Source organism: Diuraphis noxia, unplaced genomic scaffold, assembly GCF_037042655.1.
Source record: "Diuraphis noxia isolate RWA-SAM2 unplaced genomic scaffold, SU_Dnox_SAM2 contig0003, whole genome shotgun sequence".
Taxonomy (NCBI): Eukaryota; Metazoa; Arthropoda; class Insecta; order Hemiptera; family Aphididae; genus Diuraphis; species Diuraphis noxia.
The window spans coordinates 26109253-26181341 of record NW_028301713.1 but is presented as its reverse complement, the minus strand read 5'-3'; the positions used below and the strand labels follow the sequence as shown (position 1 = coordinate 26181341).

Genomic DNA, 72089 nt, shown 5'->3' with positions numbered 1-72089 from the left:
CACCTCAACACTCTTTAATATCACCCCAAAATACCCATATAGTAAGGCTTACTTAAATAGCCCTATAACAATCGATGCAATTTTGAAAACTCTCAAAAAATGTACCAGTAAGAGTACCGGACCAGACAATATCCCTTATAGCTTCATTCAAAACTTCTCCATCAATACACTTCAAATACTCCAAAAAATTTATAACACCATCTGGGACAATAACGTATTTCCCCAAAATTGGAGAAACAGTATCGTCATACCTATAAGCAAACCAGGAAAAAACAAATTCGCACCTGAAGGTTATCGGCCCATTTCACTTTTAAACACCTTATGTAAGCTCCTAGAAAAAATCGTAAACCAACGTCTAATTTGGTTTTTTGAACAATCTTACTATCTCACCCCCGAACAATGTGGGTTCAGAAAAAATAAGGGTACATATTATAACAATCTTTCCAAGATAAATACAGAAATACAATACGCATACTCCGAAAATCAATACTTAGGTATGATCAGTCTTGATTTGATGAAAGCCTACGATACAACATGGAAACCATTTTTAATGTCCAGGGACGAACCTCCAATATGCACAACCTGCGGAGTTCAAGTAACCATTAAACACATCCTCACCGATTGCCGAACATATCTCAGTACCCGTACAAGCTTCAACCTACCTGAATCATCACTTTCAGAAATATTGAACAACAATCCTCAATCCATTACCAACATCATACAATTCATCACAGCCGCCAATCTTCTAACCAAAATTTAGTTTAATTTAGATATAGATACAATTCATGTAATCTTTTTTCCCTTTATATATATTTCTCACGTTAAACCCAATATTCCATGTTGCCAAGGGTATCATTAATAAAAATAAAAAATAAAAAAATGATAAAAATAATAATAATATATTCGAAATTTATTTTCGTACCTATTTAAATTATTAAAAAAAAAAAAAAAACGAGCTGTTCTTCGTTCTTATATAATATTAATTCTCCCTTTGTCAACGATCGAATTCTAGCGCGATATATATATATATATATACCTACCAACTTAGTACTAATACCAATCTTATATTATATTATAATATATTAATATTATTTATTATTATTATAATATGTATACGCTCTCGTATGGCGCCCACGCGTCTCGAAAATACGATCGCGGAGTGTTGTCGGCGCGATAATAAATTTTAACAGCAATAACGTTTCGACATCCAGAGCGCATATTATTATTATTATCATAATATTCATAACATATTAATAACCTATACACAATATTATTATTATCATACTTAAAACACTCGCACTGCACGGATCGGCGTTTTTCCCATGATGTCGTCTTCGTATATTATATAGGTACCTATCCATATAATAATATTATTAATATTATTTTAATGTTTAAACGATGAGCTTCATCGCGAGCTAACCGTTACCTAAACACCTACAAAAATAATATATTGTAAGATATTATGTGCTATGCGCGTGAACTCGACGATATTCGTATACCGCGCGCGCGCGTGTGTGTGTGTTTGTAATAGTTACTAGTTTTTCCCTCGCGTTGCTGACAAGCGGAAAAACATACGAAAATAATGCGCACACGGTCTCACGAATGCGAACGTATATTATGTATATTTTAATACGTATTATGTATATCGACTTCCATGTACATAATAATTTGTATACCTATCTTATAATATTTATATACCTATATAGGTATATCCGTGATTTATAAATTATATGTGCTGCGTACACGCTGTACGACATATCGATGATTAACCGCGAGACTATGAATGAGTTAGGTACCTATATATCGATGTATGTATAATAATATACTATATTACTATGTGTTTTACATCACCGTATACCCGGTCAGGGGTATGATCTCATAACCGTTTTTCACTCCGAAAAACCAATCACCACGCGGCCGTCGCTTCGCTGACCGCTCATCGGTTATTATATTATATACTATTATTAATATATTATATAATATTATATACGTCCGGACGATATTATTATTATTGGTATATAATGTATGAGGCGTAATATGACCGAGCCGGGCGACTTGAGCTCACACACACACACGTACTTACTATACAATATATATTATATAATACAACGTACTATTATTATTAAACGAGTGCGCAGTGCATACTACAGTAGCCTAAGCCTACTTATATGTATATATTGTAATCAATGCGTAACATATTATGTCTACAATACACTCAAGCGAGCGTATTATAATAATACACTAAATTATATTTTATAGATTTATCATCGCTCCGCCTACGATCGGTAGCACGCCGCCGCTAATGACCGTGTAGGTATATTATTATTGTGTGTGTGTGAGATAATGCTCCGTATCGCGTCTGTTCTAGTCCGGTAGCTCTTATATATTTTTTGACTCCGGTCCGTTCATAATAATACATATTATATACACATGCGTATACAGTGTATATTATACATGTATAGTATATTACACTGTATTAAAATGTATAATATACACACCGCATGCACATATAACGTACCTAGGTAATGGCTTTTTTTACTCGTCGGCTACCGTGCCTCGACGGCATTGTAATAATGTGATGTCTACTAACTATATTAATATAATCTATTCATTTCTCCGATGCGAAGTATTGATAGCAAAGAAAAAAATAATAATCTGTAAATATTGTGTGCATAGCTACGACGTGTACAACACGTATAGTGTTTAATGTATCCATTATGAATTTATGACTACGTATATTATTATACAATACGTATATGGTGTATATTTGGTTTGTTGCTGCAGAGAGGTCACACTCGCTCTGATTGATCTCGTCAGATGTCAATAATATATTAGAGCAATATTTTAACATCTCTCTCTCTCTCGTCTATTTACCACACCCACATGCGGCATGTACCTACGATCCTAACCTACGATATATACCTTCTCGGAAATCTCGCGGTTTTCAAAGGGTAAATAATGCGAATATGATGACGTCGAAATACTTCCAGGTATTTTAAAACCATTCATTTTTCGTAAGGAAATTCATCAAACCTGTATAATAATAATCTGTGATTTTTATAATATTATACGGTCATCGCTAGGATATTATGGTTTTTTGAGTTTTAAACTATTGTCGAATTAATGCAGTTAATGGCAGTTTTTATTTATAAATTAGTAGTCTGCAGTTATACAAATATAATCACTATAAAGTTTGAGATATCATACCCATCATAATAATATGACAATGGTTTATTAGATATCAATTTAAAACTTAAAAATGCAATTATGTTTTTTACGGTGAAAAATCATATCCCGACGTACATTATAATATTATGACAACTCATCAAACTATGTTTCATGCTCAACTCGAAATGATGACAACAATGATAAACTATCGGATCAATAATGCATATAATAATCATTAAAACGACCCTTTAGGTATTTTAAAAAAATCTATCTCCTTTTTATATCTATTAACTTCGTGTATGACTCAACCAAAAACATGATTATCACATGACGTGCAAAATGAGATAAATAAATAAAACAGTTGCATTTTCATCTATATGCAGAGAGTTTTAAATATATTAGCTTAAAGTAAAAGTCACAGCTACGCCGTGTCGTGCAGCTTAAGTACGGTAACTATGGTTAAGACTACTTACCATAAAGGTTTACAAGTTGAACTGCTGTAAATTGTTAGTATATACTCGGTCCAACTTGGTTATTACACGACACCAAAAAAGTGACGTTTAATGAGAATGCAAATTGATTGAAACAACTAACAGGATACACTCCATAACTGTTAACCCGGCTTAACACTTTCAGTGAAATTTTACATACTCAACCGCGTAATCGATTTCATTTTAAAAAAAAAAAATGTATGTTAGTTGCTTTAAATTTTATACAATGGACATCAATTATATAGTTAGTACATATATTTTATACATAACTAATAAACATAAATTTATTATATGAGTCTAAAATATAAGCAGCACAATTGGTATACTGACATAATAAAATGCTACAATTTCTTTTAGGCGCAAATTGGTCCATGCCTTTTTTCGTAATCTGCAGTGTGTACATTGTTTTTGATATTATAACATTAGATTTGTAACATCAAGTAAAAAGCGAAAAAAGTGCATTTAGAATATCTTCAAATTTATCACTAAATACGTTCAACGATACCAGCTATTACTATCCAAAATATTATCGGTGCATATTCAATAGTCCCTATAAAAAGCGGAGTAAAGTAGGTACCTATAATAGATGAGTCATAGAGATCATTTGAAGGTGAAAGTATCGTATTGAATTCGGAGTGATCTATAAGTACGTTTAATCATACCGAAACATTAAAATACCTTATATAGATATTTATTTTGAATTGCTAACATAATAATATAAATATATAATAATAATATGCTATTGGAATTGAAAAGTAATTTATAGTCAAACTATCGCGGTGCGCATTGCAGTTACCACGAGATTAAGTATACGCTATCATTGTATTTACCAGTGTACACACTACCCAACTTAGTGAGGTCACTAAATTGATTTACTTTTCAAACACCCTGTAGAAAAGTACGTATTATGCGTATTATAATCATAATAATTTATATAGGTGTTTATGGCTCGTTATAGACGTATGTGTTTAATAATATTATTTGTACAAATGACACCGCCTGCAGGTATACCTACCAATAATAGGTACGCAGTACACACCGCTTTCTTCATTTATAATTATTACGTTACAATAGTAATAGTTATAATAATTTATATATATATATATAATATATTATGTCATATATATTATATATATATATATATTATATATTATGTCATATATATTATGTTCTATGTCGTATATACGCATACAAACGCTCGCGAAAACGTTCTGCCCCGCAATTGGGGCATCCAACACGAGTATACCTACCATATACATAGTACATATTAGGTACATAAAGGTACACAGGTACATGTCTGATCACCGTGGCATAGATATATGTTATATTATATTTACGGTTAATTTGAAACCACCCGCTTTACGCAGCAGACGTATCCGATTTCATAAAATATACATAATATTATTATTTTAAATCGCTCGTCTATACGCCATATCCCCATGCCGATCCGCCCAATACAATATATTATAGATTTTATTTTATTTTCACCATCTTGTTTTCATTCGAGGGGTACAATATGTGTTACATAGAATGAAGTAGACAAGTCACATCTCCGGAATGATTTCTCTCGTTTCGTACTTACCTGACTGTAATAATTGTTGTATATGGTCCGGAAGTAGATGTATATATGATATCATATTCTATCTATTCTATATTTATAAAAGGCAATATTTGCGTGTGTGCGTGTGTGCATGTATTAGTGTGAACGCTATAGACAGCCAAATATAACAGGCTCAATATGATTATGAAATTTGACAATAACATAATATAGGTATATAATCCTATAGATATATACTCAAGAATTTGCACCATGGAGCTAATTTTAATATTAAATTTTAAAAAGTTTTAATTTTTGATTTTGAGAATGGGCTCACCGCGCAATGATTAATTATTGTCTAAATTACCTTTGCTTGAATATCTACTATATTGATGTATGATTTATGATGTTCTATTTTACGGGAAATGTCGATGAATGTATGTACTCAAACGTGTTACCTATATTGTGTCAATATACCCAAAATAAATGTTTCAGAGGTGATGAATAAATGAAAAAGTAAAAATATTAACGTGAAATATCAAAAAAAAAAAAAAATTAAAGGCCACCACCAAACGAGAGATAAATAATATCTTATAATTTAAGTCGAACAAAAGTTACCACATTATGCATATAGTCTTATCGGAATCAATTGACTAGTTTTCAATTGTCCTTGGTAAAAATAATAACAAACATGGTGATTATTATTATATATTTTTATCCATGACAACAAAATACTAAACTGTTTATTAATTAACTTATAAAAAAAGACAAATCATTATTTAGTTTAGATTAACGTCTTGACGATTAATTTTTGTACTTTATTAATTAAGATATTTAATTTCGTCTACAATATGTTAACGAAATCGTATATAGTGAGTGTCGCGTTAGGCACAGTTGGATTAGCTGGAATGTGTGGTTATCTGTGGAATCGATCAAAAAGAACATCTGCATGTGTAAAGAACAAGGAAGATTTAAAGGTATACAAATTATATTTTTGTCGAATATGTTCACAAGTGGTATTAATAACCACTGTGATAATGCATTATAATTTACAGGTGGCGAGAAAAGAAGGAATCAAGATATTGAATTTATCAGCAGGCACATGGGGAAATAATCGTAAACACAATAATTCAACGTCCATGAAAAAATGTTTAGATCACATCAAAGCGAAGAAGAACACAAACCAATTATTACGAGACTCTGCTAATCTCATTCCAACATTAGCTAATGTGGAATATTATGCAACGAACCCCGAGGAAGAGTGCCAATTTGAAATGTTAATGGTTAGTAAATAATGAAAGAAACTGCATCCATTTCGAGAGAAATAATATACTATAAATAACAATGCGTATCAGCTGCAATAAAGCGTAGCAGATTTTGTACCCCTAAAAACGAATAGCAGATTAAAACCTAATACGTCACACAATCTATGATATTATGCCAATTATAACCTATAAACTATAAAATTGAGTACAAGATCTCTCGTACGATAGAGTAAAATTTTAGAGTAAAATAGGAGAATACTTATCATTTGTTGTGTGACATTTCTGATCTACTTCCAATCATTGAGATTTATATATTTATTTAGATGAACCCCGATTACACGACACGAATTGAAATTCTGAAGATTAGTAAATTCTGAAAACGATCCTAGATATTTCTCCGTCCTTGGTTATAATAATTATCCTAGATGCATTAATAATATCCATCATTTGTTTATTTTGTAATTTAGCTATTACATGATAAAATCTTAACTAATATTTTTTACGTTTATGATACCTTTAAGCCTGAAACAAGAATGTTTAATGAAAATGATCGCACCTCCACCATGACGATATCAATGGGTTCCAAAGATATTCAGAATGTAATGTTCCCGTTGAATGTGAACCCAAGTGTTCAAAGTTTTAGAATTGATTATCAACAGTACAAATTTATCAATGTACTTGCTTGGGTGTAAGTCTTTTAAAGTTTTCGAACGATTCGTTGATTAATACATAATTTTTTTTCAATTAATAATAATATTAAATTTAGATTTCCGTCGGTTTATGAATTGAAAAAAACCATTCAGTATTCCATTATACCACCGACCTTAAATAGTGTGAAAAAAAATATAACTGTATGCTACAAGATTAACTTCCAAGAAAAGACATTAAAAATGTTTATTCCGAAAACGATTAAATTGCTTAGTATATGTGATCCTCGGCCAGATACGGACATACCACCAAAAACCATAGAGAGGCGTTCAGATAGAGCTTTAAAAAATATTGAAAAAACACTCAAAATGAATTCAAATGGAAAATATGAATACTCAACGATTATTGTACGGAAGGTAAATTAGACAGTACGATGTACAGTATTAATAAATGTATGACATAAGTCATACTGTATAGACTATGTTATTTCACATTATTTCATATTATAATTTTAAACTCGCATTGTTTAATTTTAGGCTGATATACCACCGGAAATTAAAGAGATGAATGATCCGGTGGCTATGATAAATGAAATTTTTCCATATATAAACTTCCATCATGAACTTTTATCAAATTCTCCGGCAATAGTTAAAGTAACTGCACAAATCTGTGAGCAAATATTTGAAGTAGATGGTAATTTTTTATATTTAAACATCCATATACCTAATAATTGATATTTTCAAAAAAAGTTTTTGATTGCTCTAAAAAATACATTTATTGTAACTCAGAATAAAATGTGTATATAAAATAATCATTTATAATTGGTATTAATTTATATTTTGTAGCACCAACAATACAAGAAGCCAAAATGAATGTTTGCATTGACGCTCTGGAAGTATTTTACAAGTATGTTTATTTACGATATTTACTATTTTTCTACCTTTTTCGTTCATAACATTTACATGAAATTATCTAATTCCAGCTATGAACATCCGTGTACATCAAATGACCCATGACTGCAAAAACAAAACTTCAATATAGTATCGCATACTAATATCCAATTTTATACGTAGAAGTTAATTGGTATTTTTCAAAATTTAGTAGGTAACGTTACATCCACATAGTGAAATCATTCATTTTATGAACTGGATTAATAAATAATTAATATAATTTCAAATCTTTTTTGCCATAATAACATTATATAAGTCATAATTAATTAAAAATAAATAAATGTTCTGTATATTTTTCCAAGCAAAAAGGAGAATAACGTATGACAAATTAATACAATTAATTATATAAAAAAATATTATAACATACAATATTTAATTTTTAAATTAATAATGAATTATATAGTATCATTATGACAAAAATGATTTGAATTTATTTCAATAATTTATTTATGATAAAACTGGACTAGAACTAAATCTCATATAATATTTACATCTCACATATACATAATATCATGTTATAATATAGTAAGTAACTATTGTAAAAAAAATATTGAAAAATATAATAGATTAATACTATAATATAATCATTTTTCGTTTTAATGCAGAGATATAATAAACAGTTAATACATTTTTTTCTAGTCTATTTTTATCATCATTAAGAGGACGCCACACCCGCATGTGTTGTCTCCGTCTTACAAACGTATAACATATCAAAATCTGTTTAGCGCGGGACAACATTACTCCCTTTGTATTTATAGTAGAATTACCAAAATTCCACAACGCATAGGTAAGAACTTTACCTGTTTCATAGCGTCGTTATTTTTTTGATAACATAAATATAATTAAAGTTATAAGCTTAAGAAAATACATTTATTTTTATTTTTTCATTAAATTACTTAAAATTATTGGTTTGTGCTATCAATAAAATAACGACGCTATGACACAGATAGAGTTCTTACCTATGCGTTGTGGAATTTTGGTAATTCTGCTATAAATATTGAGGGAGAAGAGATGTCCCGCGCTAAACAGATTTTGCTATGTTATACGTTTGTGAGACGCAGACAACACATGTGGGTGTGGCGTCCTCTTAAATATTGATTTAAATTCCAATCATTATTGTCTTAATGACATTGTATATTCATTATTAATTTAGAAATTAAATATTATACATAATATACAAATATAATTTATCTACTGTATTAAAATATATCACATTTTTGGTTTGAAAGATATACAAATCAAGGATTTGAATTTATATAAATAATTAATTAATCCAGTTCATATAGTAAGTGATTTCAGTATGTGGAGTATTTTTTTTCAAACGAATTTTGTACAAAAAGTTTTTTTCTAATTATAAAATTGGCAAAGTTACAGTATGGTCAAATTTAATATTTATGTAAGTATAATCTGCTTTTAATGATATTTTATAATTGATCTAACTATTTTCGTATCACCATTTACTCTAATTATAATCACTTGAGTAGATTTTTCGTCTATTCCTTATAAATTATTATTAATCTGGTTCGTTTATTATAAATTGATAACTGAATTTGAATAATAATTTTCAGGTATAATAATAAGTTATCGCCATAATTTAACAATATTTATTATTATTATTATTATGCAATAAAAAAAATTATTATAATTTATTATGTATTGTTGACTGAAGATCAAATAAAAGCAGCAACATCACGTGAATTTTTGAGACGTTTGGAATCATGTTTGAAACATCAAGGTGGAAACTTTGAACAATTTATTAGATAAAATGTATCAATAAGTCAATAGTAATAAGTTCTAAAATTGTTAGATAATATGTTTATTCCTTAAAATTTAAATAAATGAATTTGTAGTATTAATTTTTTTTAATTGTCTTTACCTCCAACTATTTATATTTACCAACTTGCAACTGTAGATTGAGTAAATAACAATAATAAATAATTTATTTCAGTCTTCTTTGTATGTAAGTAGTAAATTAACAATATCAAAACTAGGTAGCTCAATTATAAAATGAACATTATTAAAATGTCGTTAAAAGCAGATTATACCTACATAAATATTAAATTTGACCATACTGTAACTTTGCCAAATTTATAATTAGAAAAAAACTTTTTGTACAAAAATTGTTTGAAAAAAAATACTCCACATACTGAAATCCGGAAGAAATATTTAGTGGTACCTCATATCGTGAACACACTGTATATTTTATATAATTAATTGTATTAATTTGTCATACGTTATTTCTCCTTTTTGTTTGGAAAGTTATACAGAACATTTATTTATTTTTAATTAATTATGACTTATATAGTTATATAATGTTATTATGGCAAAAAAATTTGAATTTATATTAATAATTTATTAATCCAGAACATAAAATGAGTTATTTCACTTTTTATTTTTTCGTATGGCACTATGGGAGTATTTAGAATTATAATTTTGTCATAGTGAAATAACATAGTCTATACAGTGTTGCAGTATGTTCTAAGCTTTACCTATAAATTGTTTATGACTTAAGTCATATATTTATTAATACTGTACATCGTACCTACTGTCTAATTTACCTTCCGTACAATAATCGTTGTGTATTCATCTTTTCCAATCGAATTCGTTTTTAGTGTTTTTTCAATATTTTTTAAAGCTCTATCTGAACGCCTCTCTATTGTTGTTGGTGGTATGTCCGTATCTGGTCGAGGATCGCATATACTAAGAAATTTAATTGATTTCGAAATAGACATCGATACTGTTTTTTACTGAAGTTCATTCTATAGCACACTGCAGTTATATATTTCTGTTCACATAATTTTTTTTTTTTTTTTTTTTTATTAATCTCAAAAGACCGCGGCGGCTCTGGCCATTGGACATTGCATTACAATATTACAATATTATTATTCACATTATTAACATTATAAATAAAACATAAGTATTAACATTTATAAATATATATACATAAGCCATAGAGGTTATATTACATTGTATAAGTTGGTTTTTTTTTAAAACATAACCTAACCTAACCTAACCGATGGAAATCATTATTTAATATTATTATTAATTTAAAAAAATTATGAATCAATTAACGAATCGTACGAAAACTTTAAAAGACTTACACCCAAGCAAGTACATGGTGAAATGTGTGTGTTCGATAGTCAACACTAAAACTTCTAGCACTCGGATTAACATTCAACTGGAACATTTGTTCAAATCGTTGGTTAAGCGCATGATTTTATGTTTAAATTATGTTAATACAAACAAAACTCTAAGATTACACCAAAATAAAATGATTAAATGCTAATTGTGTTTTTGTAATCATTTTTTTAATTTATGCTCTCAAGTTGTAGTGCATATTTAAATTATGTATAGCAGAGGTATCCAAAAATTTTACGACAACACCCAATTCGGAAACATTTTATAATTTGGTGACACATCATATGAAATGTTTTATATGTTTTATCAACGAACGTTTCTTTAAAATATAACCTTTAGTGCACCAGTGTTGTAGTTACACGTCATTGGAATACTCTTAATCGTTATGTGTACCAATACACCATCAATATTATTATGTTATATTATATGCGTGTCTATCTTATAGTATTCGCTGTACCAATCAAAGACAAGATAAAGTTAATATAAAATATGTATTTTTATATGCATAGGTGTAAATATAATACATACATTTTTATACTATTTTCCAATCCAAAAATATATCATCAAGATTGTTAAGAATGATATTTAAGCGATTGCATTGCCAAAATGAGCAATGCAAAATGTGGCTAAGACTTACATTTGTCAAAGAATATTCCATTAGAATAAAGTTTGAAAATCAAAATAGAAAAAAAGAAAGTTATCTAAAAAAATGAAATAAATTGTGAAATAAATTTCAAATTATTTTTGTCCTCAATGTATTTTGTTAAAATTATAGAGAAGAAAAAAATCTTATTTTTTATACCTATTCTTTTTTTATTTCAAATAATGTGATACATTGCCTTTATTGATTATTATTATTATAATATACCTATATTAGAATTACCATATTTTCCATTTAATACATTGTTTTGTATTTTTGTGAATTGTATTACGTTTCATTTAATTTTAATGCCATAAATTACTATCAATAACAATAAGTGACCTAAATTATTTGTACGAAAAAAGTGGAAAACATGCAAACCAAAAGGGTCAAAATTTAACTCAAAATGCACAAAAATATGTTCAAATATTCACCATAAACTTATAAGTAGGTATTAAAAATAATATAATCATTATTCATTCAGTTGTACTTATTTCTGTATTAATTATATTTAACTTATCAAATTAAACGAGAAAATGAGTAGAGTAAACGATAGCAAGAAGAAATTGAACATTTTGAATATATATTTATATTATTTTAATGCAATTGTGATAATTTATAATAATAATAATAAAATATATTTGCAACAATAATATATAAACGATGTGTACCTATATCATATATTTTACATACATGGATTTTTTTTTTATGTATTAAAATATTGCTGGACTCTCTAAAATCTGAGGAAGGTGAATTTCACTATCTGGACATCCAGTTCATGAAATTGTCGATTTCATCACAGAATATAACTATTTCACTTTATGGATGCGACATTTACATAATAAATTGGTGATTTATTAAATAATTACATTATTAATAAATATATTCACATTCATATTATAGTTTAGTTATAATTAAATAAAAATGTTTATGCGCCTACAGCATATAAACCATCTATAGACCGTGAATAAATATTATTAATAAGGTCTATTGACTACTTCACTCATAACAGCCAATCACCAAGTTTTCTGATTACCTACTAGCTAACCTCTTCTTTATAGATCTTGAATCACCACGGCATGGTAACTTTTTTATACCAAACTATAAAAAGTATAAACGTACAATATGATATTATAGTAAGTATAGTTGAACACAGAATGATTTCGAATTTATTAATTTTCTTTTCTATATTATGTGATTATATTATAATATTTTAGAGTAATTTTTCATTGAATAATTCATACTATCATAGTATGAAAAATAAACATAACTTTAACCGAATCAAGGAAAATATCAATCTGGATATAGATACAATCAACAAAATCCCCATCTCCTCATGTGCACCGTGGAATTGGTCCCCTAATATAAATACCGAACTTCTCAAGTTCAAAAAAAACTCAACTGAAAACTCAATCATTGTATCTCATTTTCACGAATTAATCGATTTATACTACTACGACGACGTGCTCATTTATACTGACGTTTCAAAAAGCTCAAACGGAACCGGCTTTGCAATAGTAGATGGTACTGAAGTCATAAAATTCCAACTCCCGTCATTCACTAGCATATATACGGCGGAATTATATGCGATATACACGGCAGTACAACATGTAGCCACTTCCCACATCTCCTCCTCTCTCATAATAAGCGACTCTTTCAGTGCACTCACATCACTTCAAGAACAATACCCTCAGAACGAACTTATTCAACTCACCAAAGAATGTATCGCATCATTGAAAATCAAAATCAATTTCATGTGGGTCCCATCACACGTAGGTATCCCTGGGAATGAAGTTTCTCTCGTCCAACAAACAAACATTTTATTTATCTATTTATTTCATATTGCTTTTATCACAAATCAACTTAATTATCGAACTCTAGCTAAAATAATACGTAACGTGATATAGATATTAAGGTATAACGGTATAACTGTAAATAAAATAAAATTAGTCAAAAATCACAAATAGACAGATGTCAAAATTCGTATGCCAGGCGATTGTTTCTGGTCACCGACCATATCGTGCTATTTGCTGATCAGGAACAACGAAAAAGATTCATTTCTAGAACTCCATTATTAGGGTCACAATTATGTAGAGTGGAGAACAATATAGATCCTTTAGTGTAACTTAATAAATCAATCAAACACTATTTTATTTTTAATATCATCCTCTAATTAATATAATTTTTGGCAGGATTCTTAATTGTATTAACTTTAGATTATTTTATCATATTTTATTTTGTTCACTTTTCTTTTACTTTTGCGTTATTACACCTGTATCCACGGGTTTTTTCTGATATAATGTACCGTAATTTTACGGAACAACCACCCTTGGCTATTCTAATACTGAAATATTATGTAACGGTATCCAGGGCCAGCGCAAGAAGTTTTGGCGCCCTGGGAGAACTCATGTTTTGGCGCCCTTAACACCCCCCCCCCCCCCCCGCCTAGACTAGTTTGAGTAGTATTAAAATTAAGTTTTTTAGTAAGTTAAATAAAATTAGCATGTATTTTGTATCATAACATTCATAACAATATTGTAATAAGGTTAGACATTTTATTTTATTAACTTATAAAATTGTAAAACGAAAATAATATTAAATTTATATTATCATATTTATAGATACTGCGAAAAACGTGTTAAGTTAATAATACTAATTTTCATAATAATAAATATGCGAATGTGCGAATGTACGATTCACCACGTTATATCGACCGTTGCGCCATATATTAATTATTATATATCATCATATATTAATATCAATTATCAAAATTCAAAGTATATCCATTAACATAAAATATCAAATCAAACAATATAATATTATTTAACGCCACCAGCCCACCACTGCCTATAATATAGAAATATTGTGTTTCTGGTTTCACTAACTAGTTATTAATTAAAACGGAATTTATTGTAAAAAAGAAACCAAAATACTACGTACAAATTTACTAAACAAAATATATGATCATATGAATATTGATTACCTGTTGGCGCCCACAGAAATTTTTCTAGGGAGGGGGGGCAATGTTAGGATTTGAGGATAAATATTATAATTTTACTAGGTGTTTTAAAATAATAACATTTTTTATTATACTCGTATACAATGTATTATATTACAACTTATTTTATACTTTGAATTTGTTGAATAGTATATAGTCATTTATCTTAAAACATTCAATTAAAAAAAATATTTTGAAAAAGCCAGGGGGCAAATGCCCCAGCTTGCACCCCCCTGCGGGCGCCTATGGTTTGCAGTTACTTGTTAGCTTATACATTTGAGTATTTGACATTACACAGCAGACTGTACGGAGCGAGAGCTCGTCGAAAACAATAAATTGAATAAATAATTGTGTGTGTCAGACAATTGTGTCTTTTTGATTTACGCTATACTCTGCGGTATTTTCACCATAAGGTCCGAATGGGTTTTACCGCCACGGTTTTTCTAACGAATCTAGCCTTAATCGTCTAGTTATATGATTTTATTTATAAATAGGTAAATATTATAATATGAAAATAATTATTACGACCATTTATATTATATTTTATTGACACACACAAATGCGGTGGTATGCTTTCATAATTCCATGTATTATTTTTACATCAAAACCGGCTTATTTAAAATTATTTAAAAAAATTAAATGAAAATTATTCTTTATTTACTAAATTCTTTAGTACGAAGACCAGACTGATGGAAGTATGTTGCAATTGATGTACATGATTCAATATTTTTGTTTACTTCCACAAAATGTGCTGCAAGTTCTTCCCAAGCTAACGCTCTGCGTTGTACTGCGCACCAAACTTTCATTGAAAGCATATTATTGAGAAGCCTATAATTTTTTAACAATGCCCATAAACCATTTTTTTCTCCTACATTAATGTAAGCACCATCTGTGACGACAGCAGATATTACTGGAGGTATTTGATCTCGAGGTAAATAATGTTCAATTGACTTTTTTATTAAATTATAGTAACCTAAAGCACCTCTGGTTTCTGGTTCTTCAAATCCTAAAAAAAGTAAATCAGTGTTTCTTTGTTTAGTAATTATTTTCAGCAATACGTGGATATTATCTATTTTAAAGCGATCAACAGAACCCTCTTCTCGTAAAGAAACTGAAATACAAGACTTAAGTTTATTTTTCAGCTTATAGGAATATCAGCAAGCACTATATTATGCTGAAGCATATCTCTATATCCAGGCGGATTAATGTATTGAAGTTTTCTTTCCATAGGTTTTAATGGATTAAATTCTTGTTGAATATCTAGTTTTTGCCGTTTTAAATGAGAAACTTCACTAAAAGGCCATGACCAGGCACTAATAATTCCTCGTTTACCATCATTAAAAACTAAAAACTGTACACATTTAACTGGCTGTTTTTTGAGATACCTTTAGGTTTTTTGCAGAGATTAGTTTATCTAAAGGAGCTTCTTAGGCTTTGACTTCTTTTGATAAAGCAGAAAAACGATGCACTTTTAAACATTCAACGTTTTCTTTTGATAACAAATGGTTAGAAAATATACTTTTAATTGGAACAGTTCCATTAGAAGACAAATAGCTGGTATATGATTTTTTTGCTTTGTGTGTATCAATGCCGTGCCTGGACATTTGGAAATTGAACATATCATTAATTGTGTAACACTTGGCATTTCGAACTACACAAAATTTTAGTCCCTTCTACATATTAATATTGTATATCCTAATATTCAGTATATTAGATATTGGTATTATAACTTATAGGCAACATTAAAATTACCTTATAACACTTTGTAAATTTCTTGAGCTTTAAAAGACTTTTTTGTTTTGCCATGGTAACTAAATCATTCACCAAATAATTGCTCTTGTCATACAAAGATCAAAAACTGTTTACACTGCAGGATTTATTAAAGCAGAAGCGTCTACTTTAAGTGATACATATTTTTTCTAAAAAAAATGTTTTTGTTATATAACATCACGTTTATAGTGTAGTTAAACTTTCTTAAAATAGACCTCTTATTATACATATTTGTGTAGTTTTTTACTTTTGGAATTAAAATATTGATATTCCATTATATATATATATATATATATATATATATATATATATGTTCTGCACATAATTAAAATAAATTAACAATAAGTTTTATTTATTTTTGAACACTAAAAGATTATAATTATATAATAATAAGCTCAGGATTATTGTATTATTATATTGTATAATATATGAATATGAATATGATGACCATTTTAATATACAAAAAATGTAAATGTACTTAGTTAGGTATACCTATCTATATTTATACAAAATTGAAAATATTATTACAAGTTAGATTAATTAAAATATATGTTTTGATAGGTTTATTTGTAAAATGAAATATATAGTATACCTACGTAAACAAGTATTTTATTTTTTCCGCTATAGTAATATAGGTATTATGTAAAATGTGTGTAAATAAATGTTTTATACAGAATGGGTATTTGTATGTACCTAACAGGTTAGGTTCCATACTAGTACATATAAATTATATTATAATGTTATATACCTACCTAACATATATAATAGATAGTATAACTGCAAGTATAGGTATTATAATATTTTATAAGCATGTCTTATAGATGAAACGTGTCCAATGTGTCCATACACAAATTGCATACAATTGTAACGTATTATAGATAGGTATAAATAATATATTAAAGTAGTAAATACCTTTAAATACGTTATACTATTGCGACTCGTGAAACACGAAATGATGACAAAACTTAAGATATAAAAACGGTGTTCTGCAATTGCAATAAGTTAATTAACCGCAATAAACAAAAAACTCAAATAGGTAAAATAATGTAAAGGAAGCAAAATGGTTTGGGTACCATATTTTCTGTAAAAAAAATAAATAATACACAATTATACACACATATTTAAATAATAGCTTTGAATTTGAAAAAGGAATAATCTATTAGCTGATTGAAAGAATTAATATTTTGTAAGTGAAATATATGTACCTACTCAGGATTATTTGGAGTAAATATATATATGATGGATCTTCCACATTATTAATAAACTGATAGATAGATTATAAAAATATGCAAGATAAAGGGTTTGTTGAATAACTGAAGTATCATAAAATCATAACATACAAATATAATACGATAATAGTAGAGTTAATATTATAATACTTAAAGAAATTATGTTATAATAATATTAATAATATAATAATTTTCAATATATAATTTATAGCCTTACTAACAATACCAATTATTTCTGTAGCACGTCTATGTGATATGGTCTTAATATATACAAACTAAATAATACCTATCATGTTTATTGTGGTGTTGATGCGACAACGCGAAAAAGCCATGATATAAGAGTACCCTTTTAATGTTGCGTTTGATGTTCGCGCTAGACATTCGACGAATGCGATGTTTGTCGGTAACCGATCGATCGTCGTCGGATCAAATGATCCATAGGCGCACATAGGGTGTGAATTTAGGGGGTGCTGAAATAATTTATAGTGCACAGACCCGTGGGGAGCGAAGCCCCCAACTACACCACCCTAATACTATAATAATTGCATTGTAAGAATTATAAATTTTATTAAAAATAAAAATAAATATTTTGTAGTTATATTACAAGTTATAATAACATGTAATCATTAATTATTAATGTTAGACTAGATTTAATTTTCTGTTTGATATTGCAAATTTTTGCAATATAATTTCCCCCTCTATTTTATTGGTAAGATCACTCTCAATGCTAAGCGTAGATAGCTTGGTAAATCTTTCTATGTTTCTTGGCCCATATTGGTGCGTAACCAGTTTTTCAATCTACGCATAGCTGAGAAGGAGCGTTCACACGTTGACGAAGAAATTGGAATTGTTTTTCCAAATAGCTTACAGACATTTGGAAACGAACTTTAATAACATTGATTTTTTCATGCCTTCATATATAAAGCTGGCTGGTAGACTATTCATTAAAACCATCATTTCTGCTGATAAACTAACTGTTGATATTTTCAAAATATACATAAACAGATTTATATAATAATATTTCAAAAGATATGACTATGTAATAAATATTTTAAATAGTTTATGCGGTGCTAATTTTAAACCTGGGAGTGCTAAGCACTCCCAAGCACCCCCCTATGTGCGCCTATGATAATCATATCAACGGTGCAAGTTTCAGCCTCTGCAGTCATGGGTAGATTAATGTAAAACAAAATACGTCCAAAAATGGGTAAACGCATGCAGCTGAAACGTGTCTGAAAAAACACGCGGTCCATATTATTTTGATAATAATTTATCATCTCAAAGTGATATAGCCCTATTTTTACTGTTAATTGTTATTAGGATGATTTTTTTCAAAACGTTGACACATTTATAGTTAGTTCGTCGTTTCTATGTTACGGGAAATGTCGATGAATGATGTACTCAAACGTGTTATACCTATATATTGTGTAAATATACCCAAATAAATGTTACAATCCTGTTCTAGAGGTGATGAATAAATGAAAAAGTAAAAATATTATATAATATTAGTCACACAAAAGTTATCGGAATCAATTGACTACTTAGTTTTCAATTGTCCTTGGTAAAAATAATAAAAAACATGGTGATTATTATTATATATTTTTATCCATGACAACAAAATACTAAACTGTTTATTAATTAACTTATAAAAAAAAGACAAATCATAATTTAGTTTAGATTAACGTCTCGACGATTAATTTTTGTACTTTATTAATTAAGATATTTAATTTCGTCTACAATATGTTAACGAAATCGTATATAGTGAGTGTCGCGTTAGGCACAATTGGATTAGCTGGAATGTGTGGTTATCTGTGGAATCGATCAAAAAGAACATCTGCATGTGTAAAGAATACAGAAGATTTAAAGGTATACAAATTATATTTTTGTCGAATATGTTCACAAGTGGTATTAATAACCACTGTGATAATGCAATAATTGCATTATAATTTACAGGTGGCGAGAAAAGAAGGAAGCAAGATATTGAATTTATCAGCAGGCACATGGGGAAATACTCGTAAACACAAAAATTCAACGTCCGTAAAAAAATGTTTATATCACATGAAAGCGAAGAAGAACACTCACCATTTATTAAGTGACTCTGCTAATCTCATTCCGATATTAGCTAATGTGGAATATTATGCAACGAACCCTGAAAAAGAGAGAAAACCTGAAATTGTAATGGTTAGTAAATAATGAAACAAACAGCATCCTTTTCGAGTGATATAATATACTATAATAAAAATACGTAACGGCTGCATTAAAACGTAGCAGATTTTGTACCCCTAAAAACGTATAGCTGCTTAAAATATTTTACTACGTCACTCACTCAATATATGATATTATGCCAATTACCTATAACCTATAAAATTGAATACAACATCTCTCGTACAATAGAGTAAAATAAGAGAATACTCTTTTGTTGTGTGACATTTCTGATTTATTTCCAATCATCGAGATTAATAGATATATTGAGATGAACCTCGATTACTCGACACGAACTGAAATTCTGAAGATTAGTAGATTCTGAAAACGATCCTACATATTTCTCCGTCCTTGGTTATAATAATTATCCTAGATGCATTAAAAATATCCATCATGTGTTTATTTTGTAATTAAGCTATTACATGATAAAATCTTAACTAATATTTTTTACGTTTATGATACCTTTAAGCCTGAAACAAGAACGTTTAATGAAAATGATCGCACCTCCACCATTACGATATCACTGGGTTCTAAAGATATTCAAAATGTAATGTTCCCGTTGAATGTCAATCCAAGTGTTACAAGTTTTAGAATTGATTATCGACAGGACAAACATATCAATGTTCTTGCTTGGGTGTAAGTCTTTTAAAGTTATCCTACGATTCGTTGATTAATACATAATTTTTTTTCAATTAATAATAATATTAAATTTAGATTTCCGTCGGTTTACGAATTAAAAAAAACCATTCGGTATTCCATTATACCACCGACAATAAATAATGTGAAACGAAATATAATTGTATGCTACAAGATTAACTTCCAAGAAAAGACATTAACGATGTCTATTCCGAAAACGATTAATTTGCTTAGTATATGCGACCCTCGGCCCGATACGGACATACCACAAAAAACCATAGAGAGACGTTCGGATAGAGCTTTAAAAAATATTGAAAAAACACTCAAAACGAATTCGAATGGAAAAGATGAATACTCAACGATTATTGTACGGAAGGTAAAATAGACAGTTCGATGTACAATATTAATAAATGTATGACTCAGGTCATACTGTATAGACTATGTTACTTCACTATGACAATATTATAATTTTAAACTCGCATTGTTTAATTTTAGGCTGATATACCACCGGAAATTAAAAAAATGAAGGATCCGGTGGCCATTGTAAACGAAATTTATCCATGTATTGACTTCCATCATGAAATTTTATCAAATTCTCCGGCAACAGTTAAAGTAACAGCACAAATCTGTGAGCAAATATTTGAAGCAGATGGTAATTTTTTATATTTAAACATCCATATATTTAACAATAATTGATATTTCAACAAATGTTTTCGAATGCTCTAAAAATTACATTTATTTTAACTCAGAATAAAATGTGAATATAAAATAATCATTTATAATTGGTATTAATTTATATTTTGTAGCACCAACAATACAAGAAGCGAAAAACAATGTATGCATTGACGCTTTAGAAGTATTCTACAAGTATGTTTATTTACGATATTTTCTATTTTTCTACCTTTTTCGTTCATAACATTTACATGAAATTATTTAATTCCAGCTATGAACATCCATGTGCATCAAATGACCCTTGACTGCAAAAACAAAACTTCAATATAGTATCGCATACTAAAATCCAATTTAGTATACGTAGTAGTTAATTGGCATTTTCAAAACTTGGTAGGTAAGGTTACATCCACATAGTGAAATCATTCATTTTATGAACCGGATTAATAAATAATTAATATAATTTCAAACCTTTTTTGCCATAATAACATTATATAAATCATAATTAATTAAAAATAAATAAATGTTCTGGTTATTTTTCCAATTAAAAAGGAGAATAACGTATGACAAATTAATACAATTAATTATATAATTTTTAAATTAATAATGAATTATATAGTGTCATTATGACAAAAATGATTTGAATTTATATCAATAATTTATTTATGATAAAAATGGACTAGAACACAATCTCATATATTTACGTTTATATTTTCACTGAATCATGACGACGAACGGTGACATGATACATTACAATTTTTTTTAAATATTTTATAATCCCCAATTGTCTAAACATAAGTTAATTGGTACCTACCTTCAAAACTTATGATAAATCACATACCTATGTAGAATATGTCCCACCCCCAATTTTATATCACTAATTTCATGAACTAGATGGGGATGTGACATATACATTATATTATATTATAATATATAGTAAGTAACTATTGTAAAAAAATTATTGAAAAATATAATAGATTAATACTATAATATAATCATTTGTCGTTTTAATGCAGAGATATAATAAACAGTTAATACATTTTTTTCTAGTCCATTTTTATCATCATTAAGAGGACGCCACACCCGCATGTGTTGTCTCCGTCTTACAAACGTATAACATATCAAAATCTGTTTAGCGCGGGACAACTTTACTCCCTTTGTATTTACAGTAGAATTGCTAAAATTCCACAACGCATAGGTAAGAACATTATCTATGTCATAGCGTCGTTATTTATTTGATAACATAAATATAATTAAAGTTATAAGCTTAAGAAAATACATTTATTTTTATTTTTTCATTAAATTACTTAAAATTATTGGTTTATGCTATCAATAAAATAACGACGCTATGACACAGATAGAGTTCTTACCTATGCGTTGTGGAATTTTGGTAATTCTGCTATAAATATTGAGGGAGAAAAGTTGTCCCGCGCTAAACAGATTTTGCTATGTTATACGTTTGTAAGACGGAGACAACACATGCGGGTGTGGCGTCCTCTTAAATATTGATTTAAATTCAAATCATTATTGTTTTAATGACATTGTATAATTCATTATTAATTTAGAAAATAAATATTATACATAATATGGAAATATAATTTATCTACTGTATTAAAATATCTCACATTTTTGGTTTGAAAAATATACAAATCAAGGATTTGAATTTATATAAATAATTCATTAATCCAGTTCATATAGTAAGTGATTTCAGTATGTGGAGTATTTTTTTTCAAACGAATTTTGTACAAAAAGTTTTTTTCTAATTATAAAATTGGCGAACTTACAGTATGGTCAAATTTAATATTTATGTAAGTATATAATCTGCTTTTAATGACATTTTAATAATGTTAATTTTATAATTGATCTACCTATTTTCGTATCACCATTTACTCTAATTATAATCACTTGAGTAGATTTTTCGTCTATTCCTTATAAGTTTTTATTAATCTGGTTCATTTATTATAAATTGATACTTGCATTTGAATAATAATAAGTTATCGCCATAATTTAACAATATTTATTATTATTATTATTATGCAATAAAAAAAATTATTATAATTTATAATGTATTGTTGACTGAAGATCAAATAAAAGCAGCAACATCACGTGAATTTTTGAGACGTTTGGAATCATGTTTGAAACATCAAGGTGGAAACTTTGAACAATTTATTAGATAAAATGTATCAATAAGTCAATAGTAATAAGTTCTAAAATTGTTAGATAATATGTTTCTTCCTTTAAAAGCAGATTATACCTACATAAATATTAAATTTGACCATACTGTAACTTTGCCAAATTTATAATTAGAAAAAAACTTTTTGTACAAAAATTGTTTGAAAAAAATACTTCACATACTGAAATCCGGAAGAAATATTTAGTGGTACCTCATATTGTGAACACACTGTATAATGTATATTTTATATAATTAATTGTATTCATTTGTCATACGTTATTTCTCCTTTTTGCTTGGAGAGTTATACAGAACATTTATTTATTTTTAATTAATTATGACTTATATAGTTATATAATGTTATTATGGCAAAAAAGATTTGAATTTATATTAATAATTTATTAATCCAGTACATAAAATGAGTTATTTCACTTTTTATTTTTTATTTTTTCGTATGTCACTATGGGAGTAGGCACGAAAGCCTTATAGTTATTTCACTATGTGCATGTAACCTTACCTAGTAAGTTTTGAAAATACCAACTACTATGTAGAAAATTGGATATTAGTACGAAAAAGGTAGATAAATATTCAATATCGTAGATAAACATATCTGTAGAATACTTCCAGAGCACCAATACATACATTCATTTTGGCAGAAAATATCAATTATTGTTAAATATAAAAAAATACCATATGCTTCAAATATTTGCTCATAGATTTATGCTGTTACTCTAAAAAATTGCAGGAGGATTCGTTAAAAGTTCATGAATGGAATAAGTTAATTTACAATAAACAAGGGACCCTTCATCTTTTTAATTTATGGTGGTATATCAGACTAAAATTAAAAAATGCGAGTTTAAAATTAAAATTTTATTATAGTGAAATAACATAGTCTTTACAGTGTTGCAGTAAGTTCTAGGTTTTACCTATACATTGTTTATGACTTAAGTCATATATTTATTAATACTGTACATCGTTAGGTTATTAGACCCTAACCGTACAATAATCGTCAACTATTCATCTTTTCCAATCGAATTCGTTTTGAGTGTTTTTTCAATACTTTTTAAAGCTCTATCTGAAAACCTCTCTATTGTTGTTGGTGGTATGTCCGTATCTGGTCGAGGATCGCATATACTAAGAAATTTAATTGATTTTGGAATAGACATCGATAGTGTTTTTCAATGAATTTCTTTCTATAGCACAAAGTTATATTTCTGTTCACATTATTTAATTTCGGTGGTATAATTGAATACCGAATTGTTTTTTTCAACTCATAAACCGACGGAAATCTAAATTTAATATTATTATTAATTAAAAAAAAATTATGTATTAATCAACGAATCGTACGAAAACTTTAAAAGACTTACACCCAAGCAAGTACATTGTGAAATGTGTGTGCTGTCGATAATCAATTCTAAAACTTCGAACACTCGAATTCAAATTCAAAGGGAACATTACATTCTGAATGTCTTTGGAACCCAGTGATACCCAGTGATGCAGTTTGTTTCATTATTTACTAACCATTACAATTTCAGGTTGTCTCTCTTTCGCGGAGTTCATTGCATAATATTCCACATTAGCTAATATCAGATGAGATTAGCAGATCCACGTATTAATTGATGATTGTTCTTGTTCGCTTTGATGTGATCCAAACATTTTTTTACGGACGTTGAATTTTTTATGTAGATAAATTCAGTATCTTGCTTCATCTTTTTAATTTCTGGTGGTATATCAGCCTAAAATTAAAGAATGCGAGTTTAAAATTATAATTTTGTCATAGTGAAATAACATAGTCTATACAGTGTTGCAGTATGTTCTAAGTTTTACCTATAAATTGTTTATGACTTAAGTCATATATTTATTAATACTGTACATCGTACCTACTGTCTAATTTACCTTCCGTAAATAATCGTTGTGTATTCATCTTTTCCAATCGAATTCGTTTTGAGTATTTTTTTCAATATTTTTTAAAGCTCTATCTGAACGCATCTCTATTGTTGTTGGTGGTATGTCCGTATCTGGTCGAGGATTGCATATACTAAGAAATTTAATTGATTTTGAATAGACATCGTTAGTGTTTTTTCACTGAAGTTCATTCTATAGCACACTGCAGTTATATTGCTGTTCACATAATTTAATTTCGTTGGAATAATTGAATACCGAATTGTTTTTTTCAACTCATAAACCGACGGAAATCTAAATTTAATATTATTATTAATTTAAAAAAATTATGAATCAATTAACGAATCGTACGAAAACTTTAAAAGACTTACACCCAAGCAAGTACATTGTGAAATGTGTGTGTTCGATAGTCAACACTAAAACTTCTAGCACTCGGATTAACATTCAACGGAACATTTGTTCAAATCGTTGGTTAAGCGCATGATTTTATGTTTAAATTATGTTAATACAAACAAAACTCTAAGATTACACCAAAATAAAATGATTAAATGCTAATTGTGTTTTTGTAATCATTTTTTTTATTTATGCTCTCAAGTTGTAGTGCATATTTAAATTATGTATAGCAGAGGTATCCAAAAATTTTACGACAACACCCAATTCGGAAACATTTTATAATTTGGTGACACATCCAATGAAATGTTGTATATGTTTTATCAACGAACGTTTCTTTAAAATATAACCTTTAGTGCACCAGTGTTGTAGTTACACGTCATTGGAATACTCTTAATCGTTATGTGTACCAATACACCATCAATATTATTATGTTATATTATATGCGTGTCTATCTTATAGTATTCGCTGTACCAATCAAAGACAAGATAAAGTTAATATAAAATATGTATTTTTATATGCATAGGTGTAAATATAATACATACATTTTTATACTATTTTCCAATCCAAAAATATATCATCAAGATTGTTAAGAATGATGTTTAAACGATTGCATTGCCAAAATGAGCAATGCAAAATGTGGCTAAAACTTATATTTGTCAAAGAATATTCATTAGAATAAAGTTTGAAAATCAAAATAGAAAAAAGGAAAGTTATCTAAAAAAATCAGTGGCGCAAAGAGGTTTTATAATAAGAGGGGCTTAATGGCCTAAATATTTTTTAGCATACCTACCACTCCAAATAATATACCAATACACGTTTGTTCTCTTTGAAAAAATATTTTTGCAATACATTGTTTTTATAGATATCGTATAGCTTAATAAATAGTAAATTCAAATTCAAATTATTAATTTTACAACTTATTATTATTATGGTCAAATAAAAAAATATACATTTAATGTACTTGTTAAAAAATGTTTGATTATAATAGAATATACTAGGCTAGTATTAGTCACAAAAATATTTATTTGTGTACTTCAATTTCAAATGTATAATATTTTAATAGTTTATTATCATAATATATATATATATATTAATAATTTATTTTCATAATATATATATATTAATATTAGAATAATTGTAAATTATATTTTGAAATTTTGAATGCAATATAGTAGGTATAAAACAGGGTAAAAAAAATATTATAATTTACAATATTAATGCTTTTTTTAGATGAGGACTTTTAGATGCAAAGTTGTTAATGATATTTTCGTAATTTATAGTTATATCTTTTTCACAGGTTATTCTCATTAATCCTTGTAATCTCTCTTGTCCCATAGTAGAATGAAGTCGATTCTTCACAATTTTTAGCTTAGAAAACGCTCTTTCAGGACTAGCACTAGTAACCGGTAACGTCAATCCTATCTTTAACATTGTATACACATTTGGGAATACAGATATTAAACCTTTATTTAAAAATATTTGAAAAATAGGTTGTAAACTTCCCGAATTGTTTTTAATGTTTGATACAATATTTTTTGAAGTAGTATCTTCTTTGTCACTTCCATCATCGCTTTCAGGTTCAGATTCACTCCCAAATATTTCTTCACATTTACTATGTAAGGCGTTTGGTAAAGCTTTCGACGTTATAAGAGTATCAAAAATTGAAGCAAATTGTAAGTACTCTAAACAAAGATATTTTTCATCAACAAACTTTCCATATATTTCTAAAAAGAACTTAAAACTATCTTTTGGTAAAAAATTAGGATCTTGATTTATTTTAAAAATTACTTTACTTGTAAGAAGTGATAGATCCTTAAGAACACCAATTGATTCATCATTGAAACGTTCGGACAACTGTCTTTGTACTATGTCTAGTGCAGAAAAATATGTGTTCACTTTTATGTTTTGAATAGGATCTAAAATAAGTTCGTCATCCGAAAGTTCACCAGGCATTTTTTTTTTCTTACGTAAACGAGGAGTGGGCAATTGAATTAATTCTTCATTTTCATCTCCTTGTTCTAAGAAAAAAACATCTACTTCTTGAGATAAATGTTCAAAACTCTCATCAGATCGAAGTGTTGATATTTTTATTTTATTTTGTTCAATCATTGAAACAGCTAACATCAGATCTAGATCTTTGCTTTGCAATATAGAGCTGGTTGGTGATAGTATATCAAATAACTTTTTAAATGTCAAAGCTGTCCATACAAAGCGATAAGACCTTTTATAATCATTTATAGCTCCAGCTTCAAATCCAGTTTTTCTATCACCGGGTCCATCTTTACTTCGGATTATTTCTAATGTGTCTATTGCAGCTAAATATGTACTCAAAACCACGTCCAGTGCATATGAAAATGACATCCAACGTGTAGTTGTCACATGTTTTGTTCGACGAATTTGTTTCTTCTTATATCTTTCTTTTTGAAATTGTTCATAATACTTAACTCTAATTTTACTTGAATTAATTAGATCATATCATTTTTTCTAAATTTCCAAACATATCCATTGCATTAACACCTGAACTTACAACATCAGTAATCACCAAGTTTAATCGGTGTGCCCAACACCATACATAAATAGCATGAGGATTTATTTCCTTGATTAAACTTTGAAGACCATTATAATTACCCCTCATATTGGCAGCATCATCATAAGATTGGCCAACAAGATGATTTTTCCAATCTAAGTTCAACAAATCACATGTTTATTTAAAGACATTAATTAACATTAACATTAACATTAATTCATGACCTGTTGTTATAGGTGTTTCCAGGACAGCTATTAGACGTTCATAAATACTGCCAGAGTTTTTATCGATGTAACGAACAATAAACGACAATTGTTCTTTTCGAGATACATCAAATGTTGTATCAAGTGAAACACTAAAGAAAGGAGAATCCTTTATACTTTTAGATATGATTCCGACAATATCATCTGATATACATTCTATGAGTTCATTTTGTATCCGCCATGATATGAAAGACCACTGAGGTTTATTATTTTTATTTTTTAAATTTGAAATATATGGTGCCATTGTAGGGGAATAGTTTGAAACAAGTTCTACTAAATCTTTGAAATTTCCACGCAATGAATCTGACCATTTTTCACGATGACCACGAAAAGTGATGTCAATGAGTTCTTTTACAATTCCACGATTACAGAGGACTTCAAATTTTCTTTTTTCAGTCAGTGATGGAAGAATGGGTAACACTTGATTTCTCAATTTAAATTTCAAAGACGCATCTATATGATTTGTCGACGTTTCATGAACTAAAATTTTATGTAATGCATTTTTCCATTTACTTACACCATTAATGATCCAGTTGTCTCTTTTTGTTTTACCATACATCTGACAATGAAAACAAAACATATTGTCTGTAGAAATAGAATATGATAACCAATCTCTATTAACCAAAGTCCCATCATTTAATTTTTTTGTAAACCACGACTCTTGAAAACTTCTGTGTTCCTCATTTGTTGGAAACTTAAAAATATTATTTGTAGGTTGACAAGGCCCTTTTCGTACCAACATGTCAGTAAACTCTGGTGTAACATTGGTAAATGTATGAAATTTAGCTGGATCATTTTCATATATCATATTAGATTGTGTTGAAGTTGAAATACATAACGTTTCTTGAAAAATAATATTTTCTGAAATCAAAAAAAAAGTATGTTCTAAATTAACAAGCAAGCAACTGAATATTTGTATGATGGTTATAGCATATTAATATAGGTATAAATTAAAAACTATTTATTATAATTAATAATTTTAACAATACCTGATACAAATTATGTCAGTTGTGTGTATTAATACATGTAAAATAATTAAATATAAATATACTAATATGAATAAAGAATAAATACATATAATTATATGATAATTTTACCAGTTCTCGTAAATTGTATTTTAAATTTATATTAATATACTAATACTATTGCTAATACTTGTTGCATAAAATACTATTAAAACAAAAATATTCTTGTAATATATTAATTTAATTTAATTTTTTAAGCTTCTCAATTTCTCATATTTAATTTAATATTAGTTTTGCATTTTTTAGGGGCATTTTTGATATTTTTTAAGGCATTGAAATCTCAGCCCTACTTGTAAGTAAAGTATGATATTTAGGGCTATTTAAAATAATAATGATGAAATGGTGAAAAATTGATGTACGTGAAACCGTTTAAAGTTTAGCATGGTGTCTTCAAATATTTAAATTAGAGTAAATTTTGTAGAACATATTGATATTTTAATTAATTAATGATACTCTCCGAATTACTATAAAGTAAGTAAATCTTACCAGTTGACATAGATTGTTCATATTGATCATGAATTCTATTCAGAATAGAAGAACAAGTTTCATTATTTTCTACATTTACGGTATGGTCATTATTACTTGTAGCACCTAAATGAAAATATTAAAATTTAAATTACAAAAATGTATCGCAATTTAACTATATGAAAATCTTACAAATTGACATAGATTGTTCATATTGATCATCAATTCTATTCAGAACAGAAGGACAAGCTTGATTATTTTCTTCGTTTTCAGTATTGCCATTACTATTTGTAGCTCCTAAATGAAAATATTCAAATTTAAAGTACAAAAATGTATCTCAATTTAATTATATGATAATTTTACCAGTTCTCGTAAATTGTATTTTAAATTTATATTAATATACTAATACTATTGCTAATACTTTTTGCATAAAATACCATTAAAACAAAAATATTCTTGTAATATGTTAATTTAATTTAATTTTTTAAGCTTCTTATATTTAATTTAATATTAGTTTTGCATTTTTTAGGGGCATTTTCGATATTTTTTTAAGGCATTGAAATCTCAGCCATACTTGTAAGTAAAGTATGAATTTTAGGGCTATTTAAAAATAAAAATAACACACTTGAATGTGATAAGAGAAAATAGCGTAAAATACACCTATACCTAAAATAAAATAAATATATAAAAATTGTAATGATGTAGGTGAAACCATTTAAAGTTTAGCATGTGTCTTAAAATTAGAGTAAATTTTGTAGAACATACATATTGATATTTTAATGAATTAATGATACCTAAATAGTAAATATAATATATTATGAACATCATAATGAATTTAAGCTTACCAATTCTTTCTAATTTTATTTTCTTGTTGAAGAATTCTTTTATTGAAGTATTGTTTAAATTTCTTTTTGGTTTAGGTGCTACACTAGTTTTTAACCTACAGCTTTTCACATGTCTGTTCCAATTTGTAGGATTCATGTCTCCTCTTTCACGTCCACAAATTTCGCAATTTTTCATTGTTCGCAAATTTACTTTAAAATATACGAAATCCATAAGCCATTAATATTTAATATTTGAAACTTTGATTAATACATTTGGATATTAATGAATAATAACTTTTACTTACCGATCACCACTCACTGTTTTAAATAACACAGAAAATTCAAATTTTTTGTTTTTCAACTACACATTTTAATACGTTAAACTATTAAACGCATTTATTGTAAAAGCCACATAGACACGGCACACATTTACTAAAATAAGCTCTATAAAAAATAGCGTTAAGTACTAAGTAGTAGTAAACTAGTAAACATAATGTGGTCTCAGGACTATGGACAATATTCAATATTACAATAAAACAATACACATTACATATTAGTCTGCACTCTGGTGTATATACTTGTCTATGGTAGTCCCGCTGGACGGCTGGACGTCTGGTTGACTGATTGTAAATAATATTATGATAATATAATTATACCAAAATCCCAATACGTTTTTAAAAATAACATTCAATAGGTACTGTTTTGTTATCTATATAATTATCGATAGTCGACATTCGACGTTCACCACCCAGCCAAAATCATCATGGTTAATGAGTAGAATGAGGGAAAATAGTTGGTCAGCCGTTGTCTAATGTCTAAAAATAAATTATCACTAGATCTAGATGTATATATAATATGTATTTAATGTGTTATTAATTTATTATATCTTGTTCACTTGTTGTATCTATATTCATTTCATTATTCTAAATATATTATAAATCAACAATTAGTTATTAGTAATTAGTAACATCTTATACTAATTAAAATTTATAATATTATGTATTAATATTATAAATTATTAAATCGAAAGATTAAAGTGTTCCAAGTCCAACTTCCAAATGCTACCAGGCACCCACCCCAAAAATAAGTGTGGCTTAAGCCACTTCAGGTATAACATGTGGGTGCCACTGAAAAAAATGAAATAAATTTTAAATTATTTTTGTCCTCAATGTATTTTGTTAAAATTATAGAGAAGAAAAAAATCTTATTTTTTATACCTATTCTTTTTTTATTTCAAATAATGTGATAAATTGCCTTTATTGATTATTATTATTATTATAATATACCTATATTAGAATTACCATATTTTCCATTTAATACATTGTTTTGTATTTTTGTGAATTGTATTACGTTTCATTTAATTTTAATGCCATAAATTACTATCATTAACAATAAGTGACCTAAATTATTTGCACGAAAAAAGTGGTAAACATGCAAACCAAAAGGGTCAAAATTTAACTCAAAATGCACAAAAATATGTTCCAATATTCACCATAAACTTATAAGTAGGTATTAAAAATAATATAATCATTCAGTTGTACTTATTTCTGTATTAATTATATTTAACATATCAAATTATGCTTCTGAAAAAACTCCCCTCAACCATTTTTGTTTGGTTGCATAAATATGAACCTGAAAAGTGCAATAAACGAAATATTATTTTTTGGTTTTCTATGATTTATTTAACCTAACTGATTATTATATCAGTGGTATTAAAGTACACCTTATTATTAAGGTATACTTAAGCCATTCTAGTACTGCATTATGAGGGTTTAATTCCCTCAATATAGGCATATTAAGTTTAAAATAGATAATTTTTAATTTAGAATTTGAAATATAGTCGAACAGCTGGAACCCTTTAAGCATATATATGTTGTTGTGTCTTTTTCATTGTTAGAAATATATGACACATTTGTAGTGCTAATAATAATATCTTCCCAACCTCCACCAAGGTACGATTCTTTCATTTGACTAATAATTTTTATAACACCATCTATTTTGTCTTCCACATCAAAAATTAAGGTCTCATTTGATTTAATTTGTTTCTGAAATCTTCCATAAATATAACCCAGATCTGTTAGAAAACATAAGAGTTTTTATTTATTAAAAATCAGTCAAAAATGTTAAGAACCCAGCTGCTACCGATTTTTCTTTGACTATGCCTTCTTCTTTTTTCCTATTAAAATAACATACTAAAATGTACCCGCTTTATATAATTCCGTAAAATAATTCATAGGTAAATTCAGTCCAATGGACTTCAAAATACTTTGGTAAATATGTAACAAAGACATTTCGTTATCATCTGCAATTTTTTTTAATTCTTTAGTTACTAAATTCGTAGTTAACGTAGGCAATATACCAAAATCAAATGGTCGTTGCGTTTTTAGTTTTCCGTTCGGTATTCTTTATTTATTTTTTATGGTTTTACGTTTCACACTTCTATTTATTCGTCAAATTGTTGTTTTATTTCACGAATTTATGAATAATCAATATTATATCCGTAAGTTTAATAAAAGTACCAATACACTATCAATATTATTATAGTAAATTATATGCCAGTCTATTTTACAGTATTCGCTGTACCACTCAACGACAAGATAAAGTTAATATAAAATATATATTTTTATATATATAGGTGTAAAATATAATCCATGCCTATTTATACCGTTTTCCAATCCAAAAATATATCATCAAGACGATTATTTAGACGATTACATTACCAAAATGAAGCAATGCAAAAAGTGGTTAAGACTTATATTTGTCAAAGAATATTCATTTGAATAAAGTTTGAAAATCAAAATAGAAAAAAAGAAAGTTATCTAAAAAAATGAAAAAAATTGTGAAAAAAATTTTAAATTATTTTTGTCCTCAACGTATTTTGTTAAAATTATAGAGAAGAAATAAATCTTATTTTTTATACCTATTTAAAAAAAAAAAAGAATACACCAAAAATAAAAGTTGGTTTTGGTCGAAATTAAATACGATCATTAGTATGAGTATTCTAAGTGCAATACAACAATGCCAGGTAACCATGTAGTGATTTAAACGGAAATGAATGTAACAGGGTCTAATGAAGAAACAGTACTCTTTGGCCGTTACATAAACTGGTTTCAGCATTTAATTTAATATACGAGTTAAAGCCACTATATCTCATCTTACACTCCTTCTCAATGTCATAATAGATTAATCAAAAAATATTCTTGAACGTGTAATGTATAATATTTTACAAAAGAATAATATCATATATTCTGAATCCATATATTGTTCATTGTCTGTTCAATTGAACGAGTGTAGTAGGCAGTAGTATGATTTGGTATGTTCAGAAGGCTGATCCTTGCTGCCCCGCTGATCCTTGCTGATCCTTGCTGCCCCGCTGATCCTTGCTGATCCTTGCTGATCCTTGCTGCCCCGCTGATCCTTGCTGATCCTTGCTGCCCCGCTGATCCTTGCTGCCCCGCTGATCCCCGCATCCGCATCTCTGCATCCCCGCATCCGCTCATCCTAGTCTTTACTCATCCTCGTCCTCGCCGCCGCCCGATCACGCACGTACGCGACGTATATTTACCCCACCCCACCTCATACACCACCTGAACCCGTCTACTCATCACGTGACCGATACATATTTTGTATATTTACCCCTCCACCTGAACCCGTCTACTCATCACGCGACTGATATATATTTTGTGTATTAACCCCCACCTCCCCACCACCATCCGATCCGTTATGTGAGCAACATATATTATTTAATATTATTATCAATATTATCAGTTATCAATTACACATTTTTCCTGTAGATTCTTAGATATTATATTTAACAACAACAAATTAAAATACCTATTAGTGAAAATGTATAAGTCGCGAGTAAACTCTCGTCCTTTAGATACTATACTTAACAACAAAAACAATTTTTAAAAACATATATTAGTGAATAACATAATAATTACCAATCTGTTTATAACATTATATATCTTATTATTATAAGCAAATGTCACTAGTACTAAAAAATATCTTAATCGCTTATACGATGGACTCATAGATATACGCGACAACAACAACAAATTAATATATATTAGTGAATATCACATTAATAACCAATATATACTAAAAAATACCTTAATCACTTACACGTTAGACTCTTAGATAGCTTAATATTATATCTCCTACCAATTAATGGACTCATCCACACCCGTCTTAGCTCTACAAGAGCCGCCATTCATTCAGTCTGTTCTCAGTCGTACACAATTGTAATTCTCCTCTCCGTGTTTTCACAGTCTTCATAATTCGTTCTGAACTTATAGTTTTTTTCAAGTCTTTAGTGTTTATTATTTTCCAAGTGTTTTATAAAATTTTAAGTGTTTATTATTTTATTATTTTTAAAATCATTTTTAAAAACATGGCTGGTTCAATCGCCGACAACGCTACCTTATACAACGAGAAGAAGGCTTTTACATATGTGCCACCATCACTTCCGGCTGAACTCATCGAGTCTACATGCTACACGTTGGACTTTACGGCTAGAAAATTTATAATTGTCGGTATCGATCCAACAGAACAACTTCAAATAGTTGTTATTTTATTAACATCGTCACGTTATGTGAAAATAAGTACAGATTTTCTAAGACGGATATTCTCGCTTATGGGTAACGTACTATCTTTTATATTAGACACGCCGCAAAAGTACAAGCGTACCACATTTCTCGAAACCGATGCTTATAAAATATCGAGTATGATGTATAACGGTTCAAACGTTCTGGTAATTGAATCCAAGACTGAAAACGGGTGTAGAGTTTTATTAAGTCGTTTAGATTTAATAAAACTCCAGGAATTAGAATGGTGTATTACTGCTAGTATTAATGAAAAAGCAGTGAAAATAAAACCCGTAATTATTAAGCAAATTAGTGATTATTGCGAGTATTTGAGGGAGAAATGCTTGCAATCGGATTCACCGCCCAACAATTTGAGGGAAATGGAAATTTTCATTCGGAACGTTGAAGTCAGACAGAGTAAGAAGACACCCAACCTCGGCCAAATTAAAATGTTTGCGACTACACAATTGGCTGAACTTTGTATGGCTCATCGGAACGAACAAAACTCAAAAGTGGTAATGTAAAAGTATATTATTTCATATATAAAATATTAAATTACACTTATTTTTATTTTAGGTATATGATAAGAATTTCAAATCGCTGTCAGCTATATCACCAAGTTGTTCCGAGGTAAACGCTATCTTCTCCAAGTATGACGATTCAAATGATGGATTTAATCAACTGGACGATGATGATAATTTAGTTAAGGTAATACATAAATGTAATATTATATACAATCAAATATATTTAAACAAGTTTTATTTTTTATTTTTATTTTAGTTACAGTACGGGTATTCACCAATATCACCAAACTATTCTCCAACCAACATTATATCAAGTAAACAAGAAGTTGCCACTACAACTATTCTAGCTAAGGTAATTTATATAATATTTTTCTTTAAATAAAAACAATATTGATATTATTAATTTTGTTTAGTCCATCGATGAGAACGATGGATATGATTCTGACAATTTGGCGCAGTACCCTCCGTGGCATCACAACCCAAATCTATACCTACGTCAACGAGCTTTAGTAGTTGATGAGAATGATGGTCCAACGTCGTTCTCGATTCAATCATCTCCACCATCGCCATCTTTTTTTGACAAGCCCTCAGATATATCAAGTAAACGGGGCGCTCAACACCTCACACCATCCCGTAACGTAAAGCGCAGATTATTATAATAAAATTAAATAATTTAGATATGTAGAATAAAAATAAACATGATATATAAAAAAGTATTTTTATTTATTAATATTAAGATTTACAATAAATATTTACAAGGTTCTTACTTCTCCATTAAATGGATTATAAGTTATAATTATTAATAATAAGGTTTACAATTCATATTTACAAGGTTCTTACTTCTCCATTAAATGGATTATAAGTTATAATTTGATCGTGTAATATTAAGCAATATGCAGAAGTTGAAGCTGGGAACGCTTCGTCTGCTTCTAGTTCAATCCTAAGGTCTACGGTTGACATTTTCACGTTGTCGTTCTGGCGGCTCATGTCAACAACAATAATTGGACATAGATTTTTGAAATCTGAACGGTTCAATAGAGGTGTTACTTCGTTATAACCATAGTAAGATTTCTGGAACTCGGCATATGCGCGATATAATGTAGCCATCTTATTCTTGGTGAAGTCGCATTGAAAATCTTCATAGGGAAATACTTCTGAGTTTAAATAGACCTTTACGTTTTTAATTTTACAATGGTCGAAAAATGACATTGCTTTATTCGAGCTATTTTTCCTGTCGTTTTGAAATCCGATTATAACATATCGAGGCTTTTCTAATTTGTTGGATATCTTTACTTTCCACGAATGCGAAGTGTTTTGAGGTAAAAATGGATATTCACACAGTTCCCACGATCTAAACGTACATGTTAGAGGTTTCTGATTGTTGATTACTTTCAACAGTCGAATTTTTTCTCTATCACTCACTTTCACTATAGGCATTCTCCACAATATTTTTGTTATGTTTATTTTAACATCTTTTAGTTTAGGAGTGTCTACTATCTCATTATTTTTAAACTGTTTAACAGCATTAATATCGATCGAAGCTCTATTCAATATAAGTTGTTGGTTACAATTTATTAAAATACGTTTATAATCTTCGCAAAAACCAAACAAATCTTTAAGATTAATACATCCATTAAAATTTCCGTTATCGATAAAGTCTTTATTACCATTTTTAATTTCACTATCCCAGGCAGCATTATGATGCGATATAATATTTGTTTTATTATACGAGCAATATCCTTTTAATGTAGTCGAAATACCTGGGTTAACAAGTTTTTGAATTTGAGTACCATTTATTTCATATTTCATTTCAGAGAAAAGAAATGCCAGTCCATTGTTTATAAATCGAATTTCGTCAGTTATATCTATAGGTTTATTTATTGTTCCCTCAATGTAAATATAACTCTCACATGGTAAAGTATAAGACTCTGTGTTATGTAAAGTAATACGGACCTCATCATTATTAGAAAGAGCGGACGTCGAATAAGGTAAAAAAGAATGATATTCAATTTGAGTTATCTTACAATCATCGGTGTATCCAGCCGTGACATTTAAATACATATCATCCATATTAAATTGCGTTTAGCGAACGTAGAAAAACCAAATTATCAGCAGTTAAACTATGTTTGACATACAATTTACGTTTAGAATATTTTTTTTTCTTTAGAGATGTTACCTTGTTAGTGTTATTAACACGACTAACATGTTTTATATTTGCATACGTATTTATATTATGAAATTGCAGCCCCATAATATTATCATGAGTCTTGAATTAATAACCGTATTGATACTGGCTCGCCTCGCAGATCGATCAACTCGTTGTTCTGATTTTTTAAAATTATACTTGCGTGCGTTATAGATGTAGAATTAAGAGGGTAAAATACCAAATGTGATGGTACCTCTATTATTTTATAGCCTGGAGGTACATTTGGATAAAACTCGTGTATTGTATGACACTGTTTACCGTTGACAAATGAACCCATAACTAGGTTTGAATCGATATATATACAGTTTGTTGTGGTAATATTGACTAACGAATCTGATTCGTGATTGACATTAGCAGCATATTTACGATTTTTAAACCCTAACAACTGCCCTATACTATTTGCCATGGAAAAATCGATAGTTTCGCTACAAAACATTGTACATTTTAATGTATTATTATCTGCTCTCAACTCGAATAAAGTATCAGTGTTATGTAATACACGTTTTATTGCCGTCTCAATTTCCATCAATTCATAAGAGCCAGTAGGTATTGTATAGCTATCGCTATTATTATTATTATTATTATTATAATTTTAGTTTTTCATGTTTATAATGTATAATTGTTAGATATTTAAGTTTTTTCATGTTTATAATGTATAATTGGTAGATATTTAAGTTTTTTCATGTTTATAATGTATAATTGGTAGATATTTAAGTTTTTTCATGTATAAATTAATCATGTTTCTCTGTTTCAGGTATAGATGGAAGCCAATATTAGTATAATTAAAAAATCATGTAAATGCTAACATATGTTAACATATAAATAAATAAATTAAAAACAATGTTAAAATATTATTATGTTTATTAAATAAAATGTATACAAAAATCTTTAAGAATTATTTATATACCATTTCCTTATAGCAAATACTTTATAAAATGTACATTGTTTAGGATTAAATTCCATATGAAAAATACAACAAGGTAAAGTTTCTTCATTACATATTTGATCTAAACGTGGACATCCAAGGTCTTCGATGTTGATGAGTGTGACATGAGGTATAAATTCTGTGAGCAGTTGTTTTTTCTGTTCACCTTTGACATAAATGCATGTGAACTTTAATGAATTCAATATTCTACTTAGTTCTTCATATTCAATATCACCATATTCTATAGATAGTTTGTGATAGTTACGTTCCAACCACTTGTTAGTTTTTCGACTCTTATTGTCCTGCATAGTTTTTGAATTTTTAAAAATCCAGTGTTGAGTTGCCCATGTTTCCGTGTCGATTATAGATAATTCTTTAATAAAATATTTATTGCCTGCTCCAAGAACGCATTGCATGTCTGCGATAGCCGACGACATAATTATAGATATATATAAAAATGACTTGTAGTATTTATAACAAGGTCTGTGGACTACCAAACACGTTGATGTATACAGCATGACTGACATTATATTCCAATATCTCATATATTTAAAACCAACTAATTGTTTATTATAATTGTATTATATATTGTATATTATTAAGTTTTATTAATATTTTTTCTTTCGATGATCTCCAAACGTGAATTTAAATCTGAAATATATGCCCCATGATTCGGTAGTGAATTTTCATCAAATATCCCAGTTATTCGATTTATTTCAGATTTTAATTGACTCAAGTCTCCTCCGAAGATACCTATCGCTGTGCTGGTGGCAGCATAGTTGTTAAATAGCTCTGACATACGATTTTCGCAATTTAATAAAGACTTATTACTTGTTTGTATATTATTTTCCATCGAATGTATTTTTAAATTTAGATCAACAATATTACTTTTCAAAGTATCAATTTCTTTCTGATGAAGTTTCACATCATTTAGGATTGTTTTGTTACTTGATTGAATATCGGAAATAGTTTTCTTAGTATCACTAGCCTGAGAACTACCAAACACGTTCATAGTTATAAAACTACTGGCACTATTTTTTGACATCACGTGTATTTATCCAACTATTATGTGTATTATCGAATCCTAACCATTTTACAAACATTTTATCGCCCTTCTTACGAATCATTTTTTCGATTAAATATTCGTTTGGAAAATTGGTCTTGCATATTTCATCAGAGTAAAAACAACCTGATATAGGTTTACCTATATAATCTTGCAATTGATAAGTAACGGGTAATGTTTTATTTATTTTTATAATCTCGAATATTTCCGTAGACCAGTTTGGCAGATAACCTTTTGTAAACACGCCTTTTTGTGTACTGATACGAACGTTATCACCGACTTTGAATTTAATTTTTTCATTATTAATTTTACATTGTTTTATTACCACTGAGGCGGGGTCGAAATCTGCTTGTATTGGCGTCATTCCTATAGTTCTATGTCGTGAATTATTGTATTCGTTAAGCAGCAACGGTAAAATTGAAATCCATTCGTGTGAGCCACGCGCCGTAAACTCTCTAAACATTTTTTCTTTTAATGTACGATTAAATCGTTCTACAATACATGCTTTCATAACGCTGAATGTAGAATATTTGTGTATGTTATACTTAGTCATCAATGCGTTAAAAGTGGTGTTATAAAATTCTTTTCCATTATCGAGTTGTAAAAGTTTTGGTGAACGATCAAGTAATATTTTTGACATCGCACTAGTGACTTCTCTACCAGTTTTTGATTTCAGAGGTAGAGCCCACGCAAATTTTGTAAAACAGTCAATAACTGTTAGAATGTATTTGTAACCTTTATTTTTCTTTGAATATGGAATCATTTCAACCAAGTCAGCTTGCCACAAATCATTTTTTCCATAAACGTTAACTCTACGTCTACTAAAATTTTTCCTTGCTGGCTTGTGAAGTTCGATAGCGATTTCCCGTTTAGACATTTGGTATTCGTTTTATAAGACCGGCTTCACGTAATTCTTCGAAAATCGATATTATTTCGTTTGAAACACCTGTATTACCAGCTGCTTTGGACGCGAGAAGTAGACGTAATCGATCGACTAACTCATTTGGATTATCCCAATACACTAAGTTATTTTTTTGTAATTTCATTGATAATCCACCACCAGACGAGGTAAATAATTTATTAATAACCGATGAATATTTAGAGCCAGTCTTTTTTATTTTTTTACCATCTGATGATAAATGTGCCGATGTTTGAATCAATATAGATTTATATGCCTCTAAATCGTTATCAGTATAAATTAATGGATTTTTCAAAAATAATAACTGAATAAGTCCCGAGGTTGATGGGTAAACAACACCATCAATAAGTATAGTGTTTTCAAGGAATTTTACTTCTTTTCCACCCAAAATAATAATACCGCTTGGAAGTTTTTTTGGACCGTAGGTTTTATCCAAGTCTGTAGACTGAAACCAATTTTCAATTTCTTGCTGATAGTCAATTGAGTTTTTGGAATTAATATTTTCTTTATTCGGTATGAGTTGAGGCTTATTTGATATTTTACTTAAAGGTTCAATAATAGGTTTTAATGTCTCAGACATTAATTGCTGAACATTATATGAACCGGTTTTTAATGCTATATATTTACGTTTTATACTTTCCTTAGCTTTAACGACTTCATCTAATACAGTAGTTGCTTCCGTCATGATTAAGTTTTAAATGATAATATTTATTATTGTATACCGCCTTATATAACCACATATGTATCAAATCCAAATCTATAACGTCCGTTATCACGTTCGCTATCTTTACAAACAACAACAAATGCGAATCTGTCACGATTCCAGCACGTCACACAAAAATGTTTAAATTGTATATATGACATATCACCTGAACAGTGTTCGTTGTAAATATGTTTGAAATTGGTTTCATCTTGTTTGAATAATACTAATAAATTAGCATTATCACGTATCAACTGTTTAGGTACTTTTGAATAACTCTGAGCCAGATAAAATATATCTATTTTATTGTGACGACCTCGAGAAAAGTATTCCCTTATTACGTTTTGTTGTTCGCCTATAACATCGTCCAAGATAAAAATAGAATTTGGTAAGACTTGCTCGGGTGGAATCACTTTATCATTCTCAAAAAATGTATACATGTTAATACCATCAATACTGTCAATTATACGTTTTAGTAATTTATATTTTGGTTGTTCCAGCGTTTTAGAGTATATATAAACATTCTCAAAACGTAACCCGTTTTCGTCAACGAGTAAAAAATATATCAAATTTGTTTTTTCACATCCCGAGCTCCCAAGCACTAACGATCTATTTGTATTTGGAAAAAGCATACCATGTCTAAGCTGAATTGTATCAGGGGTATCAATGTTATAAATTCGAATTTTTTTCTCTTGTTCGATAAATCGCATTTTTTAACTTTTAGCTATAAATATAGATGTATTGTCAGTGAAAGCGTCACACGATGTCTCACGTTCGTAAGCGGAACAACAATAAGGGCTCTGGTCTTATTAACTCTGTTATTAATCATTTACCCGTGGAATTACATTTACCAGGCTATAGGTAAGTCAATATGATATATTATTATTATTATTATTATTAAAATCTGATCTAAATCATATATATATATACATATATATTTGTTATAGATTTGCTGGCCCTGGAACCAAATTAAAAGAAAGATTAGCACGTGGAGAACGTGGGATAAACAGTCTTGATGAGTTGGCCAGAGCTCACGATATAGCATACGAAGAAAGTAATTCTCTCGCCGATAGACATAGAGCGGACGAAATATTGGAAAATCAGGCGTGGGAGGTGTTTAAATCTAAAAACACAGGTATTAAGGAAAAAGCGGCGTCTTGGTTGGTTACTACAGCCATGAAAGTCAAACGTAAGATGGGTGCTGGTTGCGGATTTAAACAAATTGTTTCGGCTGCTAAAAATTCGATCAAAAATAAAATGAATGAAAATAATATAACTAAATTAGTAAGAACATGTCTGTCATCTGCAAAAAAATTTAAAAAATCTATAAATAAGAAGACTAAAACTCCAAGAATTATACCAATACCAAAAAAGGGTGGTGTTTTACCTTTAATACCTATTTTTGCTGGTTTATCAGCATTAGGCGCGCTTACCGGAGGTGTCGGCAATATAGTAAAAGTAGTGAACGAATTAAATTCTGGTAAAAGCACTCCTATTCATTTAGGTAAAGGTTTATATCTAACACCTCACAAGGGCGGTTCTTATAAAATCGTAAAAGGAAAAGGTTTATACCTAGCACCATACAAGGGCGGATCAGTTAAGAAATCTATATCAAAAAACTAATTTCCACGTTACCCGATAGAGCGTTGTACGATTATGAGATTATAAAATATGTCGACATGTTGAAAATTCCTCATTTCATTGGAGTATTTTCTAGAGACAGGTTGCCTTTACGACCAAAATATAAAGAGTCGGCTATAGTTAATTTAGACATCGACAAAGGTACAGGTACTCATTGGGTAGCGTATAAGAAAATCGGAAATCATGTTAAATATTTTGATAGCTACGGAAACTAAACCCCTCCGCTAGAATTACTGAAATATTTCAACGGTTGTAGTATCGAATATAATTACGAGAAACAACAGAAATATAATACAACAAACTGTGGACACTTGTGTTTAAAATTTTTATCATGTACACTATAACTTTAACGGGGAACTCAAGCGAATTATCATGTGACTTTTTCCCACCTATAGAAGTTAGTAAAAATGCAAAAATCGGACTGTTGGGTTTTCAAACGAATAATTCTATTCCTAATGTAAACGAAAAGTGTAATAAAATTGGTTTCATATATAATAATAATAATAATAATAATAATAATAATAATAATAGCGATAGCTATACAATACCTACTGGCTCTTATGAATTGATGGAAATTGAGACGGCAATAAAACGTGTATTACATAACACTGATACTTTATTCGAGTTGAGAGCAGATAATAATACATTAAAATGTACAATGTTTTGTAGCGAAACTATCGATTTTTCCATGGCAAATAGTATAGGGCAGTTGTTAGGGTTTAAAAATCGTAAATATGCTGCTAATGTCAATCACGAATCAGATTCGTTAGTCAATATTACCACAACAAACTGTATATATATCGATTCAAACCTAGTTATGGGTTCATTTGTCAACGGTAAACAGTGTCATACAATACACGAGTTTTATCCAAATGTACCTCCAGGCTATAAAATAATAGAGGTACCATCACATTTGGTATTTTACCCTCTTAATTCTACATCTATAACGCACGCAAGTATAATTTTAAAAAATCAGAACAACGAGTTGATCGATCTGCGAGGCGAGCCAGTATCAATACGGTTATTAATTCAAGACTCATGATAATATTATGGGGCTGCAATTTCATAATATAAATACGTATGCAAATATAAAACATGTTAGTCGTGTTAATAACACTAACAAGGTAACATCTCTAAAGAAAAAAAAATATTCTAAACGTAAATTGTATGTCAAACATAGTTTAACTGCTGATAATTTGGCTTTTCTACGTTCGCTAAACGCAATTTAATATGGATGATATGTATTTAAATGTCACGGCTGGATACACCGATGATTGTAAGATAACTCAAATTGAATATCATTCTTTTTTACCTTATTCGACGTCCGCTCTTTCTAATAATGATGAGGTCCGTATTGCTTTACATAACACAGAGTCTTATACTTTACCATGTGAGAGTTATATTTACATTGAGGGAACAATAAATAAACCTATAGATATAACTGACGAAATTCGATTTATAAACAATGGACTGGCATTTCTTTTCTCTGAAATGAAATATGAAATAAATGGTACTCAAATTCAAAAACTTGTTAACCCAGGTATTTCGACTACATTAAAAGGATATTGCTCGTATAATAAAACAAATATTATATCGCATCATAATGCTGCCTGGGATAGTGAAATTAAAAATGGTAATAAAGACTTTATCGATAACGGAAATTTTAATGGATGTATTAATCTTAAAGATTTGTTTGGTTTTTGCGAAGATTATAAACGTATTTTAATAAATTGTAACCAACAACTTATATTGAATAGAGCTTCGATCGATATTAATGCTGTTAAACAGTTTAAAAATAATGAGATAGTAGACACTCCTGAACTAAAAGATGTTAAAATAAACATAACAAAAATATTGTGGAGAATGCCTATAGTGAAAGTGAGTGATAGAGAAAAAATTCGACTGTTGAAAGTAATCAACAATCAGAAACCTCTAACATGTACGTTTAGATCGTGGGAACTGTGTGAATATCCATTTTTACCTCAAAACACTTCGCATTCGTGGAAAGTAAAGACATCCAACAAATTAGAAAAGCCTCGATATGTTATAATCGGATTTCAAAACGACAGGAAAAATAGCTCGAATAAAGCAATGTCATTTTTCGACCATTGTAAAATTAAAAACGTAAAGGTCTATTTAAACTCAGAAGTATTTCCCTATGAAGATTTTCAATGCGACTTCACCAAGAATAAGATGGCTACATTATATCGCGCATATGCCGAGTTCCAGAAATCTTACTATGGTTATAACGAAGTAACACCTCTATTGAACCGTTCAGATTTCAAAAATCTATGTCCAATTATTGTTGTTGACATGAGCCGCCAGAACGACAACGTGAAAATGTCAACCGTAGACCTTAGGATTGAACTAGAAGCAGACGAAGCGTTCCCAGCTTCAACTTCTGCATATTGCTTAATATTACACGATCAAATTATAACTTATAATCCATTTAATGGAGAAGTAAGAACCTTGTAAATATGAATTGTAAACCTTATTATTAATAATTATAACTTATAATCCATTTAATGGAGAAGTAAGAACCTTGTAAATATTTATTGTAAATCTTAATATTAATAAATAAAAATACTTTTTTATATATCATGTTTATTTTTATTCTACATATCTAAATTATTTAATTTTATTATAATAATCTGCGCTTTACGTTACGGGATGGTGTGAGGTGTTGAGCGCCCCGTTTACTTGATATATCTGAGGGCTTGTCAAAAAAAGATGGCGATGGTGGAGATGATTGAATCGAGAACGACGTTGGACCATCATTCTCATCAACTACTAAAGCTCGTTGACGTAGGTATAGATTTGGGTTGTGATGCCACGGAGGGTACTGCGCCAAATTGTCAGAATCATATCCATCGTTCTCATCGATGGACTAAACAAAATTAATAATATCAATATTGTTTTTATTTAAAGAAAAATATTATATAAATTACCTTAGCTAGAATAGTTGTAGTGGCAACTTCTTGTTTACTTGATATAATGTTGGTTGGAGAATAGTTTGGTGATATTGGTGAATACCCGTACTGTAACTAAAATAAAAATAAAAAATAAAACTTGTTTAAATATATTTGATTGTATATAATATTACATTTATGTATTACCTTAACTAAATTATCATCATCGTCCAGTTGATTAAATCCATCATTTGAATCGTCATACTTGGAGAAGATAGCGTTTACCTCGGAACAACTTGGTGATATAGCTGACAGCGATTTGAAATTCTTATCATATACCTAAAATAAAAATAAGTGTAATTTAATATTTTATATATGAAATAATATACTTTTACATTACCACTTTTGAGTTTTGTTCGTTCCGATGAGCCATACAAAGTTCAGCCAATTGTGTAGTCGCAAACATTTTAATTTGGCCGAGGTTGGGTGTCTTCTTACTCTGTCTGACTTCAACGTTCCGAATGAAAATTTCCATTTCCCTCAAATTGTTGGGCGGTGAATCCGATTGCAAGCATTTCTCCCTCAAATACTCGCAATAATCACTAATTTGCTTAATAATTACGGGTTTTATTTTCACTGCTTTTTCATTAATACTAGCAGTAATACACCATTCTAATTCCTGGAGTTTTATTAAATCTAAACGACTTAATAAAACTCTACACCCGTTTTCAGTCTTGGATTCAATTACCAGAACGTTTGAACCGTTATACATCATACTCGATATTTTATAAGCATCGGTTTCGAGAAATGTGGTACGCTTGTACTTTTGCGGCGTGTCTAATATAAAAGATAGTACGTTACCCATAAGCGAGAATATCCGTCTTAGAAAATCTGTACTTATTTTCACATAACGTGACGATGTTAATAAAATAACAACTATTTGAAGTTGTTCTGTTGGATCGATACCGACAATTATAAATTTTCTAGCCGTAAAGTCCAACGTGTAGCATGTAGACTCGATGAGTTCAGCCGGAAGTGATGGTGGCACATATGTAAAAGCCTTCTTCTCGTTGTATAAGGTAGCGTTGTCGGCGATTGAACCAGCCATGTTTTTAAAAATGATTTTAAAAATAATAAAATAATAAACACTTAAAATTTTATAAAACACTTGGAAAATAATAAACACTAAAGACTTGAAAAAAACTATAAGTTCAGAACGAATTATGAAGACTGTGAAAACACGGAGAGGAGAATTACAATTGTGTACGACTGAGAACAGACTGAATGAATGGCGGCTCTTGTAGAGCTAAGACGGGTGTGGATGAGTCCATTAATTGGTAGGAGATATAATATTAAGCTATCTAAGAGTCTAACGTGTAAGTGATTAAGGTATTTTTTAGTATATATTGGTTATTAATGTGATATTCACTAATATATATTAATTTGTTGTTGTTGTCGCGTATATCTATGAGTCCATCGTATAAGCGATTAAGATATTTTTTAGTACTAGTGACATTTGCTTATAATAATAAGATATATAATGTTATAAACAGATTGGTAATTATTATGTTATTCACTAATATATGTTTTTAAAAATTGTTTTTGTTGTTAAGTATAGTATCTAAAGGACGAGAGTTTACTCGCGACTTATACATTTTCACTAATAGGTATTTTAATTTGTTGTTGTTAAATATAATATCTAAGAATCTACAGGAAAAATGTGTAATTGATAACTGATAATATTGATAATAATATTAAATAATATATGTTGCTCACATAACGGATCGGATGGTGGTGGGGAGGTGGGGGTTAATACACAAAATATATATCAGTCGCGTGATGAGTAGACGGGTTCAGGTGGTGTATGAGGTGGGGTGGGGTAAATATACGTCGCGTACGTGCGTGATCGGGCGGCGGCGAGGACGAGGATGAGTAAAGACTAGGATGAGCGGATGCGGGGATGCAGAGATGCGGATGCGGGGATCAGCGGGGCAGCAAGGATCAGCAAGGATCAGCGGGGCAGCAAGGATCAGCAAGGATCAGCGGGGCAGCAAGGATCAGCAAGGATCAGCAAGGATCAGCGGGGCAGTAAGGATCAGCAAGGATCAGCAAGGATCAGCAAGGATCAGCGGGGCAGCAAGGATCAGCAAGGATCAGCGGGGCAACAAGGATCAGCAAGGATCAGCCTTCTGAACATACCAAATCATACTACTGTAGGCGTTTGGTTATGAAATTCGTGAACCTCCCGTAACAGGGTCCCATATATAGGATGTTACTTTTTCTAAGGAGAATTACCTCGGCGGCCTTTTACGTTGCCATCGTAGCACCATAGATACCATAATCATTTAAAATATAATATTTTTGCCGTAAATACTCGTGTTGGCTTGTAGTTATGATTTTCGTGAGCATCATGTAATAGGATCTCATGTGTTTGAACGTTAAGATATATCATGTATACCTTAGACGACCGTATATCGTAGATATCATAATATATTTTTGTTATAATTTCACAAGTATATATTTTTTCAAAAATTCTTCAAATATTAACCATTAAAAAGTGAACCTAATTAGATCGTGAATAAAAACTAAAATTTACATTTACACTTATAAAATAATACACCAAAAATAAAAGCCGATTTTGTGCGGTTTTGCATGAACTTAAATTCGACCTATTTTAGTTTCAAAACAACAATTCCAGGCAACAATGCAGTTTTATAAACGGAATGAATGTAACAGGGTCTAATGAAGATAGTGTACTCATTGGCCGATACATGAAAACTGGTTTCAGCATAACATTTAATATACGAGTTAATGTCACTTTATATCATCTTCTACTGATTCTCGATGTCATAACAGGTCAGTGAATTATATTATTCTTGAACGTGTAATGTATAATATTTTATAAAGAAAATATATATATATATATATATATTCTGAATCCATATTTTGTTCATTGTCTGTTAAATTGAACGAGTGTAGTAGGCGTTTGGTATGAAATTCGTGAACCTCCCGTAACAGGGCCCCATGTATAGGATGTTACTTTTTCTAAGGATGTTACGGAATAAACTAACGAAAACAACTTAAAAGATCTTTCTCAAGACCAACAAAGATGATTGAACAAAACAATACGTTCTGACAGGTAAAAACCACACCTATTAAAGGAAACGGTAAAGCAACGGTGTGGTTTTGATCTGGCAGAACGAATAAACGCTGACCAATGAGCAATGGACTAGATTGTCGAAAAGGGTATAAATACCGGATGCTTTCGACAATCTAGTCAGTCCATTTCAAACCTTCAAACCGTCTACAAGCCAAATTCAAAACAAGAATTCTGGCGGAAGAGGACCCGGACCACGACACAGAACGTTGCCCGACGACAACGCCGCTCCACGGCTTCAAGCATCGTCCGATTTCCGAGTGCCGACGACGTACGAGACCCCGTGACACCTATACTCCGACGACGATACGCCGCTCCACGGCTTCAAACATCGTCCGGGAGCCGATCAACAATGACGACGCTGACCCACGGATACCGCCGCAGTTCTCAAATCATCGAACGTTCAGCGGTTTCTGGCGTTAGTTCAATAAAACGGCCGTTTTTTGGGCCAACACATCACCAATCCCGGCGCTTAATTAAGCTGTCCGACCCGAACCAGGTTCATCGTCGGGGTACCGCTTAGTTAAGTTTGTACCGACGACGGCCGGCTCCCATACCCGATATTTTGTTATAATATACTGTGCATAAATTATACCTAATTGTACAAATAGAGTCCGGTAGCTACCCGACTAATATCCAAGCGCCTCCGATTGTCTATTGTTATTTATATTTTATTTTCTTTATTGTTTATTGTTTACTCACTTATTTAAGTCTGTTCGGCACAAATCGACGCTTTACTAAGCCCCAATATTGTCATGTATATACTTTTATTATTTTATTGTAAATATCATGATATATTTTTGTCATAATTTCACAATAATATATATTTTTCAAAAATTCTTCAAATCTTAAGTATTAAAAAGTGAATCTTTTTAGTTTTTTGGATCGCGAATAAAAACTCAAATTTATATTTGCATTTTTAAAAGAATCCATCAAAAATAAAACCCGATTTTGTGCGGTTTCAGATGAACTTAAATTTGACCGTATTCTAGGGGCTAAACAACAATGCCAGAAAACCATGTAGTGATTTAAACGGAAATAAATAGACCCTGTGTCTAATGAAGATAGTGTACTCTTTGGGCGATACGTGAAAACTGGTTTCAGCATACCATTTAATATACGAGTTAATGCTGCTAAATCAAATTAAAATTGTGGCTTCTATTAGCAAAAAATACTCAATTATAACTGAATTTAAATTCCATTCAAATGGATTGTAGATGAAAAATTGTCTTAATGTAAACACATTTTTTTGCAGATAATTTATTATATTTCATTATTACGAGGTTTGATTTAAACATATTTGAATAAGATTGTATGCACTAAAAATGTTATAAGCAAAGTATAATATATTACGACTTAGTTTATCAAGTTTATCCCAAAATATAAATTATACAACATAGAACTACAATAAAAACTCTCACAACATATTATTGTGTTGCAAACAGCTTTTAATTTGGCATTCGAAAAATGTTTTTGAATTACTATTTCAACATGTACAAAAATTTTATATAAATATTGAAAGATAACATAAAATAATAATTATATGTGTTAAGATATGCACAATATATTAACATGCAAGTTATAATATTATGATATTAATTTATGGACATAATAATACCAGGTAATTTCATAAACATTGACGTTATTAGTTTATAGTTTTATTTGACTATAATATAGTTACATATTCTATGATTTGTAAAATGTAATCGAAAAAGATAAATCGATAATATCAATATAATACCTAACCTAACCAATGAAAATACCGTATTCATGGAAGTTACAAAAACTGTTAATAGGTTGCTGCTTTGTTACTGCAGTTTTCTGCATTAAGAACGCGAAGACAAATTCAATTTAAATTATTTCGTTTTTGAACAAAAACTACTTTGCTTTGACATTAGATTTATGATATAAGACCAAAAGTGAAAAGATACCCAACAAGAATTATGATGTTTGCGTATTGTGAGTATCAATGAAATAATATAATTTTAATTATAAAAGTACCTTGAATGGATTGTCTTGGATGCCTGAAACGATAACGAAGATGAAAACAATAATCAACAGGATATTTTTATAAAATTAGCTGCTTTAAGATATAGTCATTATAGTCAGATCCCACAGTTAGAACGGAATAAAACTTGTTAGCAAATAAATATCGTTTGAAATAATATTGATACTTGGATTATTTAAAATAGCACCTATAATGATTGATTTATTTTATATGTACCTAATTGATCATAAAAAAATTCACCCTTCTGAATAACACAATTATTTTGTAATCAATCCTATAATTAATTATGTATCATATTACAAACAGTTTTACTCAAGCAAATTAACTCAACTATATTATGATAGAAAATTGATTTGGAGTTTCTCCCAAATGACATTTTAAACTTGACGGTTCCTACGGTGTTTGTCAATCATGCTGAATACACGACACTAAGTGTATTTTGTATAAAAATCTATTGTGGCGTTAAAAGAAATACATTAAAAAGGTATAAATTAATTTATTGGGTTGGTATGAAAAAGGTGAACAAAAAATATATACCAATTGTGCCATTAAAAACTAAATAATAATAATAATAATAATAATAAATTTAATATTTTTAATCTATTATCTTTATGAAACTTATAATTCGTCAATTAATGACAAATAAAGTGTCAATTTTAACTTATTTAAAAAAATTAAATGAAAATAATTCTTTATTTACTAAATTCTTTAGTACGAAGACCAGACTGATGGAAGTATGTTGCAATTGATGTACATGATTCAATATTCTTATTTACTTCCACAAAATGTGCTGTAAGTTCTTCCCAAGCTAATGCTCTGCGTTGTACTGCGCACCAAACTTTCATTAAAGGCATATTATTGAGAAGCCTATAATTTTTTAACAATGCCCATAAACCATTTTTTTCTCCTACATTAATGTAAGCACCATCTGTGACGACAGCAGATATTACTGAAAGTATTTGATCCCGAGGTAAATAATGTTCAATTGACTTTTTTATTAAATTATAGTAACCTAAAGCACCTCTAGTTTCTGGGATCTTCAAATCCTAAAAAAAGTAAATCAGAGTTTCCTTGTTATTATTTTCAGCGATACGTGGATATTATCTATTTTAAAGCGATCAACAGAACCATCTACTCGTAAAGAAACTGAAATACAAGACTTAAGTTTATTTTTCAGCTCAGGAATATCAGCAAGCACTATATATTATTACACACTTGGCATTTCGAACTACACAAAATTTTAGTCCCTGCTACATATTAATATTGTATATCCTAATATTCAGTATATTAGATATTGGTATTATAACTTATAGGCAACATTAATATTACCCTATAACACTTTGTAAATTTCTTGAGCTTTAAAATACTTTTTTGTTTTGCCGTGGAAACTAAATCATTCACCAAATAATTGCTCTTGTCATACAAAGATCAAAAACTGTTTACACTGCAGGATTTATTAAAGCGGAAGCGTCTACTTTAAATGATACATATTTTTTCTAAAAAAAATTTTTTTTGTTATATAACATCACGTTTATAGTGTAGTTAAACTTTCTTAAAATAGACCTCTTATTATACATATTTGTGTAGTTTTTTACTTTTGGAATTAAAATATTGATATTCCATTATATATATATATATATATGTTTTGCACATAATTAAAATAAATTAACAATAAGTTTTATTTATTTTTGAACACTAAAAGATTATAATTATATAATAATAAGCTCAGGATTATTGTATTATTATATTGTATAATATATGAATATGAATATGATGACCATTTTAATATACAAAAAATGTAAATGTACCTAGTTAGGTATACCTATCTATATTTATACAAAATTGAAAATATTATTACAAGTTGGATTAATTAAAATATATATTTTGATAGGTTTATATGTAAAATGAAGTATATAGTACCTATGTAAACAAGTATTTTATTTTTTCCGCTTTAGTTATACAATAAGGTATAGGTATCATGTAAAACGTGTGTAAATAAATGTTTTATACAGAATGGGTATTTGTATGTACCTAACAGGTTAGGTTCCATACTAGTACATATATTAATAATAATATTATAATGTTATAATTATGCCTACATAGCTACCTAACATATAAAATAGATAGTATAACTGCAAGTATAGGTATTATAATATTTTATAAGCATGTCTTATAGATGAAACGTGTCCAATGTGTCCATACACAAATTGCATACAATTGTAACGTATTATAGATAGGTATAAATAATATATTAAAGTAGTAAATACCTTTAAATACGTTATACTATTGCGACTCGTGAAACACGAAATGATGACAAAACTTAAGATATAAAAACGGTGTTCTGCAATTGCAATAAGTTAAATAACCGCAATAAACAAAAAACTCAAATAGGTAAAATAATGTAAAGGAAGCAAAATGGTTTGGGTACCATATTTTCTGTAAAAAAAAAATAATACACAAATACACACATATTTAAATAATAGCTTTGAATTTGAAAAAGGAATAATCTATTAGCTGATTGAAAGAATTAATATTTTGTAAGTGAAATATATGTACCTACTCAGGATTATTTGGAGTAAATATATATATGATGGATCTTCCACATTATTAATAATCTGATAGATAGATTATAAAAATATGCAAGATAAAGGGTTTGTTGAATAACTGAAGTATCATAAAATCATAACATACAAATATAATACGATAATAGTAGAGTTAATATTATAATACTTAAAGAAATTATGTTATAATAATATTAATAATATAATAATTTTCAATATATAATTTATAGCCTTACTAACAATACCAATTATTTCTGTAGCACGTCTATGTGATATGGTCTTAATATATACAAACTAAATAATACCTATCATGTTTATTGTGGTGTTGATGCGACAACGCGAAAAAGCCATGATATAAGAGTACCCTTTTAATGTTGCGTTTGATGTTCGCGCTAGACATTCGACGAATGCGATGTTTGTCGGTAACCGATCGGTCGTCGTCGGTTCAAATGATCCATAGGCGCACATAGGGTGTGAATTTAGGGGGTGCTGAAATAATTTATAGTGCACAGACCCGTGGGGAGCGAAGCCCCCCACTACACCACCATAATACTATAATAATTGCATTGTAATAATTATAAATTTTATTAAAAATAAAAATAAATATTTTGTAGTTATATTACAAGTTATAATAACATGTAATCATTAATTATTAATGTTAGACTAGATTTAATTTTCTGTTTGATATTGCAAATGTTTGCAATATAATTTCCCCCTCTATTTTATTGGTAAGATCACTCTCAATGCTAAATGTAGATAGCTTGGTAAATCTTTCTATGTTTCTTGGCCCATATTGGTGCGTAACCAGTTTTTCAATCTACGCATAGCTGAGAAGGAGCGTTCACACGTTGACGATGAAATTGGAATTGTTTTTCCCAATAGCTTACAGACATTTGGAAACATTGATTTTTTCATGCCTTCATTATATAAAGCTGGCTGGTAGACTATTCATTAAAACCATCATTTCTGCTGATAAACTAACTGTTGATATTTTCAAAATATACATAAACAGATTTATATAATAATATTTCAAAAGATATGACTATGTAATAAATATTTTAAATAGTTTATGCGGTGCTAATTTTAAACCTGGGAGTGCTAAGCACTCCCAAGCACCCCCCTATGTGCGCCTATGATAATCATATCAACGGTGCAAGTTTCAGCCTCTGCAGTCATGGGTAGATTAATGTAAAACAAAATACGTCCAAAAATGGGTAAACGCATGCAGCTGAAACGTGTCTGAAAAAACACGCGGTCCATATTATTTTGATAATAATTTATCATCTCAAAGTGATATAGCCCTATTTTTACTGTTAATTGTTATTAGGATGATTTTTTTCAAAACGTTGACACATTTATAGATAGTTCGTCGTTTCTATTTTACGGGAAATGTCGATGAATGATGTACTCAAACGTGTTATACCTATATATTGTGTAAATATACCCAAATAAATGTTACAATCCTGTTCTAGAGGTGATGAATAAATGAAAAAGTAAAAATATTATATAATATTAGTCACACAAAAGTTATCGGAATCAATTGACTAGTTTTCAATTGTCCTTGGTAAAAATAATAACAAACATGGTGATTATTATTATATATTTTTATCCATGACAACAAAATACTAAACTGTTTATTAATTAACTTACAAAAAACACAAATCATTATCTAGTTTAGATTAACGTCTTGACGATTAATTTTTGTACTTTATTAATTAAGATATTTAATTTCGTCTACAATATGTTAACGAAATCGTATATAGTGAGTGTCGCGTTAGGCACAGTTGGATTAGCTGGAATGTGTGGTTATCTGTGGAATCGATCAAAAAGAACATCTGCATGTAGAAAGAACACAGAAGATTTAAAGGTATACAAATTATATTTTTGTCGAATATGTTCACAAGTGGTATTAATAACCACTGTGATAATGCAATAATTGCATTATAATTTACAGGTGGCGAGAAAAGAAGGAAGCAAGATATTGAATTTATCAGCAGGCACATGGGGAAATACTCGTAAACACAAAAATTCAACGTCCGTAGAAAAATGTTTATATCACATGAAAGCGAAGAAGAACACTCACCAATTATTAAGTGACTCTGCTAATCTCATTCCGGTATTAGCTAATGTGGAATATTATGCAACGAACCCTGAAAAAGAGAGAAAACCTGAAATTGTAATGGTTAGTAAATAATGAAACAAACAGCACCCTTTTCGAGTGATATAATATACTATAATAAAAATACGTAACGGCTGCATTAAAACGTAGCAGATTTTGTACCCCTAAAAACGTATAGCTGCTTAAAATATTTTACTACGTCACTCACTCAATATATGATATTATGCCAATTACCTATAACCTATAAAATTGAATACAACATCTCTCGTACGATAGAGTAAAATAAGAGAATACTCTTTTGTTGTGTGACATTTCTGATTTATTTCCAATCATCGAGATTGATAGATATATTGAGATGAACCTCGATTACTCGACACGAACTGAAATTCTGAAGATTAGTAGATTCTGAAAACGATCCTACATATTTCTCCGTCCTTGGTTATAATAATTATCCTAGATGCATTAATAATATCCATCATGTGTTTATTTTGTAATTAAGCTATTACATGATAAAATCTTAACTAATATTTTTTACGTTTATGATACCTTTAAGCCTGAAACAAGAACGTTTAATGAAAATGATCGCACCTCCACCATTACGATATCACTGGGTTCTAAAGATATTCAAAATGTAATGTTCCCGTTGAATGTCAATCCAAGTGTTACAAGTTTTAGAATTGATTATCGACAGCACAAACATATCAATGTTCTTGCTTGGGTGTAAGTCTTTTAAAGTTATCCTACGATTCGTTGATTAATACATAATTTTTTTTCAATTAATAATAATATTAAATTTAGATTTCCGTCGGTTTATGAATTAAAAAAAACCATTCGGTATTCCATTATACCACCGACAATAAATAATGTGAAAAGAAATATAATTGTATGCTACAAGATTAACTTCCAAGAAAAGACATTAACGATGTCTATTCCGAAAACGATTAATTTGCTTAGTATATGCGACCCTCGGCCCGATACGGACATACCACAAAAAACCATAGAGAGACGTTCGGATAGAGCTTTAAAAAATATTGAAAAAACACTCAAAACGAATTCGAATGGAAATGATGAATACTCAACGATTATTGTACGGAAGGTAAAATAGACAGTTCGATGTACAATATTAATAAATGTATGACTCAGGTCATACTGTATAGACTATGTTACTTCACTATGACAATATTATAATTTTAAACTCGCATTGTTTAATTTTAGGCTGATATACCACCGGAAATTAAAAAAATGAAGGATCCAGTGGCCATTGTAAACGAAATTTATCCATGTATTGACTTCCATCATGAAATTTTATCAAATTCTCCGGCAACAGTTAAAGTAACAGCACAAATCTGTGAGCAAATATTTGAAGCAGATGGTAATTTTTTATATTTAAACATCCATATATTTAACAATAATTGATATTTCAACAAATGTTTTCGAATTCTCTAAAAATTACATTTATTTTAACTCAGAATAAAATGTGTATATAAAATAATCATTTATAATTGGTATTAATTTATATTTTGTAGCACCAACAATACAAGAAGCGAAAAACAATGTATGCATTGACGCTTTGGAAGTATTTTACAAGTATGTTTATTTACGATATTTTCTATTTTTCTACCTTTTTCGTTCATAACATTTACATGAAATTATTTAATTCCAGCTATGAACATCCATGTGCATCAAATGACCCTTGACTGCAAAAACAAAACTTCAATATAGTATCGCATACTAAAATCCAATTTAGTATACGTAGTAGTTAATTGGCATTTTCAAAACTTGGTAGGTAACGTTACATCCACATAGTGAAATCATTCATTTTATGAACCGGATTAATAAATAATTAATATAATTTCAAACCTTTTTTGCCATAATAACATTATATAAATCATAATTAATTAAAAATAAATAAATGTTCTGGTTATTTTTCCAATTAAAAAGGAGAATAACGTATGACAAATTAATACAATTAATTATATAATTTTTAAATTAATAATGAATTATATAGTGTCATTATGACAAAAATGATTTGAATTTATATCAATAATTTATTTATGATAAAAATGGACTAGAACACAATCTCATATATTTACGTTTATATTTTCACTGAATCATGACGACGAACGGTGACATGATACATTACAATTTTTTTTAAATATTTTATAATCCCCAATTGTAAGTAACTATTGTAAAAAATTATTGAAAAATATAATAGATTAATACTATAATATAATCATTTGTTGTTTTAATGCAGAGATATAATAAACAGTTAATACATTTTTTTCTAGTCCATTTTTATTATCATTAAGAGGACGCCACACCCGCATGTGTTGTCTCCGTCTTACAAACGTATAACATATCAAAATCTGTTTAGCGCGGGACAACTTTACTCCCTTTGTATTTATAGTAGAATTACCAAAATTCCACAACGCATAGGTAAGAACTTTATCTGTGTCATAGGGTCGTTATTTTTTTGATAACATAAATATAATTAAAGTTATAAGCTTAAGAAAATACATTTATTTTTATTTTTTCATTAAATTACTTAAAATTATTGGTTTGTGCTATCAAAAAAATAACGACGCTATGACACAGATAGAGTTCTTACCTATGCGTTGTGGAATTTTGGTAATTCTGCTATAAATATTGAGGGAGAAAAGTTGTCCCGCGCTAAACAGATTTTGCTATGTTATACGTTTGTAAGACGGAGACAACACATGCGGGTGTGGCGTCCTCTTAAATATTGATTTAAATTCAAATCATTATTGTTTTAATGACATTGTATAATTCATTATTAATTTAGAAACTAAATATTATACATAATATGGAAATATAATTTATCTACTGTATTAAAATATCTCACATTTTTGGTTTGAAAAATATACAAATCAAGGATTTGAATTTATATAAATAATTCATTAATCCAGTTCATATAGTAGGTAAGTGATTTCAGTATGTGGAGTATTTTTTTTCAAACGAATTTTGTACAAAAAGTTTTTTTCTAATTATAAAATTGGCAAACTTACAGTATGGTCAAATTTAATATTTATGTAAGTATATAATCTGCTTTTAATGACATTTTAATAATGTTTATTTTATAATTGATCTACCTATTTTCGTATCACCATTTACTCTAATTATATAATTATAATCACTTGAGTAGATTTTTCGTCTATTCCTTATAAGTTTTTATTAATCTGGTTCATTTATTATAAATTGATAACTGCATTTGAATAATAATAAGTTATCGCCATAATTTAACAATATTTATTATTATTATTATTATGCAATAAAAAAAATTATTATAATTTATAATGTATTGTTGACTGAAGATCAAATAAAAGCAGCAACATCACGTGAATTTTTGAGACGTTTGGAATCATGTTTGAAACATCAAGGTGGAAACTTTGAACAATTTATTAGATAAAATGTATCAATAAGTCAATAGTAATAAGTTCTAAAATTGTTAGATAATATGTTTCTTCCTTAAAATTTAAATAAATGAATTTGTAGTATTAATTTTTTTTAATTGTCTTTACCTCCAACTATTTATATTTACCAACTTGCAACTGTAGATTGAGTAAATAACAATAATAAATAATTTATTTCAGTCTTCTTTGTATGTAAGTAGTAAATTAAAAATATCAAAACTAGGTAGCTCAATTATAAAATGAACATTATTAAAATGTCGTTAAAAGCAGATTATACCTACATAAATATTAAATTTGACCATACTGTAACTTTGCCAAATTTATAATTAGAAAAAAACTTTTTGTACAAAAATTGTTTGAAAAAAATACTCCACATACTGAAATTCGGAAGAAATATTTAGTGGTACCTCATATTGTGAACACACTGTATAATGTATATTTTATATAATTAATTGTATTAATTTGTCATACGTTATTTCTCCTTTTTGCTTGGAGAGTTATACAGAACATTTATTTATTTTTAATTAATTATGACTTATATAGTTATATAATGTTATTATGGCAAAAAAGATTTGAATTTATATTAATAATTTATTAATCCAGTACATAAAATGAGTTATTTCACTTTTTATTTTTTATTTTTTCGTATGGCACTATGGGAGTAGGCACGAAAGCCTTATAGTTATTTCACTATGTGCATGTAACCTTACCTAGTAAGTTTTGAAAATACCAACTACTATGTAGAAAATTGGATATTAGTACGAAAAAGGTAGAAAAATATTCAATATCGTAGATAAACATATCTGTAGAATACTTCCAGAGCACCAATACATACATTCATTTTGGCAGAAAATATCAATTATTGTTAAATATAAAAAAATGCCATATGCTTCAAATATTTGCTCATAGATTTATGCTGTTACTCTAAAAAATTGCAGGAGGATTCGTTAAAAGTTCATGTATGGAATAAGTTAATTTACAATAAACAAGGGACCCTTTATCTTTTTAATTTATGGTGGTATATCAGACTAAAATTAAAGAATGCGAGTTTAAAATTAAAATTTTATTATAGTGAAATAACATAATAGTCTTTACAGTGTTGCAGTAAGTTCTAGGTTTTACCTATACATTGTTTATGACTTAAGTCATATATTTATTAATACTGTACATCGTTAGGTTATTAGACCCTAACCGTACAATAATCGTCAACTATTCATCTTTTCCAATCGAATTCGTTTTGAGTGTTTTTTCAATATTTTTTAAAGCTCTATCTGAAAACCTCTCTATTGTTGTTGGTGGTATGTCCGTATCTGGTCGATGATTACATATACTAAGAAATTTAATTGATTTTGGAATAGACATCGATAGTGTTTTTCCCTGAAGTTCATTCTAATGCACAAAGATATATTTCTGTTCACATTATTTAATTTCAGTGGTATAATTGAATACCGAATTGTTTTTTTCAACTCATAAACCGACGGAAATCTAAATTTAATATTATTATTAATTGAAAAAAAAATATGTATTAATCAACGAATCGTACGAAAACTTTAAAAGACTTACACCCAAGCAAGTACATTGTGAAATGTGTGTGCTGTCGATAATCAATTCTAAAACTTCGAACACTCGAATTCAAATTCAAAGGGAACATTACATTCTGAATGTCTTTGGAACCCAGTGATACCCAGTGATGCAGTTTGTTTCATTATTTACTAACCTTTACAATTTCAGGTTGTCTCTCTTTCGCGGGGTTCATTGCATAATATTCCACATTAGCTAATATCAGATGAGATTAGCAGAGCCATGTAATAATTGATGATTGTTCTTGTTCGCTTTGATGTGATCCAAACATTTTTTTATGGAAGTTGAATATTTTTGTTAACCAGCATGTCCCCATGTGCCTTTAGATAAATTAAGTATCTTGCTTCATCTTTTTAATTTCTGGTGGTATATCAGCCTAAAATTAAAGAATGTGAGTTTAGAATTATAATTTTGTCATAGTGAAATAACATAGTCTATACAGTGTTGCAGTATGTTCTAAGTTTTACCTATAAATTGTTTATGACTTAAGTCATATATTTATTAATACTGTACATATCGTACCTACTGTCTAATTTACCTTCCGTACAATAATCGTTGTGTATTCATCTTTTCCAATCGAATTCATTTTTAGTGTTTTTTCAATATTTTTTAAAGCTCTATCTGAACGCCTCTCTATTGTTGTTGGTGGTATGTCCGTATCTGGTCGAGGATCGCATATACTAAGAAATTTAATTGATTTCGAAATAGACATCGATACTGTTTTTTACTGAAGTTCATTCTATAGCACACTGCAGTTATATTGCTGTTCACATCATTTAATTTCGGTAGTATAATTGAATACCGAATTGTTTTTTTCAACTCATAAACCGACGGAAATCTAAATTTAATATTATTATTAATTGAAAAAAAATTATGTATTAATCAACGAATCGTACGAAAACTTTAAAAGACTTACACCCAAGCAAGTACATTGTGAAATGTGTGTGTTCGATAGTCAACACTAAAACTTCTAGCACTCGGATTAACATTCAACGGGAACATTTGTTCAAATCGTTGGTTAAGCGCATGATTTTATGTTTAAATTATGTTAATACAAACAAAACTCTAAGATTACACCAAAATAAAATGATTAAATGCTAATTGTGTTTTTGTAATCATTTTTTTTATTTATGCTCTCAAGTTGTAGTGCATATTTAAATTATGTATAGCAGAGGTATCCAAAAATTTTACGACAACACCCAATTCGGAAACATTTTCATAATTTGGTGACCCTCTACACATCCTTTGAAATGTTTTATATGTTTTATCAACAAACGTTTTCTTTACAAAATAACGTTTAGTGCACCAATGGTGTAGTTACACATCCTTGGAATACTCTTAATCGTTATGTGTTATGATTAAAAAATTCAGTAATCACCACCAAGATCTATAAAGAAGAGGTTAGCCAGTGTTGGGTGAGGTACTTTTAACAACGGTGCTGGTCGGAGTCATAGATAATAAATTTATTATCTATGGTGGGATTGCTGCGTGACGTAGGCAATAGACCACAATGAAATGGTCGTTGCGTTTTGTGTTTTGCGTTGTGCCTTTTTAGTGTTCCATTCTCAATATTTGTTCGGACTTTCTTAACCTGTGCTCGCGGTTGCCCAGTCCCACTTCCCTAGGATGGTAACACTACCGAAGAGACGTTCCTCTTCACTCCGGATGCCAGTAGGTACGTAGTTCGCAACGGTCGTGATGTTTTCGACGGCTCGATGCCGAGCTACTATCGTTTAATAGTATTGTGTTGTTTGTCGTTCGCAAGTCGCAACTCATTTTCTCTACGACGCCATTTTTCTGTGTCCAACGCCCGATCGGTTCAAACGTTCACCATTGGTCATCCGTTCCGTTAACAACTGTCGGCCGGCTCTTGCAGTTCGCAGCAATGCAAGGGTGAAACAAATATCATATTTGTCCATCTGTCCAGCTCGGATTCAAACCTCTTGGTCACAAGCTCCAGATCGATCCGGATCCACCAGCTGGAGTTCGCAGTTCAGTCTCCTGGTCCCCTTTTCTAATTATGTACTGAGCAGCCGTCTCGTTCCCTTTGTTGTTGTCCTTGTTTAATATATAATATATTTGTATGTGTATATACATCTGACATTATTAATCACGTTATAAGTACTCTGGTATGGGACAAAGTATTCAACTAGGGTTATCTGTCTTTAACATTTTGTTATTTTATGTTTATTAATCTGAGACTGATCATCTCAGCTGATATATTGTGTGCCTTACTATAAATGTAATAAAGATTGTTTATATACGATAGTTATAATTTAACTTGTATATAATATTTTTTTATTAGCTCCTTGTATCTAGTCCATGGTGAGCGAGTTATAGGTGCAAACCGCAGAGACAGGAGCTCCTAGTGCGAACAATATTTATAAACGAAAAAATATTATAGATAAAATACTATATCAATTAAAAAAATATATATATGTGACAAACTGACAAATGATTCGTTTTCGAATTTTTAAAAGTATTTGATTTTCAAATACAAATACGCCTATGACAGTATTTATAATACTTTCCAAATACATAAACCAAAATGTATTCAAGAAGTATTATAAATACTATAAAAGTAATTAAATACATTTACTCAAATACTTAAGAACACTGCTTAAAAGTTATATTGAATAATCCAAAATCATGATAATTGATTTTTTTACGATATTTCAGGTTTTAAGTGAGTTATGCACGATGTATAATAAATTGCAAAATTATAATTCTTATAACTCGCTTAGAACCGGATCTATCGTAAGAAAAACTAATCACAGTTTACACGTACTGATAATGTCCTCTTAAAGTAAAATATTATTTATAAATCATAATAATATAGTTTGAACATTGAACTATAACTAATCAATTAATTAATATAAGCAAAACACTTTTATGTAGATTACGAGAATATCATGTAATAGTCGAGTTGTAATCACTTATATGTTCATAGCTAATAAAAAAAAACTTTTATAAGGGACCTTAAAACTACAAACACGTCAAATATTCATACCTTTTATTATGATTATTAATTGTTGTTGTTGTATACACACGAATACGCCGACGACGGTCTTTGTTTCTAATTTTGGGTATTAAAGAGTAGGTACTTACCAGACATATAGGCGTAATCTTGGGGGGGGGGGTGAAGAGATTTAACTTTCCTTTCAGATATAAAACGTTAGTTCATGTTTTCTGGCATAATATGACATCCCGGTAATGATTTGTTTTACGTTAAATGTAGCCTATAGTTGATAACTTATATTGTATCCTCTTAGTCTTTACCTGTATGCAGTCGTCTGAAAGCTGTGGATATAAAAATATTACCGCCTCAGATCCGTAGAAACGGTCTTCTACAAGCTACAACCATAGTTTAATAGTGTCGCGCGACAGTATTATAAAATTGATCTTTGCTGCAGAACTTGGCGATCTAGAACTAGGACCATACGACCAGGACACCGGAAAAACGACGCTATAGGTCCGGATAGGTTATATAATACGTATATATCATATTATAATAAGTATAATGACTTTTCGTTTCTATTTTTCTCCACACACATCTCATGCTCGAGTTTATATTACAAGTATATCATATAAACATATTCATGTATACCTAATAAATTATGAAAAAAATAACAATAATAATCACAATATTGTGCGTTTGCATAGGGTTGGTGGGTGACGTGACTAAAAATGACCATATACCTACACGTTACGTAGTTATTATATTATATACATTGGTATACCTATACGTATACGTTATACATTATTATTATTATTATTACGCGCGTCATGACGTCCCATCGCGCGCATTAGCCGGACATAAAATTACGTTACCGGCCGCGTTCATTGGAAACGATAATTACCCGTTCAGCCCCCCCCCCCGCATCGCGCTGTACACGAAAGATATTTAATTTTATTATTAAAACTACGTCGGCTTATTAAGACCTAAAGGACGACGGGGCCCCCTGTATATATATATATATATATATACGTATATTATTATATTACATTGACCGGACCGATATTATGTTATAATGACCGGTTCTCAGGTGTACACCGCGCCGCCTTACACCACACTGATATAATATAATATATTTAATATTATATATAATATGGGTACAAGTTTAATATGGCCAAGTATTCCCTGCGTGTACAATATAGGTGTATAAATTTATATATTTTATATTTTTATGTGTGTGTGTGTGCGTGTGTGTATAATATGTATACGACGCGAATAGTTATTATATTATTATATTGCTTACGTATTATGGGATGCACGCTGCCATTTTCCCGCAGAGACGATATCATCCTTTTCCCCGGAGGACCCCGTTACGCACAGTATGCCTATTATAATAGGTATGTCGGAAACGCGTAAAACCCAAACGTCTGAAGCGCGTTGCGGTCGGAACCTATTCGTGTGCGAAAACGTCATAATAATAACCGTATGCCTACATACACTATTTATGGGTATGACGTAACGTAGTCGAGCTAAATAATAATAATAATATATTATATTAGTGGTGCGTTATGCGTATGCCATGGACACGATAATATTATATATATATAATATATTATACAGGTATTTACCGCGGGTTCGAGAGAGGTGGACATTCGAGTATGTTTATTTATACCTATGTCCTACATATATTTTATAATTACTTATATGATTTTATATAACATCGGCTCTCAAGTATAATATATATACATAAAAAAGAATCTACCTCTCTCTCTCTCTCTCTCACTCACCCCTCCCTCACGCTATCTCCCACACGCTATTATATAGTTGTTGCGTTTTGTGCAATATTCGAATTCGGTTTTTAAAAAGTTAAGAATCTGCAGACAGAGATGGACATGTCATCGTTATAAATAAACGACCCTTGCTTACGATATACCTACAATATTACATAATATCCGGACTGAAAACGAATATCAGCGACACTGGATTTTGATGGACATTTTTTTATCGTAAAAACACTCATGGACAGTCAAATGGACGCCAGACGGACCGAAATTTGAAAACGGCGTGGCGTGCCACAAGATGAGTGATATAACTATAATAAATGTGGGTATAGTGGGTAATCGCTTACTACGTGTAATACCACTAATACCTGGGGCGATCGTAAACTCCACCGATTTACAGGAAGTTGATTTTAGGGTTGGATTTATAGCATGTAAATTACATTTTTTTTTTCAGGTAAAATAAACGTACCGTTGGAATTTACATGAAAAAAGGTCGCAATCGGTGGAGTTTACATGCGCCCAATACCTACGACGACCTATATCCTAATGCTCAAGATACTTCCGACGTCGACAGTTCGCTTGACATTGGGGTCGGATAACCAAATAAAAGATTTAAATTTGATCAACGAAAAACTATAAAATATGCGTTAATAGTATACGACATAATATAATAGAAGTTTGTTTATGAACGTTATTAAATTATAGTGTTTGTGTGGCTAAAATATTCTTTTCCATTCACATTAAATTAGATTATATACATTAAATTAACATTAACATAAGGCTATAAGTAGGTACTGCAGTTGTGATTATAATAAATAGATTAATTAATTAAAATAACAATCTTGATGCGCAGTGATATTAAAATTCTCAATTTGATGTTTATTTTTTTTTTTGTACAGTTACATTATCCATTTTTTAATTTTATGATAATTTAACAACTTTGTATCATCGGAGAAACAATGATTATAAAAATGTTTGTGAATACTAATTTCAAAATAAATAAATAGTAATAATAATAATAATAAAAACCAAGGCACCCCTGCTATACCAGAGGGGAGGGACTGGCGATCTACGCACGCCTCCTCAAATACTTACAACGCCTGCACACCGAGACTCCCATGTCGACGTGCAGCAGAATATCATAATATTATACCACTGATGAGAAATATCATAATTTTATATCACTGCTATTATAGCCGTGAGTTTTGTACCAGCCCACAATAAATTTATGTGGATGGATACTTGGGTGGTTGTGAGTGAATGGTGAAAAAAAATTAAAATTACGACAATAAAATATAATGTAGAATAATATAAAACGTCGTCTTATCGCAGCGGCGGCGATTTTGCAGCACCGCGTAATGAGCTATTACGAGTCCATTAGGGTGCGCGATCGACGAGCTATATAATAAATGCGCTCCACCAACGCAAAATCGTTTTCGCCTTCGCGTTTTTCAAATTTTTTTTTTACAGATTTCTGTAATCGCGCTACTACGAATTAATATCATCGTTATTATTGTACTTCTCTGGTCCGCGCACTATAAAATGTACCACCAACAATAATCAATAAATAATAATAATATACATATAGATATTAGATATATTATGATGCGTCGTGTGCGATCGTTGATCGGCAAACGCCGGTTCCGGTGTGTATATGGGTAGGTAACCTATACATGGTAATCTGTCTAGCTCGTACTGATATAGGTATATAGGTATATATATATATGTATATATAATATATATATACATATAGGTACATGCCTATACATGGGCGATTTCACGCGTGCGAGTTTCGTTTTCGTATAATAATCGAAACGATTGATTAAAATATCATAGAAAAATTGTTATAGTAAAAATATAATAGTTACCAGAGTTTCTCTGAAGGATCATACCTATACGATTTTTATTTGTATTATTTTTGAGGTACTTAACTGCCAGACTATACCAATGAGTGTCTCAACTGTAAATAGTTATAACGGTTTTCTGACAATGTAAACCTTTTACGTGTGTACAGTACCAATCTATAAATAAATATATATATATATATATATATATATATATAATTAATAAGTAGTGAGTATAATAGCGCACGGGTTTATATGCTTTTGCATATATTTTATTCTAATTAATTATATAAATAGTATGCTAAGTGATCATAAAATTTGTTTCATGGTATAACGATTTAATATGTGAAACTTTTTCAGTGCATTTTTTTGCATATTTTGACACTTATTCGTTCTTTTCCATTTTAGTGCATATTTATATGGGTTTTTTAAAGATATTTTTTAAATTTATACTACTGTACCTAATATAAGAAAAAAATATTGTATTTTTATGGTTTCGATTAATATCAAAACAAATTAATAGTATACTTGTATAGGTACAAACGGTTTTCCCAAGGGTCTTAGACATTATAGATCAATATAATCACATAGCAAGATAAAAAAAATTATCGATTACAACCATTCACCATTGAAATTATTTCAGAAAATGATAAAGACAAATATTCATAATAGAGTTCCATAGTTTGAAATACAACATTTTAATTAAATTTTCAAAAAATATAATTTTTTGTTAATTTTTTTATGCATATTTAAGATTTTCAATCAGAAATTCAGTTTTTAATGCATAAAATCCGCGCTAAAGTAATAATACTAAAACCAGCAGCGTCACCCAAAAGGCAAATCAAGGCGAATCGTTAGACATTTTTTCCCCTTGTTTAAAATATACTCTCACTCTAAAGAGATTGAATACTCCTCTTAAGAGGATGCTACATGAATATTGGTAGTCTACGTCTGTAAGTGTATGACGTAGCAAATTTGGCTTCGTTAGTTAAACAATTAGTTTAAATAGACCTATTATGTTATTATGAAACATGATGATGGCATAAAAATAATATTATGTCTTTGTTTGTCTGTGATTTTTTTTTACGATTTTTCAATTGTTTAGCAAGTTTGGCTCATATGATTTAGCGTAAATTTAAATTGCTCATAAATCATTTTAAATTAAATTATCGTAAAAACCCACTTCGTAATATACAAATTCAGATAATGTTCTTACCATCAATATATAGTTTCATGATAGTTCGATTAACTTTATTATTTAATCCAGCAAAGCTAAACGTGATCAGTTGGGTAGTGACCTCTTAAGTTGTAATCCGTAAATAGTCGAAGCTCCTCTACCAGTGTTTGAAAATTGCATGAAATTTAAAATTGTTAAATATTTCGTGAAATATAATTTCAGTAGATATAATACCTAATCATTTTTTTTTTTAATCAGTTTAAATAATTATAATCATCACTTACATTCATAATTTTATAATATCACACTAATCTTACTAATCCTCTTTCCGTAGTACCCGCACAAATTATTGAGTACATAATATTATATTATACTAGAAAACATTTTCCTGTAAAAAACAAAGCACGTTATAGGTACTTAGCTATATATAAATTTGGTTTGCCCGAAGGTGAACATTTTTTACCGAGTTACAATTATTGATAGATACCGAATAACATTTTTTTAATAATTAGGCACCTATATACGAGTTAGACGAATATATTAGATATAATTTCCCGCACGGGAGCTCAATGTGATCGAAATGCGGTCGGAAATCTTTGGAACTTTTTTATTTCGTTTTTGATTAGAACCAGCGGAATTAGAAAAAAAATCATAGGTGTATATTATATAAAGTTATTACATTATATAACATGGTTGATCACAAAAAACCAATATTGTATGATACACCTACATGCGTTGGTATATATATATATATATATATATATATATATATTATGTGTATAATCACACGCAGTCGCGATGCCCACACGACGAGATGACCGGACAAACGCGTGTATACGTCTTATATACGTATATATATATAGTGTTCAATCATTATGACTTTGTATCATAAAAATTCCACTGAATCGTACCTAAATAATATGTATATAAGAAATAATAATAATATTATTATAGATACATATACTGTGAGTATTAATATGGTAAAATGTCCAATAATAATGCGCGTATAACACAATCTTAATCGAATATTATTGTGTGTATTATAATCACAACACGGTCGACGGTACTGCCTAATATAGGTATAATATATATTGTTATATTTAAATATTTAAAAATCGCCATTTTTATGTTTATTGAATTTTTGTCTACCACATACACATACGATAAACTCGTATCAGTCAACTTATAATACATAATTTATTAAAACCCATATTATTATAATGTGCAATAATACTCCATGAAGGCTTCGTATAATATTAAACATTATACATCCGATTATAACTACCTAGCTTTAATTATTGTAATATAATTTTTAATATTATACAACAATACACAATATTGTTTTAACGAATGTATAGTGTAGTTAATGATGGTTTGGTATAAATGCCGCGTTCAGTTTCGTATAAATAGTAATTATTATTATAACAATAAAATTATAGGATAAATTATTTATTTTTTTTATTGGTCAATAAATTATAGGTTTCTAGGCCATTAGCCATTAGCCATTAACAATTTACACTTATATTTTAATTTTATTAATAACTCATTTAATTAAAATTAAGAGAAATTTAGTATGCAAATAGAACAAAAAAAAATTAATTATTTAATAAATACAACGTTTTCGGTAAAGATTTAACGACTATGGTTGAAAATCACTAAAACAGAAAACTATAATATATTATTTTGCTCGTAGGTAGTATAACAATTAATTTTGACGTTATGTGGTCATTATACTACATTGTAGTGTTTGAAATCTGAATAGCAGCTGATGCATGAGTATTCTACATAAAGTCGACCGATGATATATACACACAAACCATAAATTCAATGAACGAACCATATATTTTAAGGAATACTTACGTAATTTTAAATTGTGGTTTATAGAAACTAAAAATAAATTTTATACTTATCCATGAGTACGAACGGTTTATGCTTCACAGGATGAACTAAAAAAATAATTATTATCTATGCGCAATAAAAATTATGTAATTTACCGGAAGCACACTAAACCGTGATGAATACGGTCATTTCGAAAGGAATTTCAAACGAAAGAGGTCGATAAAAGGGTTACTGAAAAAAAAAAATGAAATGGAAATATTATTAACCGGTGGATTTGTTGAAATTGAATTTCATCCTCATGAGAACTCGCACTGAGAACTGGTATATACCAGCAATCATGTATGTGTGCAATATGTACTGATATAATAATATAATATCATTGAGACAGCGAAACATTTCAACCCAGCCGTCCAAACGAAATAACCGTAATGAATAATGTAAATAATATTGAATTATTATATTAAATTCTAATAGAAACAGTCAAAAAACAAATTATATTATGTTTGTTGCCCGAAGAGGCAGATTGGGCTTTCCAACCAGTATTCTATACATTATTATATATCATGAATTATGGTGTATGTTAATATTCGTAATATGATTCATTCTTCAACCGACGTTGAAATAACACTTTTAGATATCTAATATTTATGTACAGTAAATATTATGTCGAAAATTGATTGAAAAGCCTAATGAAAATTAAGTGCCAATATTTTAGCGGATTTTTTTAGATGAAATATAAAGGCCATCCGTATGCGTTTTGTCATTCTACAATATTCTATTTTGTTTGCGCACTAGCAGCTGTAATATTACATAGTTGAAACAATATTATCATGATTATTACACGTTTGTGTCCACACCAATTATATAATCGACGAATGTTTAATTTGCATTCACATTTAAAAGCAATTTATAAATAGACTGTTATTAAACAAAAAAACTAAATCGTGTTGACCTACCATCTATTATCGTATGTTGTACACGAATACCTATTACTTGATTTAAAACAAAAGTTTTTTTTCTCCAAATCATTTCGAAAAATAATGCTATATTATACGACTATAACTATGAATAATTTATTATTTATCAACTTACTAGTATTGAGTAAAAGAGTTTAACAAACATTAACTTTTCAACTAGTTTTTAATGCACACCATCATTGTATATAACCCATTACCAGCTATATCGATCGAAATAACCTATTCGGATCGCGGTGTTAATCGATTATTTATTTGAAATGCTTTATAATAATAAT

The 72089-nt window shown here is 29.2% G+C and overlaps 3 protein-coding genes and 1 pseudogene across 3 annotated transcripts; 1 reads left to right on the top strand and 3 right to left on the bottom strand.

Annotated features, from left to right (window-relative positions):
* Positions 1-27012: 27012 nt before the first annotated feature.
* On the bottom strand, positions 27013-28167 carry LOC107172482 (zinc finger MYM-type protein 1-like). The gene is made up of 2 exons (XM_015522768.2): positions 27600-28167; positions 27013-27488 (listed from the first exon to the last, which is right to left on the bottom strand). The coding sequence occupies exons 1-2, from the start codon at positions 28165-28167 to the stop codon at positions 27013-27015; spliced, it is 1044 nt and encodes a 347-aa protein (XP_015378254.2).
* Positions 28168-32608: 4441 nt separating this feature from the next.
* LOC149057148 (uncharacterized) lies at positions 32609-55024 on the bottom strand (annotated as a pseudogene).
* Positions 34871-36712, top strand: LOC149057150 (uncharacterized). Its single transcript, XM_089224367.1, has 4 exons — positions 34871-36011; positions 36073-36204; positions 36277-36372; positions 36434-36712. The coding sequence occupies exons 1-4, from the start codon at positions 35304-35306 to the stop codon at positions 36677-36679; spliced, it is 1182 nt and encodes a 393-aa protein (XP_089080493.1). The 5' UTR covers positions 34871-35303; the 3' UTR covers positions 36680-36712.
* LOC149057149 (uncharacterized) lies at positions 46083-47924 on the bottom strand. Its single transcript, XM_089224366.1, has 4 exons — positions 46784-47924; positions 46591-46722; positions 46423-46518; positions 46083-46361 (listed from the first exon to the last, which is right to left on the bottom strand). The coding sequence occupies exons 1-4, from the start codon at positions 47489-47491 to the stop codon at positions 46116-46118; spliced, it is 1182 nt and encodes a 393-aa protein (XP_089080492.1). The 5' UTR covers positions 47492-47924; the 3' UTR covers positions 46083-46115.
* Positions 55025-72089: the final 17065 nt, after the last annotated feature.

Bases quoted from the DNA above. Each gene is read 5' to 3' on its own strand.
- LOC107172482 (XM_015522768.2), bottom strand. From the start codon at position 28,167: ATGTCATTTTCATATGCACTGGACGTGGTTTTGAGTACATATTTAGCT. The intron at 27,489-27,599 runs GTAAAGTAATTT...ATCTTTGTTTAG, and splicing joins GGATCTATCACTTCTTACAA to AGTACTTACAATTTGCTTCA.
- LOC149057149 (XM_089224366.1), bottom strand. From the start codon at position 47,491: ATGGCTGGTTCAATCGCCGACAACGCTACCTTATACAACGAGAAGAAG. The intron at 46,519-46,590 runs GTAATACATAAA...TTTTTATTTTAG, and splicing joins ATGATGATAATTTAGTTAAG to TTACAGTACGGGTATTCACC. The intron at 46,362-46,422 runs GTAATTTATATA...AATTTTGTTTAG, and splicing joins CTACAACTATTCTAGCTAAG to TCCATCGATGAGAACGATGG.
- LOC149057150 (XM_089224367.1), top strand. From the start codon at position 35,304: ATGGCTGGTTCAATCGCCGACAACGCTACCTTATACAACGAGAAGAAG. The intron at 36,012-36,072 runs GTAATGTAAAAG...TTTTTATTTTAG, and splicing joins ACGAACAAAACTCAAAAGTG to GTATATGATAAGAATTTCAA. The intron at 36,205-36,276 runs GTAATACATAAA...TTTTTATTTTAG, and splicing joins ATGATGATAATTTAGTTAAG to TTACAGTACGGGTATTCACC.